Raw genomic sequence first — 69,895 nt, 5'->3', positions numbered from 1 at the left:
CCCTCTTGCCCTGTCCCCTGTCCTTTGGGAGAAGAGGCCAGCACCCTCCTCTCTACAGCCTCCTTTCAGGTAGTTGTAGAGAGCAATGAGGTCTCCCCTCAGCCTCCTCTTCTCCAGGCTAAACACCCCCAGCTCTCTCAGCCGTTCCTCATAAGGCCTGTTCTCCTGCCCCCTCACCAGCTTTGTTGCTCTTCTCTGGACTCGCTCCAGAGCCTCAACATCCTTCTTGTGGTGAGGGGCCCAGAACTGAACACAGTGTTCGAGGAGCGGTCTCCCCAGTGCCGAGTACAGAGGGAGGATAACCTCCCTGGACCTGCTGGTCACGCCGTTTCTGATCCAAGCCAAGATGCCATTGGCCTTCTTGGCCACCTGGGCACACTGCTGGCTCATGTTCAGTTGCTGTCAACCAACACCTCCCAGCAGCTTTCTAGACAGACTTCTCCCAGTCTGTAGCACTGCACAGGGTTGTTGTGCCCTAAGTGCAGGACCCGGCACTTGGCCTTGTTAAACCTCATGCCATTGGACTCTGCCCAGCGGTCCAGCCTGTTCAAATCCCTATGCGGAGCCTCCCTACCCTCCAGCAGATCAACACTTCCACCCAGCTTAGTGTCATCTGCAAACTTGCTCAGGGTGCACTCAATGCCTTCATCCAGGTCATTAAATTCCAGAATGAAAGGGGACAGCAAAATAACTTTGAGGGGTGAGGAGGGAAATCTAGTGGGACATAGTGAGCTTTGGAAGAAAAAAATGTGAGAACAGGAGAGGGAAAAAAAAATTCTCTTAATATTGTGTGGTAGTAGTTATAAATATAGGTCAGTTTTAAAGTACCTGGTAAGCATAGGCTGGAATGAAAGGTGTCTGCAAAAGATGGAATATTTTTGGAAAGGATGAAGAAAGAGAAAAAGCAATGAAGCAGCTGTGAAGACAACAGAACTAAAACACCCAACTAGCCTATGAGATAGCAAGTAAAAGAAGTGAGAGTTTGTGAGCAGCAGGAGATTGCCCAGATGTGTCCTAGTAAAATAGATAATTTGAATAAAGAACCATGTGGAATGATATAAAAAATTGAGTTGTAGAAATTTCAGAGCTAGTTTACAGAGCTAGCTTGGAATAAAACCTGTTGACTTGCTATGAAATATCTATTTTTCAGTGATCCCTTTGCTGCACACCATGAATACATGCGGCAGATGATGAGAAGCTTTTCTGATCCTTTTGGTCGAGATCCGTTTCTCAGTATAACAGATGGCAGGGAGAGAACAGCAGATCGAAGAGCACACCAGGACTCTCAGGTTGCACTAAGAGGAAATCGCAGAGTAAGTATTTTCTTAATCTCTAAGGATTGCTACATGGAATTTACATTTAGTGATAGTATAACTGAGTTCGCGTTTCCATTTCTGTTAAATTTCTTCCAGTAGAAAGAGAGGCCTGGCTCAGCTATCGCAACCCTAGTCAGGTTGTTTCATCACTGAGTAAAATGGGATAAATATCTCTCCTTGTCCCTTAATGATCTATTGTTTAAGTGTTTATTACTGACACTGACACACATTACTTGTTTTTGTTGGGGCAATAACAAATTTGTGCGTTATCAAACTCAAATATACAATATTTAGTGAAACTAACTAAACATATTTTTTGGATGTTTTGGTTTAATAAATATTAGGTATTAAATGTTTCAATTGCAGAAAGGTATTAAAAATGTCCAAACACGGAGCCCTCTTTGAACACTTACTGCTTTTTTATGCTAGCTTTACTTAAAATGGTACTTTGATATGTTTATGCCTTTGCTCTGCACTTTAGCATCTTGTATGTAGTTAATTATCTTAGTTTGATTTAAGACCAACCTGTTTTTCAGCAACCTGAGTAGTGTCTGCACAAGATATTTAAACCCTACATCAACTTTGCAACTGTGAATCAAGGCCTTGCATTCTGTATTTGGTCTGATTGTTAACATTTCCTCTAGATACAACATTAAAGATCAGGGAAATTGATGCAAAGCCTAGTTTTTCTGTAAATTACCTCCTAAAGGTGAGGAGTTGGCAGTCATCTGTATTTTACATAAAGTATGTTTTCAGGTTTCTGGGCATGCAGGACAATTATATCCTATGCTCCTTTAGCTAAACCTTACCTAATTGCTGTGTTCAGAAAGGATATATGTTTGAAGTTGCTTTCTCTCCCTCTGCCTGGCTAAATATTTTGCAGCCGAATGATCTTTCGCTTTAATGAATCACATTTGATTTTAAAAAGCAGTTGGAAGGCAAAGCAGTTTACAAGGGCTTGTGGAACTTGGCCAGGTTTGGTGGCAGTTGCTCAAACTGAGATAGAGCTTAATAAACAGAGCTGAAACAGACTCTCACCTACAAGTCAAAAGGGTAACTGTCAGATTCTTTTCTCCATGCTCATGCGTTGCGGGTTAGTTTCAAATATAGATGTTGCAGTGTCTAATTAGAGTGTGATCTTTCCTGTGCTGAAGAGGATTCTTAGGCCTTGGTTCAGTAGATCCATCAAAACGCATCAGATGTTTTTCCTTTAGAAAAAGAATATATTAAACCTTACCCTAATATCCTGGGGATTGTATCTTGTTTTTGGCAGTGAGGGGTAAATGTGAGGCACAGAAAACCTTTATCTGTGGTTACAGAAAGGAGTTGAAGGTGCAAGAGTGCTGTGGTATTTTGATAAGCACAGAAGAATTCCACACCTGCTAAAATCTTTCCAGTATCTTTTAATGTTCCTCATATTTCACTAAGAGTTGTCAGGTGTCACAGAAGACTCGGCACTGAATTTGTGCCTTGTTGTAGTGTCAAACTGCTTTTACTGATTTCTCTCCAGAAATGATTCAAGCACTTTAAAATCTGTCTGTTACTACATAATCTGTCTTTGACTACTATGTAAAATAGGCCTTGTTAAAATTACCCATAATGATTACTGATATTGTAATTCTGTGTTTAAGTAGACAATAGCATGCCTAAAACCACTTTACAAGGGACAGAATTTGTTGCAACACTTCAATGTACACCCATATAGCATTGACATTCAAAATGTTTTTCCTTTCTCGAGTGGGGTTGCAGTGTCAGTTTTTAGCCTTTCATAAGGAGAGAGGGAAGGGATAAAACATCTTGAGGCATGCAGTCATTTGGTTTTGTTTGGATATCTGATTGTCATATAGTAGTTAACTATTTAAGAACTTTTAGTCTAAAATAAAAGGTTTATAAGTGTTTTGTGGTTAACTTTGTTTCTGATGATACCTTTCCTTTTGCAATTGATGTGTTCTGTCACTAAATATTAGACAGAACTGCAGTCTGAAAGAGTTCATAAGGTACTCAAGGATCGGATAAGTTCTTCCTTTTGTACTATAGTTGCTATGAAGTGTTTGGTACTTGTATCTAATCAGTCTTTCTTTAGGTAAGCTTTTATGTAACTCTCCAGTCTTAGTTTCCTGGAAACATCAATGTGTTTTGCAGCCTCTCGTTGCCCTGTCATACAGGGATATTCAATATCAGTTGGTCAAACAGGAACTGTATTTTCCATTGTTTATAGCTACAACTATTTATACAATTGCAGAAGAATATAATTTGCTCATGGGGGATTTTTCTTTGAGTGTTTCTCTGGATGATGATAGATGTACCTAGAACTTGTTTGTAATGACCTCATTTTTTTAATTGCAGGGGATGTATGGATTTTTTAGAGATATCTTTTATGTTTGTATTAATCTCTTGTAATACATAAAGAGTGCTTGTGAACAGGTCAGCTGCATCACTTGATTTTTCTAAGCTATAAAATTGTATGACAGCCTTCTGAAATTTTATTACATAAATTTACGTCAAGGGGACTATTGATTTGTTGTTTTTAATCAACTTTCAGTGATGATGTATGCATGAAGTGTTTTCAGAGAAGTGGGTGATGTCTGAAGCAATGTGCCACAGTTTAAATAATTTTAGTACAAAGGTTGCAAAGATGTACAAATATTTCTCATCTTGTAGCTTTACATGCTTCTTGTACGTACATATGAATATGAATTATTAAATGTGATGACAGCTATCGCTTTCCAATATAATTAGCTGAAATATATTACTACTTTATACCCAGAGACTGCTTCATATTGTATTGTCACTGCACTTTATAAATTGTCAGGGTCGTCTTGAGTGGCTGCCTTTAATCAATCAGAAATGTTCAGTGTCACCTGCTGTATATGCTACTTGATACTTCTGCTGTGTCTGGTAACAGGTACAGTAACTAAAAGACACTGGTCCTTTTTCTTCCAGGCAACAAGCTGCTCCCTCATGCCCTTTGCAGGCTTTGGTAGAGTGGTTAGTATCCCAGGAGCAACAATCCTTGTAACCCTTTCTAATATGTGCATACTGTCTGCATAACTAAAGCATGGAAAAAGGCTAAATTGTGTGCTTGCAAACTGCTATTGTTGGCATTTAGGTATATGGAACAATATAATAATAAGTCTTTCTTGAATCGTTTTTCCTTTCCGAATGAAAATCGGGGGGTAGACTAAATATGCTGATAGCAAGACTGGAAAAGTTATTACTTGGCTCTGGCTTTTCTACCCAACGATGTATCTGTTGGTGCTTTGTCTCTGGTGGGTATGAATGAACAAATCCTGGAGAGAGACTCCAAGCTGAGTGCTCCCTGTAGATGGACGCTAGTGGCTTGGAGTGTGTTTGTGGGCATGAAACAAGATCTAGAGCACTGGTCACAGCTAAGATGAGCCAGCTTCTGGAGACAGAATTTCCCAGGAACTGGCCTTGGAATGCTTCTCAGTTTAGTTTGAATGTTTTGTAAGAGATGTGTAAAAAGTAACCCAAAACCTCTGGGCAGTAATTACTGACACTTGCAATGATTTGATACCCTAAGTTGTCTGTAATTACTGCCCAGAGGTTTTGGTAGCACTTAAGGATTCAGATTTCTTGCTGCTCAGGAAGCAAACTGGAGATTTTCTGTACCTGAATTTTCCTTAGCTTTATGCTTAAACAGCAGGTTTCATTTTAAAACTTTTGAATACATTGCTATGTAAATCAAGTTAATTTGAATTTAATTCTCTGTTTCCAGTAGTTGGAGGAACATGGGGCGTTTGCTGTTGTGCTTAGCATCCTGGTGTTTTGTAGCACGTTGGTAGTGCAAAGTGCTGCTATGTGCAGGCTGGGAGGCTGCCTCTTGCCAAAGCTGTTGGGGTTTGCAGATCCCCTGGGAGCTGTTTTCCCCACTCTTCCCACAGCCTTGTGCCTATGAACCAGAGTACGGTGGTGGCACAGTGGTTGTCCTAGGAAGCAGCTGGATGTGTATGTGTCTGGAAGCTCCCAACAAACCAGTGTGTGGTGTTTGCTCTTAACCAGCATACGCCAGCCAGGGCTGCTCATGTCAGGTGCCAGGCAGCCCTGCAGGGAGCTTAAACGGGTCCTGAGGAAAAGTTCACAGTAGGAGGGGAAAGGCATGGCAAAAATCATCATCATTGCCACCTGCTGCACTGGAGAGGAGCCCAGAGGAGGATGCTCCTTTGGGACAGCATTGCTGTCTTCCCAGATGGTCACTTAGGAGAGTTGACCCTTTCCTTACTTTCTGTCTCCCTGTCTTTCTAGTTTTCTTGTTTGCTTTGTTTTCTTCCAAAGGTAGCTTCCATCAGTTAGCTTTGGAACTGTATACTTTGGTCAGTATGTGCCATTAATAAAATGCTTTGCATGCAAAGCTGTCTTAAGCTATCCTTTGTGCAGCACTGGATCTTCTGCTTTTGTGTAAAGCTTAAGAAATGAATGTTTTGTTGAATACACCTATAGCGTCCAGTAATTAAGCTGCCATTAAAATACCAAGTTATGGTTCTCTGCTTTTCCACCCTTCCCTATGAGTAACTTGGCAGGTCCTTTGCAGGAATAGCGTATGTCTGCTGGGCTGCGTTTTCAGTGTGGTTCCATATGGATTAAGGGATTTGCATAATAGAGGTAATTCAATAGCCCATAGATCATAAGGCAGGGAGGGTCATATGGTACTTTTGACAGCCGAAGCTTGTTAAGTTAGAAGGTATACGAGAACAGTTCTCGTAAATTGGCCATAGTATGAGCTTATTTTGACATTTGGGTGTCAAATCTTTCACTTCTGTCTTCCCAGCATCTCCAATTTCGCAACCAAGCTCCCCATGCTAGCTTTTAGTTTTTCATTTGAAAAGATGCATTTTTGCTTGTCTATGAATTGCAGTCTGTGAAAACCTTTTTGATGGTCTGTTTTGCATTAAAAAACGTATGTAAAAAAATCAAACAGGCTCAGAACTTGAAGAGTCAGAAAACTTTGATTTAATTTGACTGTCTTTTCTTTGCAGCAGGATGCAGATTTTGGGGAACCTTTCTTTGCAATGGACAGGATGATGTCCAATATGAGAAACAGTATGCTGGAAATGCAAAGAAAATTTGTAAGTGTTTTTTTTGTTCTACAATTAATTGTATTGGGGAATGACAGTTGTTTAAAATATTACTCTATGTCCTGCCAAGAAGAAGATTACTAATCTAAAGTAGGGAGTCAGAATCTCCCCACCCTGACTGTATTCTCTGTGCTGTTGCTGATTACTCATTAACAATCGTGCTATAAATGTATGCTTGATTCTCTAGGGGTTAGAACTGCTGTCAGTTGTCAGGTCTCTGGCTGTTGCCAGAGCTGACACCTTAAGTGAAGGAGCAGTTTAAAGTGTTGTGGTACAGTTAAAGCCAACAAAACTGCAAGCACCCAAATGCCACCCTGTATGACTTTACTCTTAGTTGTCAGTGCTGCATCTTTCCCCTTTCTTCAGTCTTTGATAGATAGATAGCCGATATCTATTAAGTGTTGCTGGGTGTACTTACTGTGTTTTATTGGCCTTGTAAAATGGCTTGTAACCATTGTTGCTCAAGTCCTGTTTCACCTGAACACTTCATGCACCTCATTACGTAGTGTATTTGGCGAGACTGAGGCTATAGGTTATCTTCATTACTGAACTATGCCAGGGCAAACATCTGAGCAGATGCTTATTGCTGCCTCTGCTTTTTATTTGTAGTTGTGGCTCCTGACACAGGAGACCTGTGGCCAGACCAGGCTAGGACAAGAGTGAGGGCATATCAAATGCCAGAGTCTCTTTCCAACAGCCATATCTGTGGTGGCAGGACTGAGGGTTAATTTTTCAGAGGGGTATTCTTTATCATAATGACAAGGTAGTCTCAGAATGTAAGATGTACCTGTTATGCACAAGTTTAAACTTTTATTTATAAGTCTACTTTGCTTTGTAGGATGACCTGTCTGTCAATCCAGATGTACATACGTTCAGCTCGTCCTCTGTGATGACATACTCCAAAGTAGGGAATGAACCACCAAAGGTCTTTCAAGCTTCTGCTCAGACACGCACAGCTCCAGGGGGTGTAAGTACTGCTGAGATGCAGAAAGAAGGTGGCATCTAATGTTGAGAATCTTAAGTTCATCTATACCAAACCACAGTTTCCTTCAGGTTCTTTTTACTGGAGACAGTTGCTCTTACATTTTTCTAAATTATATGTCTCTTTAAACATTGATATATATTAAAGGCTTCTCAAGATAAAGTGCTGTTTTCTTCCTTGCAATTTGTGTGCTTCTAAGTATAAATTGTCTGCCTATCAAGGTCTGGAAAAATTGAGGGCTAGAACAGCTCATTCAGGGCAGTCTTCAGTGTCTTTCTCTTTGCTATAATTAATCATCATCTTGTGCATTTGAAATTGTCTAAAACATGAGATGGCAAGAGGCAGTCTGTTAATACAAAACATGGCTTCAAATCTTCCTCTCTACTCAAGCACTTTTAAATGCTTACCTCGTGCTTCAGATGAAGATGCCCTTTCGTTGACTTCCTTGCAGCTGTTGCATCTAATGCTGTTAAGAAATTTGAATTTGAATTTGAACCCTGAAGCAGGGTTCATGAAAGACTATATGCGAGCAGTAAAGGCCGTTGGGCATGATTGGCTGTGGGATATGTTCAAGCTCAAGCAGACACTCAGTTATCAAAAAGGTTCTAATAATATACCTACAGACACAGTGATAAGTGGTTCCCTGGGTTTCAAGCCAGTCAACATGACAACCTAATAATTACTTGTCCCTTCATGCTGAGAATATCGGCATGGGCTGTTATTCGTTCTGTTGTCAAGGTGAATGTTGAAGACCTGTCTGCATGTAGTATATTTAGACTATTTTTTTTCTCCAACAGTTAATATCCAGTGTCCATGTTACTTAAGAAGCTTTAAGTGTTCTTGATTAGTCTTTTTGCCTATTGGGGAAAAAAACCCAACAACTTGATCTATGCTTTGCTGGTATATTTCCAGCCAACGCAAGCAGAGGAGACAGTTGGAAAAGCCTGTAAACCGTAACTTTTGAAAACGAAAGATATGAGGCCCTTGGGGAGGAAAATTGCTTTTTTTAAAAAACTTTTTAAACTTTTTTTTGGTTGAAAGGACACTGACTTCCCATTTTTGTACAGGTTAAGGAGACAAGAAAAGCACTTAAGGATTCTGAAAGTGGACTGGAAAAAATGGCTATTGGTCACCATATTAACGATCGTGCTCATGTCATTAAAAAATCAAAGAACAGAAAGACCGGTGATGAAGAAATGAACCAAGAATTCATCAACCTGGATGAAAGTATGTCTTTTTATGCAGCTCTCTAATGGGCTTTAGACTGTTGTTTCACATACTGATTTTGAAGTTACAGCTTGAGACATCTTTGAAGGGGCTGCTTTTCATGAAGTGCCAAGTCTGCAAGTCAAGTTTCCTTAGTTGATATAAATTTTGATAACTGAAATTAAGCAGTTAGAGTTAAAAATGTTGTGTTGTAATGCAGTTAGTACTGTTAAATTGTACAGTAGCTGCTCGTATTTGAAAGTACTTCTAATGATATTTTTATAGCATCCAACAAACTTCTAACAGAATTTTACTGTTTGCTTTGTGTTTATTTGTGGCTGATGGAACATAACACATCTAAGAGATGTGTGGTTAAAATGTGTATATACATTTATAACACAGTGACTTCCAGGTTTATTTTTATCCTCCAAAGATAACCCTACTGGCAGTAAGCTCCTGGCTGTCTTTTACAGATCTCCTAGAAATAGTTCACAGGCCATGTGGAGAGTCATGGACCGCACGTTTAATAAACACTGTTCAAAATCCCTAATTTTCATTATGTATGTTTTTCCTATCATGTGTGCTTTTATTAAAGATAAAAGTAAATTTTAACTGTTTTTCAGCTGAGGCCCAGACCTTTGATGAAGAGTGGCAGAAAGAGATTATGAAGTTCAGGCCATCTAGATCTATGTACAATATAGAAACTCCAAAATACAGAAGTATTCATCACATCCCCAAGGAAGATGGATTAAAAAGGTAAAATAGCTTCCGACCAGAATAAGGAGATATTAGCAGCAGGATGAAAATCTAATTCTGAAGCAATCTGTGCATGAACAAACGATGCTTACTGTCAGTCTGAGGAGAAATAGCATGTTTTATCCCCCCTTTTCTTATGATGCCACAATAAAGAGTGTAAGGCAGTATTTTGTTAACTAAATTTTGAGGAAATTATCATTTAGCCTTGAGAAGAGGAGGTTGAGGTGTGACCTTATCGCTCACTACGACTACCTGAAAGGAGGTTGTAGAGAGGAGGGTGCTGGCCTCTTCTCCCAAGTGTCAGGGGACAGGATAAGAGGGAATGGCCTCAAGCTCCGCCAGGGGAGGGTCAGACTAGATATCGGGGGAAAAAAAAATTCACAGGAAGGGTCATTGGGCGCTGGAACAAGATGCCCAGGGAGGTGGTTGAGTCACCATCCCTGGAGGTGTTTAAAAGACGGATAGACGAGGCGCTGAGGGACATGGTTTAGGGGCAGATAGGAATGATTGGACTCGATGATCCTGGGGGTCTTTTCCAACCTGGTGATTCTGTGATTTCTGACTTTAAAAATTGCTTAATGAATGGATAGACACCCCTCTCCTCAGGGTTAAGATTTCAAATGAGTCTTCTAATCCTAAAATCAGGATGTCTGTGAAGGAATTGGGACTTTATCTGTAATCACAAAAGCTCCTCTGCTATCTATCGAGCTTTCTGTACCATCTACTGTTTTCTACCAGGCTTCAGGACAAGGGTTTTCCTCCTTTTGACATATTTTCAGTGGAAGTTGTGATGCCTTTATCAGGTACATGTTTGGTAGGGAATGCTACAAAAGGGTAACACTTCTCTCCTGTAAGTTACACAGAGCGTTTTCCTTTTGGCATCTCTTCAGTTCTAGGGGTTTATCACAGAGGCTACTTCACCATCCATTTCATTTTTCAAACTAAGCTGGCTTTTACCAAGTGTGTGAGATGAGGAAATGTCGAACTCTATGGTGGTAACAGTGGAAGTTGTTTTGGAGGGAGAGTCAAAGCTGTCTACAACTAAAATAACTTTACCTCCACATAAATAATTAATAAAGCATGTATTCCCATACCTCTGTATGGCAATTCTGACTACTGTTGTTTGTTTCAGAGAGAAACTACACGCAATTGCTGGTTCCAAGGAACCCAGAGATTCTGTGGAGAACCTCAGTGTGAAAGGAACACATGTTCCCATCAAAAGCAGCAAAAAATAAATCTCTTCCATTCTCCATTTGAATGGAGTTTCTTCAGAGAAGATAATGGTGCTGCGTTGCTTATGTTCATATAAGTACACACGTACATATGACCAATCTCTGTGTTTTGTTGTAGTATTAGTGTGCCTTGCTACTCTGATCTTTTGACAAGTGAATGTTCTTTACAACTTCAAATCCTTGGTTAAATCATTTAGTTTCAGTAAACTAAAAAAAAACAACTTTCCCCTTAAAAGCACTTTAATGATAATTATCACTAATTTTGTTAAAAAAAAAATGCTTTGATTTGCCAGATTTTTCTCCTACAACTGCACCAAGCTCACACTTTTTATTAAGCCTGGTAGTGAAACATTTTTCCATACTCTGTAGCCTGTACAGAAAGTAAATTCTCATTTTGTGTGGCTGAAGTAATTATTAATTTTCTAGGTGATAGAGCAGTTTGAATTCACTGTAGACACTGCATATCTCTGTCTTTAAAATCATATTGTAAGTCACTATAGAATCCCCTGTTTCACCTTGATTTAACATGAAGAAGAGCAAGAGAAATACTGGAATGACAAATGCTTCAAGTGAATTTTAATTGGTGTTCTTATGCTCATGAGCTGTGCTTTCATCTCTTATTTCCTGTGCCTAGACTGTCCATTTAGTTTTTCTGATCCTTGTATGTCTCCTTCGGAGGTGGCCCATTATTTTTCATTCTTGAAGATTCTCTATAGTAGTTTTTAATTATTCTGTAATAATATCAGTGTGTCCTAAGAAACTCGTCTGAAACCGTTAGTTAATAACAAGAAAAATACATGGGAGAAATTGGTTGAGTAGGCAGTAGTTTAACTGGATAACGAGTTATTGCACCATTTCTTCTGCTCAAAAAAGGTAAGAACCCTGCCTCCAGGAAACCATTTCCCCCCTCAGCTGAGATGAGATGTGTTTGTATTCTTTCTGTCCTGTTTTCGTGGATGCAGAGTGATCCTAGGTCTAATAGTTGATCTCCCTCGAGGTGGTGGTTCTTGGTTAAAGAGCCTGATGTTCTAGGGGAGTACCAGCTGTGGCTGGGAACAGGAAAGGTCTTTGGGTGAGAAGGCTTAAGTTCAGATGCTGGTTGTTACACAGAATTGTTCCCAGTGTCATAATGTAAATAAATTCTGTAGATAATAACACATCAGCATTAGCACTACAGCATGTATTTCAAGGCTAAAAGATGATAGTGTAGCCTTTAAAAAGGCATTATTTATATGATAAAATAGGTTTACTAAGTTAAGATTGTTTGGCCAAAAAGGAAACGGACTTTAAATTATATCTTTCTACAGATCCCCCAGAGTATTTAATTCTATGTTTACTAACATGCAAAAATAATCAAAAGTACTTTTGTTGGGCTCTGACAAGGGTAAGACTTTATTTACTTGTTCAGTACAATGGTCTCTTGCTGTAATTGGAGTGAATCCTGGTGGCAATCCATGTGTGCTTTCAAACCATTCTGTGAGCAGACAAGGTGAGGGGATGGTGGTGGGTAGCAGCCTCTGCCGGGACAGGCTGCTAGGACATCACACTTGTGCCTCCCAGAGGAGGCTGCGGAACCCTGAGTCAGAAGGATGAGTTCACTCTCTTTAAGGAACACAACTGTAGGGCCTGGTTTTCCATGCACAAAGACAGCATTAATTTTTGCAGTTAACAGCATTGAGAACATAAGACTGTGGAGGCATTTTCCAGGTATGTCACTTAAATTTCCCAGTAACAAAGCAGAAAAGCTTTTTGTGTTATAACTTCAGAAGAAATCTTTGATTTGAGAGATGCTGCTATCTAATAGAAACTAGTGTTCATCCGACAGCTTAGATTTTAGTCTGTGCTTTACTGAGAGAAAAAAGCTGTTACATCTATGTAATCAAAAAAACAAGTACAGGCTTTGGGTGTGCAGTTACAGTGGGGAGAGGCTAAAGTTCATGACGGATTACTTTGTTACGTAAAGCAATGTTCTAAAATGTAATGCAAAAGACATCGTTCTACACAAACATCTGAAACTGTACTTCAATAAAGTTATTTATTACTGTTATCGTTTGGCTTACTGTGCACCACACAATAACTTGTGTGTTATTTATTTTGGGAAACATTGTCTGTGACAGCTGGGGAAGTGTGCCCCTTTTTCTGTGGTAAACATACGTGTGCCCCCTGGAAACAGTTTGTTTGCAGGAAAACACGCAGGGTGGGACCTGAGCGTTGTTATGACCAGGCTCCTCTGCTCCAGAACAGCTCTCAGGGTCTCCTCTGGAATGAAGGATTAACTTGTTTCCTTCTGGGATCCCAACAGCCAGTGCTATCTGAGCATAGAGGTGCGCTCCAGCGTTTGGGAGCTGTGACCTGGGTCTGAGCAAGCTCTCTCTCCACCTGCCATCCTGTGTGTGCTCTTGGCACTCAAGGTGAGAATTTATTCTTGTGGGAGTGGGGTTGGAACTGGGTGGGCTTTAACGTCCCTTCCAACTGAAACTATTCTATGGCTGGAGATTGTCTTCATATTATCTCTTGATACAAGGCAGATTTATAAGAGAATTAAACATACAAAACAGCTGCCAACTTATCAATTAATTTGCACATTAGGAAAAATTTCTTCACAGAAAGGGTTCTCAAGCACTGGAACTGCCCAGGGAGGTGGTTGAGTCCTCATTCCTGGAAGAGTTTAAAAGGCAGGTGGATGAAGTGCTTGGGGACATGATTTAGTAATAAACAGGTACAGTTGGAGTTGATGATCATCATAGAATAGGTTGGAAGAGACCTTAAAGATCATCTAGTTCCAACCCCACAGCAATGATCTCAGAAGTCTTTTCCAACTTAATGATTCTATCCCCTGGATCCTAGTGCACACCCTTAAATCATAGAAATGATTAAGTTGGAAGGAGTCTCAACGATCACCCAGTTCCAACCCCCCTGCCATGGGCAGGGACACCTCCCACTGGCTCAGGCTGCCCAGGCCCATCCAACCTGGCCTTGAACCCCTCCAGGGATGGGGCAGCCACAGCTTCCCTGGGCAACCTGGGCCAGGGCCTCACCGCTCTCATAATGAAGAAATTTTTCCTTACATCTATCCTAAATCTGCCCCTCTCCAGTTTATAGCTATTGCCCCTCGTCCTTTCACTCCAAGCCTTTGTGAACAGCCCCTCCCCAGCTTTTTTGTAGCCCCTTCAGGTACTGGAAGGTCGCTCTAAGGTCTCCTCGGAGCCTTCTCTTCTCCAGGCTGAACGACCCCAACTCTCCCAGCCTGTCCTCGCATGGGAGGTGCTCCAGGCCTCGGATCCTCCTTGTAGCCTCCTCTGGACCCGTTCCGACAGCTTCAACTCCTTCTTACGCTGAGGATTCCAGAACTGGACACAGGACTCCAGGTGAGGTTTCCCACGAGAGGAGCAGAGGGGCAGACTCCCCTCCCTCCTGCTGCCCGCGCTGCTCTGGATGCCGCCCAGGACCCGGCTGGTTTCTGGGCTGTGAGCACACGCTGCCGGCTCCCGGCGAGGGGCTCCCCCCCATCCCCTCAAGCCCTTCTCCTCAGGGCCGCCCGCAACCTCCTCCTCCCCGCGGCGCCCCGCCCGCTGCCCCGGAAGGGGCGGCTCTGACCCAAGATGGCGCTGCGGTTCCTGTTGCCGCGAGGGGCCGGGGGCTGCGCGGGGCACTGGGTACCGAGCGGGGATGGGGACGGGATGGAGATGGGGACGGGGGCAGGGAAAAGGTAGCCGGGAATGGAGGCAGGGAAAGAACAGGGACAGGAGGGGTGGAGGCAGGGACAGCGACAAGGACAGGGAAAGGGTAGCTGGGCTTGGAGGCTGGGAAGGAACAAGGGCAGGGCAGCTGGGTTTGGGGACAGGGATATGGAAAGGGACAGGGGCAGAGACAAGGAAAAGGTAGCCGGGCATGAAGGCAGGGAATGAAGAGGAACAGGGAAAGGGTAGCTGGGGATGGGGACACGGAAAGAACAGGGACAGGGCAGGTGGGGATGGGGACAGGGAAAGGGACAGGGACAGGATGGCCAGGCAGGGATGGTCCAAAACCTACTTACTATTACAAAAAGTGGAATGTTTTTATTTAAGCTAAAGTACAGTTCATCTAAATAAGTGTATTTTTTGAAAGTTAGACAGAACATCCCTCTGAGAGCATGTTTTTTTATAATGTGTTTTTCCAGATACAGTTATGTCGTGTTTTCAGTGCTGATCTGTGCTGAACAGAGGTGTCTTTTTCTATAATCACCTCTCTTTGCAGGCTTTCCCTATCTCAGAGGCAAGGTCAGACAGAGCTGGCTCCAAAACTCCAAATTAGCAAGAGATTTGACTGTTGTGAAGTTCATAATAACGTTCAAGGCCAGGTTGGATGGGCCTTGAGCAGCCTGATCTAGTGAGAGGTGTCCCTGCCCATGGCAGGGGGGCTGGAACTGGGTATTTAAGATCCTTTCCAACCCAAATCGTTCTGTGAAAAGCGAGGAAATCTGGGAACACACGGCAGGATTGAAGCGTGGGACTGAGCGCGGAGGGGCTGCCTGATTTCCTTGAGAGGGGGGCACAGCCCTGGGGTGACCCTGTGGGTGCTTGGAAAGTCCCTTGTGCTTTAAACAGCTAGTTTTTCATATATGGATTGGAAGTCACAGGGAAACAGTTTGACTGGAAGTTTATCAGCTCCCGTACGCTGTGTTTGATTTGCTCTGAACTGAACCAGCCATCTCCTCTTGCCTTCCAGTTTCTCCTGAATTCCTGCAGGCACTGTTCTTCAGGAGTCCTTCCCAATGAAAGGATCCGCAACATTGGGATCTCGGCCCACATCGACTCTGGGAAGACGACGCTCACGGAGCGAATCCTCTTCTATACGGGCAGGATAGCGCAGATGCATGAGGTGGGTTTCCAGAGCTGCGCTTCGTGGGCTGAGCTGGCTGGGTGCCGTTGTGGTGTTGCTGTGGTGGTTTGCCTGTGTCAGGGACACAATAAAGCCCTTCAGACCCTACTGGAGGCAGAGTCCTAAGAATCTGTGGGTTTCCCAATACCCCTTTAAAAATAAGTGGAAGGCAAAGGGATAGAAAGTAATCCCTCCTTTCCTGTAGTGCTCTCCCTCTTTCACAACACTCTTAAATCTTATTTCAAGTCTTACTGCTTTCTTCACCATCTCTGTGGTGAATGTACAAGGAAAGATAGACATTTCCTTAGTGTAACCAAAGATGAGAAACAGAGAACACAGGGATGTAATGAAGGACGTGGATCTGTTGGAGTGAGTCCAGAGGAAGCCATGAGGATGATCCGAGGGCTGGAGCACTTGCCCTGTGAGGACAGGCGGAGAGAGTTTGGCTTGTTTAGCCTAGAGAAGAGAAGGCCTCAGGGAGACCTTAGAGCAGCCTTCTGGTACTTAAAGGGGCCAAACTGAAAGCAGGGGAGGGCTCTATGTCACAGAATGCAGTGATAGGATGAGGGATGACGTTTTTAAGCTGGAAGAGGGGATTTTTAGGTTAGGTATTAGGCAGAATTTTTTTACTGTGTGGGTGGTGAGACACTGGCACAGGTTGCCCAGAGAAGTTGTGGATGCCTCATCCCTGAAGGTGCTCAAGGCCAGGTTGGCTGAGGCTTTGAGCAGCTTGATCCAGCGGGAGGTGTCCCTGCCTGTGGCAAGGGGCTGGAACTGGGTGATCTTTAAGGTCACTTCCAACCCAAACCATTTTATGATGCTATGTAATGTTTAGTTTCAGGTGAGCTTGTTAAATTCACAGTGAAGCATTATTTCCCTCAGGTTTCTGCTAACCTTTTTTAAGAACAGTCCTTAGGAGAATATAATAAGTTAAATTTGCAAGTACAGCTGCAATAAAAATCAAACTTGTTTATAGTTCAAGAGTTATAGGCAATTCTGCCATGTCTGCTTTTCCTCGCTGAATGAAAGGTGAGGTTCGGTGCATAAAACATCAACATGCGAAATTCTTAGTAAAGTCCTTTGGACTAATTTTCTCTATTTTTTTTCTTTTTTCTTAAGGTGAAAGGTAAAGATGGAGTTGGAGCTGTTATGGATTCAATGGAGCTAGAGCGACAGCGTGGAATCACAATTCAGTCTGCAGCAACCTACACCATGTGGAAAGACACCAACATCAACATCATAGACACGCCAGGTAACGATAAGTGCTGAATGCATTAAGATCAGTGTTACCTCCTGCGTACAAAGAGCAGGGTGCCATTTCTGTGTTCATTAGTCACTCATGTTGGGCTAATGTGACTCTTTCTGTATAGCTGGAGACCAATTCTGATTGCTCTTTATGTATGAGAAAACTATTTCTCATTACCTTTTATCAGCTATGAATAACAGGGTTTTTTTTTTTTCCTTCAGGACATGTGGACTTCACGATTGAAGTGGAGAGATCTCTGAGAGTTCTTGATGGAGCTATTCTGGTTCTCTGTGCTGTTGGAGGAGTTCAGTGCCAGACAATAACTGTGAACAGGCAAATGAAGCGTTACAATGTGCCATTTGTAACATTCATCAATAAACTGGACAGACTGGGCTCTAGCCCAGCCAGAGCAGTGCAGCAGCTGAGGTATTTATCATTTGAAATCATTTGTGAAATAATTCTGAGCTATTCACATAGCAAGTTAATGCTAGTTATATTGAAAAGGTTCTCTTGTGGGGTCTGTAGCTGTGGTTTGAAGGATAATGCCTGATTGAGGGTAAATCTTAAACTGACTTTTAAAAAGTCTCTGTTTTCTCAAGAAAAACAAATGTTGGTGTCAGCCCAGGCTTGCAGTGACCGAGAGCTGGCATTTTGGTATTTATTTTGTTGATGGAAACTGTATTTGGAGCCACTTTGGAAACAGCCTTTTAATTGTCCCTAGATCCTGGTAGAAAACATGGTGTATCTTAGAGCAGGGAGACAATACGGGGCTGGCAGTTTCTAGTTCAGATACCAGAGGTCCTGCTTTCTCTTTACTTGCAGTCTTTCTGTGCCTGATTTGATCTGTGAGATACATGCATAATATGCTTTAAGGGAGAAGGAACTCCCATGAGCAAGGAATTAATCGGAAACCAGTTTGCACTGCCTTCTTTCCCATGAAAGTTGCTCCCTGGATCTGTTACAGGTTATCGAGGGCTGGTGATCACTCAGGTTAAAATGCAACCCAGGCGTATTTCGTCACTATTGGTAGATTTTTGGCACTGTCCAAAGAACAAAGGATAGTGTTTTTGTGGGAGTGGGGTGTTGTTCAGGCACCATCTGGAGCACATGTACAGTTGAACTAATTTCTATTTGCTCATTTTTTCAGATCCAAGTTAAAACACAATGCAGCTTTTGTTCAGATTCCAATGGGGCTGGAAGGAAACTTTGAAGGACTTATAGATCTTATTGAAGAAAAAGCTATATATTTTGATGGTGCACTTGGGTAAGTTTTGAAACTGGCATGTTTCTTAACCGGAGCTAGTCTTTGTATGAGGAACTACTTATAGTTTCTCTTCAGAGATTAAAAAGCCTGCAATTTGGGAAGTTAGGGATGTGGCTCATGCTAGGGCTGAGTTATCGCACTTCAGCTCTCCAGGTTACAGCAAAATGATTCTATGGGGTTGGGTTTGGTGAGGGGCAGCTGTAGCATGAACTGTTTGCTGATTGCAGTGTGTGAAGGGGCAGCAGCCACGCTTTCCACCCTGAGAAACACGAGGCTTGCTTCATAACAGGAACTGATAATACGTTTGGCACGAGCCTAAGGTGTAGGGGAGGCTGTGGAACAGGTTATCCTGCATCCATGCAAACCCCTGCCATGAGTGGGAGGAAACTCTTTCCTGCTAAAGCATCAGAGATAACATGTTGATATTATTTGTGACTTTTTTTTTTAAATATCCATGTCAACGATGTATGTTTCTTTGTCAGCACTCTGATTAGTGATTGAAAGGTTGATGCATGTGGCATTTCTTTAAAGTGGTTAGGTTATTTATGTGTTTGTAGCCAGACTCTTCGGTATGAGGACATTCCAGCTGAGTTTAGAGCTGAGGCTGCAGAGAGGCGTTGGGAGTTGATCGAATGTGTTGCTAACTCAGATGATCAGCTTGGGGAGCTGTTCTTGGAAGAAAGGATTCCTACAGCTTCTGAGTTAAAGGTAACCATATTGTGGTTCTTCTTCCAGTAGCATTCTTATCTTGCTCTTCTCTGTCTCCGGCCCCGCTCCTTCTCATCCCCCAATAAAAATTTCTTGAAGTCTGAAGAAATTTTGTTTCCTTGAGCTCTCTGATGTGTCACCTCCCACAGGTGGACTCCACCTCAGACCCTGTTGAGGGCTCCTTTGAGATTTCTTTTTTGATTTCCCTTGGGAGCTCTGAACTGGTGTGTGCCCCGTAGGGACCAGAAATGGCTCAGAGATACATCTGGTCATTTCTGTTTTCTCCTGCCTTGCCCTGTTACGGCCCAATGTCTTTGATTCACTCCATATCCCGCAGCGGGTCAGTTGTGGAGTTGCTGTAATTCATCTTTGTACCTTGGGAATGCTGCCTTGTGTTCTCTTTGCACTGATTGCATCCGAAGTGAAAAGAGCAGTACGCTAGGAGAGAACTGGATTGACTCTATGTGGAGAATCCAGAGGGAAAAGAATCCAGGTCAAAATACAGTTTTTGGAGAGAAAAAAAAAAAGAGTTATGTTTCTTGAAAGTGGGGAAAAGACTGATAGAGAATTTATTTTATTAAATACTTCAGATATCAAATGGCAAACGTGCCAACATACAGGGATGTTCACAGAAGGAATCAGATGGCTGTAGACTGAACATTATTTGTTCTCATGCCAGTTTGGTATTGCTGTTTCTTCAAGCACGCGTCCACATAATGAAAGGTGGTAGGGAGGCCTGGGAAGATCAGCTGCAGTTGTCTTTATGCAAGTCCTGCCACTGTTTGCTCCAGGATAAGATCTGCTTGCGTGGCTCTGGAGGCTGGGCAGCAGACTAATGTGTATCCCTTCCCTTAGAAAAGCAGACTGCTTTTTCTAAGAGCTGCTGTTGGAGCTATAACAGCTTGTCTTCGAGCGGTAGCCGTGCACAGAGTCCCCCTGGGGCTAGCCAGTCACAGCATTTGCTACCTCCTTGTGCTTTTCTTTGCCTGCAGCTGAGTGAAAGGCAAGCCAAATTAAGACATAAACGTTCCAAGCAGGAGCTCTTTCTCTGAGTGGTGCCTGCTAGGCCAGCAGCTTTGATATTTTAAGAGTCTTCTAAGTATCTGGCCTGTTGGCAATGCCTGGCTCTGCGCAGGAGGCTTTTCCCTGTTAGGGTTTGCACTGCTGGCTTTCCTGGAAGTTGCCCACTCTTGTCTGTTGGGATATAGAGGACTGGCAGTCCTTCCAAGCTGATGCATGTTGCAAATCCCCTTAAAGTGTATTTATTTGAATCTTCCTGACTCCTGAATTTTGACTGCTTTTATTTTTGCTGCAGACCTTGGCTTTGGAAGTGGTTTTTTTAAAATTGTTTTGGCTGAATGGGTGATTTAGTGGTGATTTATGTCTCTAGGAAGAGCATGCAGGAATCTCTACATCCCAGCGTGGCTTGAGAGAAAAGCACAAGGGTGTTTTTGAAATTACCAAGCAAATGAGTCTCTTTGGATAACCAGGCATTTAGTTGTTCCAGTAATTAAGTATTATTTTATGAAGCCTGAGCTATTCCTGTTACAAAGCAGCCCTTCTTGCTTTGATAAAGCCAGACACTTGATAACAGTTCTAGAGACCTATCAGGATCTGTCTCTCACCTGGCAGAGGGAATGGTACCGATGTGAACGGGGTGTGCTGATGCAAGAGGTGGGAGATTTTTAGCAGGAAGCTGTTTTTGATGGCTCCTGCTGGGAGGGAAACCTGTTACCAAGATACATTTATCTATTCAGTATGCCTTGGCTTCCCACTTCTGAAAGCCAATTAATTACAGCTCTAATGGCTATAGTATTGCAGATGCAGGTTAATTTGGACTAATATGTCCCTGAAGATGGATTTTCTTTCAGTGGCCAGCAGCCAAGGTTCCACTGAAAATACCTTTTTGTGGCAATGATGCTAGATATCACTCCTGGATGCCACAGCCATCGCACATCATGTTTGCTGATTATCAGCTTGTTGAAACAGCACCTAATTTGCTGCTCTCCATAATGCTGCACTCAAGGAACTGATGTGTCCCAGGTGCTCGGTGGGACGCTCAGTGACAGTAATCTTTATGTGAAAATAAAATTGCTCCTTTCCCTAATGTAGTTGTTAATGAGGATAAATTGCAGTCATGTTGCTTCATTTCAAAACATGTAGCTGGATAACAACACCGGGTACCAGCACAGCCCTGTTTCCAGCGCTCTGGTACGTGACCACAGACGTGGGCTGGATGAGCAGAATTGTTGATGTAGGAATTTTTGCAAAGTCATTGCATTAACAAATTTAAGGAACCGCTGTTCTCTCTGTTAATGATAAAGATAGCTTAAACGCCTGTCTTTGGGTGCACTAAATAAGTTGAGGTTAGATGGTGTGGTTAACTGTCTTGGCTGTCAAGTAGAATTGTTTTAGCTTATCCAAGATGACAGGAGTTGCTTTTGATTGGATTGAGGAGCTCTTTAAGCATAAGGAGGTGGCATCCTCTAGTGGCAAGGAGGGGAGGGACCACATGGCAATCTTGGCTTCAACAGTTGAGTGGGGGCTGTGGAGGGGGCAAATAACTCCTGTCCACCTTTGCGGAGGACGGCTATGATCACTGTTATGGAAACTGTTGGTGCTTAGTTATGTTTTGCAACGTCATGGGATGCTTAGGTGAAAGGCAGTGGATAAGCAGGAGATAACCACACAGTTTGTTTATCTTGCTCAGTTCTCTAGTACATCCTGGAAAGATTCCCAAGGCAGCTGTTACAACATCAGCAGGTGTGTAGATGAATGTGGACAGGTTCTTCTGTTGTGCTTTTAAAACGTTCTTCATCAAAAAATGATTCATTGAGCATGGCGCTTCCCCAGATATCCCTTCCCTTCCCGACTACGTCTTTCAGAATGATTTTCCGTAGTTTAAAGGTTGAAGCATCTCATCTTACTTTCACACATTTAAATGTGAGTGCTTCCTAACATAACTAAATAGGGAAAACGAGACGTCTGAAACAGAAATGAAGAATCCTGACTTTATCAGCGGAGAATCAAGAAAGGAGGTTTCATTATATTTCTCTTATGCATTTTCATTTTATGTTGAATTTAAGATGAGGGTGGGGGAAAATCCTCACACTTCTCTAAAATTTCAATGAATGAGTTTCATGGGAAGCTCTTGTGTACAGGAGACGATGTGAGAGTGGTTACTTTACTCCAGGAGTAGGGACAACCAGCAAAGAGAGAGAGTGTCTGGACTCCTCAGGTTGTTGCAGAAAGGGGGTGATACACTGATATTTTTCAGCTTGCGATCAGAAGAGCAACACTGAAGAAGTCCTTTACCCCAGTACTTGTGGGAAGTGCTTTAAAGAACAAAGGAGTGCAGCCGTTGCTGGATGCTGTCCTGGAATACCTCCCCAATCCATCAGAGGTTGAGAACTATGCTATTCTTAACCAGGGGTAAGTATCTTTGTCAGCATAGGAAGTGGTCTCAGAACCAGGTATCAAAGCAGTGTGATATGTGGCTGGAATATTGCTAGCAAAATATTCCTTCATTTACCATTTATATTAAATAATGCCACCATAATTTTGCTCCAACTGCCAAAACTAAAAAAGCTCATCCCTCATTTGAGGGACACTGTTTATACTGTTGTTTTAACGCACGTTAAATGTTAAACTTGAAAAATTATCTGATTAGATAGTTCTTTAGAAATTAATGGCAACCCTTCAAACCCTGCCTACGGTAGTGGAGAAGGGACATCTGAAATGCATAAATGTTTTGTTGTTTGGATGTGGTTGTAGATATGCCTTCACAATTATGAAGTATGAAACCCACATTAAAGCTAGGAAATAGCCCTTAACATTCCAGTTGTGGTTTAGGGGTGGCCATTTGGTCTTGTGCTTGAGTTTTTTAGACAATATAATCATAGCTGAACAGACATGATGCTCATAAATACATCTTATGATTCTTCTCCCAGTGGTTACCTGAGTCTGACTCCTGGTTGCCACTGTGCCTCTTGCTGCCCCAGTGTCTGCCTGCTAAGACAGACCAAAGCGTCTCACGTGGCACGTAACCGTTGTCAGAGGAGTTACTGCAATGTATCTTTCTTCACTTTAAAACTGGACTTGTTCATGAGTTGTGTCAATCGTTTTCATGGCACGGTTGGTTGATGTGAAGGACTAGTGATACTTGTCGTAGCTTTGACCTCCTTGTGGGGATCTGCCAGTTTCTCAGAGACTTTTTCTGAGTGTGAAAGCTACATGTGTGAGCATCTTTCGTTCTCTATTCCAAACCAGTGAGACTGAAGGGCCTTGGGACTTTCTAAAGCTGGGATCATGTTTAGAGGAGGCTGCCCTGTTTGATTCATAAACTCCCTCTCCATCCCTCTTTTTAAGGGATTCTGAGGACAAAACCAAGTTCCTGTTGAATTCTGCTCGAGACAATTCCCAGCCTTTTATCGGCCTTGCTTTTAAACTGGAGGTAAGCTGTTCATCTGTTCCATTTCTAGTGCAGCAAAACCAGTAGAGAAGCAGGGCATTCCCTGCAAGAGTTATTGCTGTACGCAAATCCTGCTCATGCTGAGCTGTTGGTGGGCTGGCATTGATGCCAGGGAAATGCCTTTTCCTTATAGGGAAAAGCACACATTTAAAGCTTTGTATTTTCAGTCTATCCATTTGTGCATGTGATGGCTTTTTTACTTACTCACGGTGTATATGGTAAAGCCAAACTGAAAGTCTCAGAGAACGGATGCCCAGAACATTACCTAGATGACTTTATTCCATTGCTTGCAAGTTTTCCAAGCTACCAAAATGTGGCCTGTGCAGAACAGAAGCTGTATTTGCATTGTATCCTTCTGAAGGAGGAGAGAAGGTATCCACATTTGTTATGTGTGATTTGAGTAGAAAACAGTGAGTCTGAACATGAGGTACTACCAAAGCTCAGGTGGAAAATATTTTAAAATCAAATTAAATTTGTTTAAAAAATTATTTTCAAACATAAAATCCAGAAATGTATCAAACATTAGCCAATTTCAAAGTTTTTAGAATAGATTATGTACCTCAAATATCGATTTTCTTAGTTAACAGCCTGAACATGTAGAGGGGTTTGTTGGCTTATTTTAAATACTTTTTGAGAAAAATCCAGGTTTTGTTTGAGGTTAAACAACAGAATACCAGAGAGTTGGAGAGGAGTAAGTACACAGTTTTAACCAAACAAGTGATTTCCTACCTAGCAGTTCAGATTTTCATACAGGAAGAGGCTCGCCCTATTGCTAGTTACCATATGCCTCTGTTGGGAAGGTGTGGGGCCAGTAAAAATCGGTGAAGTAAAGAAAATTGTCACAGAGATGCTAAGTTCCATTCCAGTGCCAAGTGAAAGCTGAGATTACGTTAAAGTTTCATTTACATGTCTAGTGTGTAAATTCAAAATGGAAGCGTTTAGTCAGTCAGTGCAGATCATGCTTTGAATAGCAGAGGTCTTGACTCCCAGCAGGATTGTGTCTGATTTTTAATGAAATCTGTTTCCAGGCTGGCCGTTTCGGACAGTTAACCTATATTCGAGTTTATCAGGGGATGCTGAAGAAATCTGATTATATCTATAACACCAGGACAGGGAAGAAAGTGCGTGTACAAAGACTTGTCCGTATGCATTCAGACACCATGGAGGTGAGTGTGAGAGGTACAATCCACATGGATCGCCTTTTGAACTGCTCATACTAAACAAGCTTCTTACTTTTCAGCTATCCCTGAATGATGCGGCATGTCAAATTTCTGCTTTTGCAGTTAATTCATCCTTGTCTGTAGCACTTCATAGAGCTCCACAGGAAGCTGGAACGATCTCTAGTGTATTATTTCCACTGAAGTGGAAAAATCTTTGCCCGAGAAACACTATAAAATGGCTTTGAGGTAATAGCTAAAGAAAGCCAGCTGTGGTACTGTCCCCATACTCCATACTTCTGGAAGAGGGGAAATAGGATTGGCAAAATACACAAAGAAGTTTTCTTCCATGTGATCATTGAATACAATTCTTAAACTAAAAATTGATTCTCAAACTACTGCAAATACCACCCTTTCCTGTTTAAGATTCCTAAACTCTATTAGCTGGGTCAGCACTGCCTGAAACACTGTATGTTGCTTGCTTCATGTCCTTAAACTAGAATAAGGTAGCATCAGAGATGAGGTCTCCTTTCTGTGCTTTGAATAAAGAGGTAGATTTACAGAGCATTTTATCAAAGCTGGAATTTTTAGAGGAGCTTAATTCCCAGCTTTTATACACAGCATTTATAGATCTTCTTAAAAACAGGCTTAGTTTGTAATGTATCTTTCAGTGTTAAATAAACACTAAACTTTTCTTTCTTAAGGATGTAAATGAAGTTTATGCAGGAGACATATGTGCATTGTTTGGAATTGATTGTGCCAGTGGGGATACATTCACAGATAAAACCAGTACTGACATTTCCATGGTGAGTACACCTTCCATCTTTGAGCCTCGTGCATCGGAATTCACCAGGATTTTGCTGTAAAAGTTTTGTAATACTTGTTGAGCTTAAATATTTTTTGTGATTATTTGTTATAGCTCAAGGAGCCTGAATATATAGAAGGAGGGTATGTGCAAAAGATACACGCCTGTTAGCAAACTGTTCTGGGCTGTTAGAAGTGGACACTGTTACCCAAAAGTATTAGGCTGTGTATTTATACAAGTATTTAAAGACATCAGTTTTATTTATATTTTTACAAAAATCTGCTAGGAAGCAGAGCCTTAAGACTAGTGTGAAATCCAGATATCATCTCGCATCTAGGAAGCAGTGCTGGTGATACTGCGGTTGGCAGTACAGCATGCATCACGTTACAGCCTTGTAGTAATCCTCAGGAGAGTGACATGATTTTGTTACGCTATATTATTAGATAGAAGCTAGATCAATAAAACAGTTATTCCTGTTTGTAACCTTGAGTTCTCGTGACCAAACTTCTCTAGAGAAATTATGTCACCAGGTGTAGTGGAACTCGACTGTATGATCTCTTCCTTTGTGGTCGTTGCAGGAATCAATTCATGTCCCTGATCCTGTCATTTCAGTAGCTATGAAGCCTTCCAACAAGGTAGGAGCCTGTGAATCAACCATTTTCTATTACCTTTCCTCTGCTGCTTTTATAATTTTAGGCAGGTTAGTAGTCAAACATGGAACCATAGACTAAAATGAGCAATGTTTTAAAATGTTTTATCCAAAATACTTAAGAAGACATTGTTCAGGTAACTCAGCATGTGACTGCAGTAGATTATGTCACTTAGCCATGCAGGTGCACGTCTTTGGGTAAACAGAGGCTTGAAGAAACTGGAGGGATAAATCCGGCTACAAACACATGACTGTGTTGGAGAAGATAACCTCATGAGAGCAGCAGTGCTAAGCAGTCAATAGGAAAATCTGAGGCCTTGCTGTTATGCAAGTTCTGGATGTTAAGCTTTTTCTTGTGGATATTATTGTTTTTCAGAATGACTTTGATAAATTTTCAAAAGGCCTGAGCCGCTTCACAAGGGAAGATCCCACTTTCAGAATCCATTTTGACAATGAGAGCAAAGAGACCATTGTTTCTGGAATGGGGGAACTGCACTTGGAAATCTATGCCCAGGTAATTTGGAAAGCAGATTTGATGGACTCTGCTTTTGACTGTTTTCCCAATCAAGAATTCTTCTTTCTTTCTGGCTGAGACCAAACCCAACCTGCAGTTGGGCTACCTGGTGCCAGGCTTTATGCCTGGTTTTGTAATCAGGTGCCTAAGCTCACATCAGGTTCACACAACATTTGGAGGTGTGCAATCCTCTTGCTTCAGTGCCAAGTCAGGGTTATTGTGTGATAACAATTTTGAGATCTTCCTTGCAGAAAGCGGTGTGTCGTTAATGTGAACAATATTAGCTGCTTAGGAAAGCCTAACTCCTTAGTCAACTTTTTAAGAGTGTTTCTGTCTAGGGGTTCCATTCTGAAGGCTATAAACTATTTAAATGAAACTTCTGCCTGGAACACTTTTCATTTTTTGATTCAAACCCGTAAAAATGTTATATTAAGCAGCACTACGATTTCTAGCAGCCTTTGCATATAATTAATTTTATTGTTAGCAATTTCATACAGAGAATTTCTTACAAGAGAAATTTGTACAATATTTCTTACAAGAGAAATATTGTGATTCCATGTGTTTTAAATGTCATTCCATAGTAAGAGATCATGTAGGGATGCAGTAGTTAGTTACAGTGATTTATTAGTTTCTTTCAAGTTGATGTCTGTAGCTTTATTATTTTATGATTATTAACACAATAGATGCATCTGAAATGTTGACAGAATGAAGAAAAGATGGCTTTTGTCTTGGAAAACTTAAATTTGAGCAAAACAATTAATGCTGTTCCCTTTTCCTGTATCAAAGTTATAGCACCTAAACAAGGGTGACTGCAGAATGACAGTGAATAATTTGTAGCGTTTAAAAAAACCCAACAACCCCTCCTCAACAAAGACCCCCAAAATCAATGCAGCCCCAAACCTAAGAACTGGTTAACCCCAATTAAATTTCTCAATTTCTCATTTCAGAAAGTTGTAAATAAAACAATCTCCAATGTATTGTTCCAAAGGAGCAACTCTGTATTTCATTCTGCTTTTTTTCCTGCAGCGAATGGAAAGAGAATATGGTTGCCCTTGCACTATGGGAAAGCCAAAAGTTGCCTTTAGGGAGAACATCGCCACACCTGTACCGTAAGTATTCTTTCTGGTAATAGAAGTTTTTAAAATTTATTTTGGTGCAGAATTTGATTACATAGCAGAGAAAGTGCCTTTTGGATTATTGGATCAAAGCACAATGTACAGGAGAAGTTTTCATGGGGAAGGCCTTTCCCTTCATACCTCGATTGCATATCCACCCTCATCAACTTGTCTGCCCTTCCTTCAAATGCTTATTGCAGCATTTGAGCTTCTTCATTGTGGTACCAGGTGCTCGGTTATTCTGGTTCGTGTTTTGGCTGGCGGGTGTCCTGTGTTACTTGAACACCGTGCTGCGGGTGCCAGAGAACTGTCATCTGCCAGGGAATGATCTCCTGTGGGTAGAAATCAGAACTGTGGAAAATGAGACGGTATTTTCTTTGAACAATACTGAGAGAGAATTGACTGCGGCAAGGCTGTACAAATACCTTAACTTCTCCTGCTAGCTTTTTTTTCACCCTGGGTTGTGCTCCATGCTGCTGCAACTACATTTTTCTTTCATCTAGGCCTTCCTGCTGCAGTTAGTCAGCCACCACTTCTCAGGCATTTTTCTTCACAGAAAACTTAGGACCTAAACCCACTGTAGATGCCCCCACTTAACTGAGAGTGCAGTGGGGTAGGAAGCAGTGGAGCTAGAAGTGGGAGTGATATCTCTTATTGTTATTCGTGAATGATTTATTACAGGAGGCTGCAAGATAGAGAACTTCTCTTTCAAATTTTCTGCATTTTTCTTACGAAACCTTTGCTCTGATCACAGAATTAGGATGGAGAATAGCACGCATTGTAAATAGCGTTCAGGGACCCAAAGCTTCTGCTGCTTTCCTGGGTGAGCTACTGGGGTAGATGATGCCTCTGTGTACTGGTCCACCACTGCTGTCCTCTAGTGTAGAAGCACTCTGCAGCTCCAGCTGGAATGTGGTTAAACAGTCCAGGATGCTGGCAGCTGCTTCCTCTCTTTATCCCTGGCCAGTTTGGCAACAGTATCTCCCAGGAGGAGAGAGCTGTGAATGACCAGTGTATTGAACCTCTGCCATTCCCAAGAAGGGCCTAGAAATAGCAGAAAATTAAATGCCTGCTGACACAAGTTGGAAACCTGGTGTCTCCTGCCTGCATAGGGGCAGAAGCTGATAATGCTGAAGCAGACAGTGAGCATTGCCCTAACCTCACCCTGTTTGCTAACTGAGTTGCAGGCATCAGATCTGTGAGCAGCCCAGCATCGCTGTGTCTGATCTGCAGGGTACACAGCTGGCAGTCTTAAAACAGCAACAAATAAAGGCTTTTTAGAAATACAACTTTACCTGGGACATCATTTCGTGAAGTAGAATCATGTAGTCAAATTCAAGATACTCATCATTTCTTTTCTGGAAAAAGGAAGATGAAAAGGGCTGAATTTGGGGCTTCCCCCCACCTTAAAAGTAGTGAATCAGTTTTCTCTGGTTAGCACAAAGCTCTTTGATATATTTCAGATGAAACTAGCAGCTTGTGTTAACAAATAAAGCAGGTGAAGCTCAGAGAGATACTGCTTTGTATTTCTGTGAACTCCTAAATTGCATTTGAGAGACTGAATGTGAAACTTAAAACTGCGCTAATTCTTCCCTTAAGGAAGCTTTATGTATCTCAACTTCAGGAACTCATTTGGGAAGGGAACACCTGATTCTACGAGGTATCGATTGAACCCAAATAACCCTAAATAAAATTGTCAATAGGGTAGGATTTGGAATGCGGCAGGGGCCTCACAGTGCTTTACAAGTTATCAGCAATTGTGCGAGGGACAGCTTTTCATTGGCCTTTGGAACATGCTCTTTACGTATCTTTTCTTTGGGGAAAAGAAAAGTAACAAAATGACTAAAGAGAGATGACAGCTGCTTTAGTTTAATAGTCTTTTGTCTGCTGTATCCTTAAATTAATCTGGTTTGTTAAAGAGGGTTTTAAAATCTGCGCATAGCCCTGCAGCATCAGTGAATTGCTTGAAGGTAGCCATCAGAGGGAGCAAAACATTAACAAATGGTGCTCCCAGGATGAGTTTTTGCCTTTCCTTCATACCCAGACCTTCATGGGAATTCACTGGCTGTTCTGAATGCCCAAACATTTAAGCTCTGAAAGTCCTTTCTGGAGACTCCTGGTATATTGAGTTTCCTCCTTTAGCTCACATACTAAATTTCCTTGAATTCAATGCTGACCATCCCTTTAGGAGTTATTCTTTACTCACAGTATATTTTCTCCAAACAGAACAGAGAAGAACTGGGAGAATCTATAGAAATCTATTAATTTAAAAACAAACCCAGAAACTTTGCTCTGATAATGACTTTCCTGAAGGCAAGTTGCTTTATCAGACAAGCCTGTTCCAGGCAGGAAGTCTGCAAGGCCTGTCAATGGTGGCAGCTAAGGACTCAAGTAATTTTAATTGATTTAGTGAGATTTACCAGTTGTTTTTATTTCTGAGCTTAGGGCAGATCCCCGCTAAAGATAAACACCTCACCTGTAACCACTGGGAAATAAGTGAAAACAGAAAATACTTTGTCCTGAGGTATTCTCTTCCCTTTCTGCCTTGCGACAATTTTCTTATCATAGACTTAATTGATGCTCATTGTGCTCATCTAAGTCTAAAAGCATTTCTCCAATTGCCTGAATTTTTCAGATCAGCTAGAAAGCTGTCCCTGAAGTAAGTGCTGCTGCTAACTGGGTCATTTAAAGAAAAGATGTAGAGAGCAGTTCTGCAATATGTCTTAACTAAAAAATTAATGTTAAGTATTCTTCCCATCCTCCCCCACCCCAAAAAAATAGTAAAATAGGTTTGGGAAGGAAAAAGTGAAAGAGCTAATAATGAAAGATGAAAGGCAGGAAAGTAATATAAAACTGCTATCAACTGATGACTTCTATGTGGAAGAGTCAGTTTTTGTAACTAAATAATTGTAGAATAGTGCTCTTGCCCGGAAGAGCACAGCATCTATATCAAGATTTATGAAGAGGAGAAGTGATCTAAATTAACACTCAAGCATGCATGATTTGCTAGAGGAAAGGGGTAGGTGGAGCAAAAAGCAAACACTGGCTTAAAAGTGAACCAGACTAAGAAGTTCAGACACAGTTGAGGTTTCCTCCCTAAGAACTAAGCTTCAGCTGTGCTCTGGTATATGCCACAAATGCTGTGCCACAAAACTATTAAATACTATTGTTCATTGATGGTAACTTACCACTTGCTTCACATGTTTAATTTGGGCAAGTTGGAAATCAGTGTTTTCATTCGAGTTCTGCCATATCACGTAGCCAGAGGCGGCCCATGCGAGCAGGCGGATGGGCTCCATTTCTGGGGGCACATTGCCATGGCTGTCTGCCAAATGAAATAAACAGTGTAAGTCAAACTAGATTGGTGGAGTTGCAGCCATCAATAGAACTGTATCGCCTAATAGTAGGGTTTGAGGCTGAAGTCACTTGGTTACATTCTCTCTCTGTAACAGATCTTCCATGTCATCTTGGAAGAGCTGCTACATCACTGTGTTCTCCTCCCACTTCTTTCTTAGTATATTCTATAAGGGCTGCAAGGCAGGGGTTGCTCTAAAGTAAAGAGCAGAACCTTGTGGTACAGTCAGGACGTCTATTGTGCTGTGCCAGGGACAGCCACAAATAGTGAGCAGGACGCTGTTGAAGGGAGAGGTAACAGCAGCAGGTGGTTTTGAAGGACAGTCACATGCAAATCACATACTGGTTCTGGATTTTCGAAGTGGTGAATACATTTAGTAGTGTTGTGACTGACACACCACCCTGAATAAGGGGAAGTGCTCAGAGTAGGGCTAACAGCCTGATGCCCCTCAGCCCTGCCCGTTATGGAAGGGGCTCCTGGATGGGTTGAGGACCACCACCAGTTGAGTTCAGGTTTGCTTGTGGCCGTGGAGGATGTTGTCTCAAAAATTCCCTTCTCACCCAGACCCCTTTGTTTTACCTGGTATGTTTTCTGCCACCAGCTCTTTTTCCAGGCTCTTGATTCGATTGTAGAATATGTTATCTGCTTCATCTGTGTTCTTAAGTTCTCTGTCAATTGTGAATTGCACATCTGGAGCAAGGTTTTTGTTGCCCGAATAATAAAGAACCTCAGCAGTGCAGTTAACAGTACTTTCCTGTTACAGAGTATATTATGTGTATTAATATTTGATTAAATACATGTATAGTATTGGTAATTTGCACTTCTAAAATATATTTTTTTTCTCTTTATGTAGTTGCCATTTTCTCTGAGTCTGGCCCACAGAGATTTGTGTTTATTTTAGACAAGGTTAAATTCATGGCATTTCTGTGGCTATACCTTAAGGGAGTTTTTCTTTTTGCAGTGATAGAAAGGGCAACATTTATGGTGGAGAATCACTTGTTTTATTCAGTTGGAGTAATGGGTTTAAATAGCCCCAGTGTGAGATTGAATGACTCTGAAATGCCCTTGTCATTTACTTGTGTTGTAGTGGTAGGTACCAGGTGTTCAGGGCATTCATGGTGTAAGAAATAGGGTGTCCCTTTTGGTAAAATCAAGCCTTTTTTTTGCCTGGTTTGCAGTACAGAAACGTCTGACGCACACTCCCAAGTAGTATTAACTGGTGTGTTCCCTGGCCCCAGCTCAGATCATCAGCATAAAGCGATGGCTTTTTATTACACACCAGTAGTGCCAACTCCTGCCCACAGGATGTATTAGTGAAATAAATCCAAACTCACATTGTCAAGGATGTCTTCTAACACCAATTCCAGATGGTACTTAAGCCCAACATCACCGATGTCCTAAATAAGGAAAACAATAAGAGTGTTTATTCTGTGAAGTGTTAAAGTACTTTGCATTGTGGAAAATATTCTGGTTACTGTGAAACATGCTGCAGCTGTGTCGTTCTCTGCAGGGCCCATACAGGGCTAGGATGTTCTTTTATATCTTCCTTCTGTGTTAAGATTACTCATATAACATGAACTTGGTGTAGCATTGGATTAGTACCCCCTGTTCATCTCTGGTCTTGTATGCGACTGAATGGCCATGTTTGGGCTCCCTGTGTGATTCTGTCCCACAACGTGCTGCTTGGTTAAGTACTGAGGCAAGAGTCTTTACTCAGTTCCTCATGTTACGTCTGTTTTGCACTGCTTTATGCCTTGTATCGTGTCATATTGTTTGGATACCTGCAATACGAGGTCTTACGAGGAGCGGCTGAGAGAGCTGGGGTTGTTTAGCCTGGAGGAGGCTGAGGGGAGACCTCATTGCTCTCTAAAACTACCTGAAAGGAGGTTGTGGAGAGGAGGGAGCTGGGCTCTTCTCCCAAGTGACAGGGGACAGGACAAGAGGGAATGGCCTCAAGCTCCGCCAGGGGAAGTTTAGGCTGAACATTAGGAAAAAATTCTTCACAGAAAGGGTCATTGGGCACTGGCAGAGGCTGCCCAGGGAGGTGGTTGATTCACCTTCCCTGGAGGGGTTTAAGGCACGGGTGGACGAGGTGCTAAGGGGCATGGTTTAGTGTTTGATAGGAATGGTTGGACTCGATGATCCGGTGGGTCTCTTCCAACCTGGTTATTCTATGATTCTATGATAATAATGACTTAAGCAAGTTAGTAGTGCTGTTGCCCCTGCTGTAGCAGGTTTACCAGCACATCCAGAATGGGTTGGTGAAAAGTGTGTCCTCAGTGCGTTTGCTTGGGAGGTTCTGCAGGCACTGAAGCCGTGGTGGAATTCTACAGGCAGGGTGCAGGGCACAGTTCCAGCAGTGGTGTTGTTGGGACCGGCATGAACCCTGGTGTATCCTGCAGCAGTGCCGCGTTGCCCCACCACAGGTGGACAAACCAGAATCATAGAATAATTTGGGTTGGAAGGAACCTTAAAGCCCATCTAGTTCCAACCCCTGCTGTGGGCAGGGACACCTCCCACTGGATCAGGCTGCCCAAGGCTCCATCCAGCCTGGCCTGGAACACCTCCAGGGATGGGGCAGCCACAGCTTCCCTGGGCAACCTGGGCCAGGGCCTCACCATCTTCATAGTGAAGAAATTCCTCATTATGTCCAGTTTAAATCTGCCTCTCTCCAGTTTATACCCATTGCCCCTCATCCTATCACTCCAAGTCTTTATAAACAGTCCCTCCTCAGCTTTTTTGCAGCCCCTTCAGGTACTGGAAGGTCTCTATAAGGTCTCCTTGGAGCCTTCTCTTCTCCAGGCTGAACAATCCCAACTCTGGAGCGGGAAGGGGCTGGAGAACAGGCCTTATGAGGAACGGCTGAGAGAGCTGGGGGTGTTTATCCTGGAGAAGAGGAGGCTGAGGGGAGACCTCATTGCTCTCTCCAACTCCCTGAAAGGAGGTTGTGGAGAGGAGGGAGCTGGGCTCTTCTCCCAGGTGTCGAACTGGATCCGAGAGCTCTTTCCCGACCTGTTCATTCTGTGATTCCAGCCCCCTCCCCCTCGCCCCGCTCACCGGGCCTCGGACGCCCCGCACCCCGCGCAGCCCCAGCGCGCGCCCCGGCCCCCCCCGCCGGTACCGGGCACAGGCGGCGGCCGCGCGCGCAGCGGGGACCCGCCTGGGAGGCAGCGACATGGCGGCCACGGAACCAGGGATGGGCAGGGCGGGTCGGGGCAGGCACCGGGAGGCCCCGTCCGGGGCCTCCCGGTGCCTGCCCCGACCCGCCCTGCCCCGGGACCTTGCCCAGTCCCGTCTTGCCACGTCTTGCCCCGCCCCGCCCTCAGAATCACCGGGTTGGAAGAGACCCCCGGGATCACGAGTCCAACCATTCCCATCAATCACTAAACCATGTCCCTCAGCGCCTCGTCCACCCATCCCTTAAACCCCTCCAGGGAAGGGGACTCACCCCCCTCCCTGGGCAGCCTCTGCCACTGCCCAATGACCCTTTCCATGAAAAATTCTTTTCTGATGTCCAGCCTGAACCTCCCCTGGTGGAGCTTGAGGCCATTCCCTCTTGTCCTGTCCCCTGTCACTTAGGAGGCCAGCACCCACCTCTCTACAACCTCCTTTCAGTCTTCTGTCGCATCCCATCCTGTGCCTGCCCCATCCCATCCCCTCCCATATTTTCCTGTCCTGTCCTTTCCCATCCCATCCCTGCTCCGTCCCACCCTGTCTTGCCCCATCCCGCTCCATCCCGTCCCATTTTGCTCCATCCCGTCCCATTTTGCTCCATCCCGTCCCATTTTGCTCCATCCCGTCCCATCCCATCCCATCTTGCCCCATCCCATCTTGTCCTGTCCTGTCCCATCCTACCTCATCCTGTCCAGTTCCCTCCTGTACTTGCCCCATCCCATCCCATCCCGTCCCATTTTGCCCCATCCCATCCCATCCTGTCCCGTCTTGTCCCGTCTTGTCCTGTCCTGTCCCGTCCTACCTCATCCTGTCCAATCCCCTCCTGTACTTGCCCCATCCCATCCCATCCCATCCCATCCCATTTTGCTCCATCCCATTTTGCTCCATCCTGTCCCATTTTGCCCCATCCCATCCCATCTTGTCCTGTCCTGTCCCATCCTACCTCATCCTGTCCAATTCCCTCCTGTACTTGCCCCATCCCATCCCATCCCATTTTGCTCCATCCTGTCCCATTTTGCCCCATCCCATCCTGTCCCATCTTGTCCTGTCCTGTCCCGTCCTACCTCATCCTGTCCAATCCCCTCCTGTACTTGCCCCATCCCATCCCATTTTGCCCCATCCCATCCCATCTTGCCCCATCCCATCTTGTCCCGTCCTGTCCCATCCTACCTCATCCCGTCCAATCCTCTCCTGTACTTGCCCCATCCCATTCCATCCTGCCCTGTCCCATCCCTTCCTGTCCCATCTTGCCCTGTCCAGTCCATCCTGTGCGGTCCCATCCTTTCCTGCTCTGTCCTGCCTTATCCCATCCTGTCCCGTCCTGTCTTGTCCTGTGCCTGCCCCATCCTGTCTTCCCCTGTCGCATCCCATTCTGTCCTGTCCCATCCCATCAGGTCCTGTCCTACCCCATCCCATCTTGTCCCATCCTGTCCTGTCCCACCCCGTGTTGCCTTCCCACACTGTGGTTATGGGGCATCCTGGCTGGGAGAGAGGGCAGGAGCTTCAGAGAAACCCAACACCTCCCCAGTTCCACCTAAAAAGTGTTTTAAGTGTTCACATTTACTGACTTTCCCCCAGTATATCCCCTGGTTCAGTGTCTGTGCTTAGCAGCACAGTGCTCAGTGGGTGGAGGTGGTGGGTATGTGTAGAAACAATACAACATCTTTTTACTCAGTCATAGGATCATTAGGTTGGAAAAGATCTTTAAGATCATCAAGTGTACTGAATAAAGTGGTATTCTGGGGGGGGATTTATTTGTTCCTAGGTTTGAATATACACACAAGAAACAATCGGGTGGAGCAGGTCAGTACGGGAAAGTTATAGGCGTGCTTGAACCCCTGGATCCGGAGGACTACACGAAATTAGAATTTGAAGACAGAACTGTTGGCACAAATATTCCAAAACAATTCGTGCCTGCTGTTGAAAAGGTACAGAGCATTTTGCCTGTGTATGATATAAGAAATACCAATTCTTGTTGTTTTCCTCCTATACTGCCAATGTTTACTGTGACTATTTTGCTCCAGGCAAGGAGGCTTTTCCCATTACTGCAGAGGAAGCAGAATTAAATTTGCATGGCTTCACTTAATATCCTACATTCCAAGGTTTTCCACTTAATTTAGAAGCTGCTGTTTGTTTTCTTTGGTGCGTGCTCCATTTCTGTAGTAGTGCTGCAGTGCAAAAGGTGGGCTTCCCTTCCTTACAGTCCAACCAGCCTCCTCCTCCTCTGAAATCTGCTTTTTAATGTCCCTCTTCTGCTTCAGTTGTGGCCATGCAATTCTCATCTCTAACCCTGAAATATGTAACTTTTTTTGTGGCTTCTCTAAGGCCAGTTCTGTAGGAAACTGTAATTAGGCTAGATTTCCTACAAGAATTACTGAATATTCTTTTTTTTTTATCTCTTCTGTGGACTTCCTCGGTGTCTGTCTCTCTAACTGTTTAATTTATCACATGATGGTACTTTAGCATAATCTTCCTATAATAATAGATTCCTATAATAATAGATCAAGCTAAAATAATTCCTTTGGTATTCCATGAAGCAACACATGAAAGATTTTTGCCAAATCCTGGAAAAAACCATGCATTCTTAAAAGAATCTTGGTCTTCAGTCAAGTGGCTAGTGTGGTTCTTTCCACATGGAGCATGCTTTCAGTTTTTAATCATACAGTCCCTTAACAAAGTAAAATCCTGAGTGCATTTCTTTTCCTTGTCCTTAGCTTGCTACGTGGTTTCAGGTTTGAAAACAATATCAGTATTAAACTGAGGTGCCAAAGAATGGCAGCATGAAGTTTTCGAAGGCTTGGGAGTGAAGTTGTCCCCACTGCTATGTTCTCTCATCATTTTATCAAGCACGAAGGTCCATTGGGTGGATAGGGGATTGCTGTTAATAACTGTGAAAGGTTTGGGTTTTTTTTGTTATTGTTGTTTAAGTTTAATGTCTTTTATGGGCTGATGTTAATGCAACTCTTTTTTGAACTTCATTTTGGTCTGCCGACTGCTAACTCTGAGAAGTTATTTGACAGGGATTCCGAGAAGCATGTGAGAAAGGTTTGGTGTCCGGGCACAAGATCTCTGGAGTCCGGTTTGTCCTGGATGATGGTGCACATCACATGGTGGACTCCAATGAAATTTCTTTTATCAGAGCAGGAGAAGGAGCCCTAAAGCAAGGTATAAAGCTCGTCGTTCAAATGCGTAGTGCTGCTGGCTTCTGTCTTGTTGGAGCTAAATTTAACAACCTCCTTTCTATAGGATATTTTGTTGCCCAGAGTATCTATGCACGCCTTTAAAGCTTGGCTGGTTGAATAGAGCAGAATGTATGCAAGTGTTTATAGAATTTTGAGGAAGGCACAGTAATTCTTTTAGTTTTATGAAGGAAATGCTTTTTCCTAGAATAAAGAAACACCATCGGCTTCATCCTTATACAGGTGCGGAAAGAACATGTTCCTCCCAGCATTACAGTCTTGGGAATAAAAGGCAGGGGAGGGGGAATTCCACAAAGTCAATTATTGTTTTCCCCCCACTGATGTAAGAAACAGCATTAACCATAAACCACTTCTTTTGCTCTGCACAGGAATATCTTGAAATATACTGTTTGTTCTTTGATGTTTGATGATTTATTTAAGTTTTTTCCTCCAGCTATGGAAAATGCCACTGTGCGTATACTTGAACCCGTTATGGCAGTGGAGGTGATGGCACCCACAGAATTCCAGGGAACAGTGATAGCTGGAATTAACCGCCGTCACGGAGTGATCACAGGACAGGATGGCACAGAGGGTTACTTTACCCTCTATGCTGAGGTTTGTGTTGTTCACTGCTTCCTGACCTTTGCTTTTCCTGTATTGCCTTTCGACTCCGTTACTGTTTTACTTACTGACTGATATGTCTTAACTTGTAACCAGATTTTTCAGTTTTAAGTATAACATTAATTTTCAACTCATGGCAGTGTATCATGCCATTTTAGTAAGTGTGGTGTAGTCTTGAGGTGTTTCAAACATAGTGATCTCTTACCTAATGATGCAGATAAGAGAATTTGGGATACTATGGTAAAATATCTCATTTTTACAAGAATACTATGCTTGGATTTCAGGTGCCATTAAACGATATGTTTGGATACGCCACTGAGCTGAGGTCCTGCACAGAGGTGAGCACTCTTGGTACTTTTGCATCATCATAGACATAGCATATGCAGCAATAAACGTGATAAAAGTCAGAACAAATACAGAACAGGAAAATAACCTGCGAGTTTTTACTGTTACTCAAATTGCTTTGTAATTAACATTGCTATCATTAGCTGTGTCATTTTTGGCCAATGTCAACATTCAGATACAGTCTGTAGGGTTTTGTACCTCATACGTACCCGCCTCAGCACAGTCTGCTTGTGTACTTCTCTGTAAACGATTATTGCATGTTGTCTTACAGATAAGGGTGTGCCCTAATGCTAAACAGGATTACACGTTTCGCATCCTGACTTTGTTCTTTTTCCAACTCTGCAGGGAAAGGGTGAATATACCATGGAATACTGTAAATATCAGCCGTGTTCGCCCAGCACTCAAGAAGAAGTAATTAACAAATACCTTGAAGCAACAGGACGGCTTCCTGCAAAGAAGGGCAAAGCCAAGAGCTGATTTTCACCCTCTTGAGTACATGGAACAGTTTTTCACAAGCTTCTCTTAAAGGCTCAGTTGCCCAAGCCAGAGCAGCAATCAAGGCTGGCTGGATAAGTGCTGACTGCAGTGGGACTTGGACTGTAATTTCATCATAATATCCTTCCTTTGGGGTATTCTCAGAAGCCACCAGGAGATTACAGTGGAATTGTTCACATGTAAATGCTGCTCATTAACAAAATATATAAATGTTAAAACATTGATGATAATTTGTCTTGAAATTTGTCTTAGTCCATTCCTATTAAAATAATTGTATTTTTTGCATTTAGTTACTACTTCTGGTCTTGAAAGTTTAATAATTTTACTTGAGGAGGCTCAGCTACCGATTAACTGCCAGGCAGGCATGGGGGATGAGTCGTCATCCAGTACTAAGGGGGTTTCACATAGATGCTCCAAGCACAGATCTTTTAGCTCTTGCACTTACAGCATCCAGTACAGAGAATGAAAGCTTATTTTCCCTCTGCATCCTTCAGAAACAGTGCTGAGAGCCTCTGACTTCCTCACGAACCAGGCAGTGTCACCTGTCAGTGCAATGTGCTTATCACTGACAGTACAAGGCATTTGAGAGGAGTCAGTAATGATATACAGAGCAGTTAACTCTTTCCAAAACTGTGAACAACGTGGGTTTATTTTATGTGCTTGCTTTCTTGGCTCTTTGTTAGAAAACCAGAAGATTCCTTTTCCCAGGTTCTTAAACTCCAGAGGCTGTGTTGCTGATGATGCTTAGCTTGGGACTTGGCTGAATGGATCTTGGTCACTCAAGACATAAAATGAGCGTGTTGTAGTTGGGTGAAAAAGAGAAAATGTTATCATCGATTTTGGTTTTTAATTACTACCAGAATTCTCTTTGCGTGCTCCGTCTTCCTGACCTACTCAGCCTAACAGTATGTTTTGCAAGCTTCCAGTAAACAGGGAATGAAGTTCCAGTTCAAAACCAGCTACATTCCTGGCACAGGACTGTGGCTGATGTTTACCAGACGCAGAGAGAATTTCAAGGGCTGGGCTGCATCTCCTCAGCCTCCACAGAAAGACACTGAAAATGATTTATTTTAACCTTGAAAAAAGTACAGAATGGGAGACTGTCAGGAGCAGGTAAGCCCTAACCAAGCACAAGCATAGTGTTGCAATGCTGCTCTGGGCCAAATCCTTCTTAATTCCCTTGCATCGAGAGCTTTGTTTTTGTGAAAATACTCAGCTGGAACTCATTTCAGGAAAATCCCTGCAGGTTCTCTGATGTTTGGAGATTTTCTTGAACAAGCGAATGTAGCACATTTACCGAATTTCAAAGATGTGTTATAAAAGCTGTATGAATTCAAGGATTAAAGGGAGTGGTTATTATTTATATTTATGGCTTTTATATTATGCTTATTACAGGCCAGTTATGATGTGAATTGCTGGCTAACAGATGCTGCCAGATGTGTGTTTGTTCTCCACAAACCCAGCGCAACGGTGCGAGCCCGATGAGGCCCAGTGGCGTCCGCTGCCCTTCAGCACGAGGGGGAACATCAGCAGGCAGGGGGAGGCTGGTGGATAGTGGGGCACAGTGGGAGGAGGGCAAGCACCAGCAAGAGCCTGATTTGAGGTGTCCTGGGTTTTGGTTTTTTGTGCGTGATGCTTTTTTTTCTCTTTAATCAAATTTTAGGTAGCGCTGGAAGCTTATCTGACTTAGTTGAACTCTTCCTAGCAGGAAAGATGGGAGAGCGCCATTCCTCTTCTCTGGTCTGTGCCTCGTAGCGATACACTCTGCACGAGTGTTTTTTAGGCTGAACTCACCTCAGCCTTGGGGAACGTCTAGTGATTTAACCAAGAAGTTTGCTTGAGTAAAAACTGTAATTTTAGGTTCTGATCCACTGACTCAAATCTTGGCTATGAAGAAGCTTGTGGAAATTTTGCCTTTGAATCCCAACTGGTTTGCTCTTTGTCCAGAAGTTATTGCACAGTTTCTTAACTGACGTAAGCTTACGGTGCTGTTCAGTAGTCAAGGTTGCACTGGGAAGTGCCCGATCCTCTGTTTTGGGTCTGCAGAACAGAGACTAAAACAAGGTAAGGAAACTAAACTTGTGGTTCAGTGCATTGCTCCTTCCCTGGAGGGGTTTAAGGCATGGGTGGACAAGGTGCTAAGGGGCACGGTTTAGTGTTTGATAGGAATGGTTGGACTCGGTGATCCGGTGGGTCTCTTCCAACCTGGTTATTCTATGATTCTATGATTCTATAATGTAAAGCCCCAATGTGCAAAATCTGTACTATTTTCTTGCTTTAATTCTAACAAAATATTTTCATCACCGATTTCTTTAAGAGATGTCACCATTATAAGCTCTGGTTTCATGCTTTTGATGATGAGAAATGTTTTACCAGCACAAAAGAAAACACCACGAGTATGTGAAATGCTGCATCACTGTGTTTATTGGAATGCCTATGATGCGCTGATATAAAAAGCCTTGCTTGGTAAAAGTACATCAGACTAATATAGGGGTCTAAAATGCCTGCATCTGGGGGGTGAACAGATCACCCAGCCTCAACAGCCCTCAGTTCCAGCTCACCTTAGTCATCGTTACTGATTATAGATCAATGATAGTGCAATACACCACGAGTTATAAAGAACAAAACCATCCCAGAGGGCTGGACTGTTGCCTCTTTCACTAAGGAAGGTGCACTTAGGGATACGGAGATAATTTAACCTGTCAGAAATCTTGCTAATGGTGGGGGAAAGTAGCAAACTTGAGACAGTTTGGCATAACCTCCAAGAACCAAGCTTGGCAAGACAGTGGGTATGCTGTGAGTTTGGTGGGAGAGGACAAAAACCTGTCCCTACAGGGGGTCTCTATTGTGTTTTGGATGGGTACAAGGCATGGCAGTCACTACCAGAACTGTTTGATGGGATATGCTGGCAGCAGCTGTTCCCCTGCCAAAACCAGGTGTGGAAACGCATCCGTACAGAGCCCTCCTGGCTTTGTGGGTCGGTCTGTTCTCATTCAAGGGGAAACGGCAAGAGCTGTGCTGCAAACAGAGGCGACAGCCTCAATTCCCAGCTGGCAGACGCTGCCCTGTGGTGTTCTGTACCACTGATGGTTGCGGGGAGACTACAAACCATCTTTTCCTTGTATCAATATTTTCTGAGTTGCCTTTACAAATAGGAGAGAAGAAACGTGTTTTTATCTTAGGGCAATGCAGTGCGTCAGCAGGACGAGGGCCACGCCACTGCTGGTGACGTTGGGGCCCTGCGGGAAGACGTTTCCCTGCCTACGCTTGCCCACGTCTTTTTAAAAGCCAGAGACTGGGAGAGGGTGGAAAATTGGGGTCAGACAGCAGCATTGTGAAAGAAAACCCAGCCTCGGCTGGGTATTTGTTTTATTTGTTTTATTGGAGATGTGATTAAAAAACAGCATGTGTCTATTTCAAAAAAAAATCAGCAGACAAATACTTCTCAGTGACAAATCAATACTTTTCTCAAGATTTTTACCCAAATATATTAACTTTGTTTACACGCTGTGTTACTCTAAGTAACAGAAGTTAGTGACACAAAATCAGTGTGTGTGTACGGCGTATATATGTGGTAGCAAAGTTTTCAGGTAGAACTCCAGAACATGAGTCTTGCAGTTTAAGAAATTACAGGAATCAATTTTGGAACAGAACAGAGTAGTGAAAGCTTCAAATTCACTGTTGTGCGACTTGTATAGAAAAATTATCCCAACTACAGGTCTATTAACAGAAGGATTTTCTCATTTAATCAAGCTGACAATCTCAATTAAAAATTTTCTCGCCTTTCATGTAAAATTCCAGTGGCTGATCCAGATTCCATTCCAGATCCATCTTCAAGCCCTTGATTCTCTGAATCACAGAAGTATTTCACATTCAGAGGGTGACCAGGAAGCCAAATGAGGCGCATGTGACATGAAATGATTTCCTGAAGAACAGAATTAAAAAGACACATCTTTTATGATCTTTACGCCACGTCTCTGGTGATGAAAGCAGGTATTATACACATATGTTTACCTGTGTTGGAATTTCGTGGAGTAGGACAGTGAAGTCAAACTCAATAAAATCATCTTTCCTTATCTGGACGTGGATCAAAGAGAAAAAAATGATTGAGAACACAAGTTGTATTGTTGAATTTATCATCTGCTCTGATTTACCTGACTGCATTTAGCTTGCTAAAGAGCAAAGTGAGTAGGGCTTGTGGTTGTTGGCGGGCGTAAGACACATTTTGTATGTGGAGAGATGGGGAATTGGGAACACTTTGTGCATAAAAACTTTGAAGGTGCCAAGTGTAGCATGGCTCTGCAGTCTGAGTGTTCTCTGACATGAATCTAGGCTGACTCAGATGCTAATGAATGGAGTTAATACGTGTGAGAATCTTACCCGACTATTAATCTCTCCTTCAAAGAAACCTAATTCTAAGTAACTAGGGAGTAAAAGTGAACATTGTCTATTGATCACAGCTGACTGCAGGAAACAAAGCTTTGGGAATGCCTGTTCCGTATGCTGCACGTGTGAGGTGTGCTTCCCAGAGAGCACCTGCCAGGTATGAGACTGATGCTGCCCTTGAGCATCGTGAGGAGGGCAGAGACTAGCAGGGGCAACATAAAATGTGGCTGATAACTGCAGGACCATGTGCTCAGATCTCCTGATTAAACCCCCAGAAACCAACAGATCCGCTCATGAAAACAACAAAAAACTAATTTTGTCTGAAAGACTAATTTTTTTCCACTGACACCTGGATCATACACTTGTCCAGAGGTGGAGCTAGTTGTGTGGAGAAGCCACTGAGGTTTTTTGGGGGGGATCACCGTTACGGAGTGCGAGTTCCCCGCTGCCTGGTAAACTCTTCGCTTCTGTAACGCAGACGTGTAATTTCCGCGTCGCTTACCCACTGCTTCGCAGACTTGACTTGTGCCATGGAGTAACCCAAGTTCTCTGTTGATTTTTCCCACATTATGTAACTGCTGCCAGCAACAGCCAAAGCCCACACTGGCTCCAGGGCAGGTTCAATATTTCCATAGCTGTCTGCAAGGGAGAAAGAGAGTAGTATAAAAATAATTAATTCTGGCTGTTGAGCAGAAAAAGGATAAACCACAGAGCACTCCTGTCTGGCGAAGCACTCTTCCTGCAAGTCACTCTTCCTTCAGACGTGTTAGGATCTTGAGCAGGGAGGAGAATGATGCTAAACCTGGAGCCACAGCAGAAGCATAAAAGCATGACTGAACTAAAATTGCCAGGAGATACGATTCGCAGGGTCCCCACAAGAAGGTGAGAAACCCAGTATCCGCAATAATCATAGAATAGTTTGGGTTGGAAGGGACTTTAAGCCCATCCAGTTCCAACCCTCCTGCCACGGGGAGGGACACCCCCCACCAGATCAGGTGCCCAAGCCCCATCCAGCCTGGCCTTGAACACCCCCAGGGATGGGGCAGCTACAGCTTCCCTGGGCAACCTGGGCCAGGGCCTCGCCAACCTCATCATGAAGAATTTCTTACTTAATGGAAGTCCTTACTTAGCCAGGAGCTAAAATGGGAGCAGGATGTTCTGTTTGCAGGATGGAAAAATTCTGTTAGTCACTCCTTGTGAATTTTCACCTGCAGCTGGGGAAGGTGTGTGGGCTAAGGCAGTTGGTAGTACTCAAGGACATTTTTCCTTTACTGGAATATAAAGTTGCATAAGCTTGTTTTTAAACTCAAAACACCTTCATGACGTTGTATTGACTGCCATTGTAGCTAAAACACAGCAGGTTTCTCTTTCCATGAGAACCACTGGCAAGATGGAGTTGTTTTGATAGTTAGCTCCACAGTTTTAGGGTGATACTGTACGTATACGTATCTACTTGTTAAAATGCAGATACATTTGCTTGTGTTCTTAGAAATGCCTGGCCTCTTTGAGATAAAATGAAATAAAATTGATTACTTGGAGGGCTATACCTGGAATATTGTTTGCCATTATTGGTTTGGTTTGGTGCCTAAGTTTTTGGTAAAGTCTGTTGTCCTCTTCTTGGATTTTCTTCTGGTCTTTTGTTTCTGTGCACTTGATATTGACAACAGGTGGAGTCTTCTTCTTCAGATACAACACTGTAGCAAGGCAGCTCCCAGCATTTTCCTGTAAAGGTAGAATTTAAAACCGTTGTCTTCAATCATGGTTTTATTTACCCATTTATTTACACATTCTTCAAAAGCTCATGGTATTAACATGTGGAGCAGGCACATATCTTTATCAGATGCTTTGTATGAAATTGTACAGAGGTCCGGAAAGGCTTTCCATGGATATAATTTTTTTTCCAGGAAAATAAATAGGTTAAAACCATGAGGCTAAAGTGATTTAACAGCAGGTTTTAATTAACGTGTAGCAGAATTGCACTAAGTCATCTTGGAAATAGGTTTGAGAGTTTTCTGGAAATAACATAAATGGATAACAGGGAATTTAATTGTATGGTACTTCAGCTTTGAAACAATACACACACATTTGCAGGTGGCTACAGTGCTTGGACCATGGACTCTGGTGGAGGCAGAGGACAGATCAGGTAATGCTAAGAGCAAACCGTGCCCCGTGCTGGACACACAGGTAGATGTATAAAGGTCTTTCTATTGTGAAGGATCCATTCACGATAGCACTTAAATGCAGCCTGTTTTGGAGATGTTGAAGTTCACTTCGCACACGCTGTCAGGAGGAACTGAGAGGACCATAAACTCACCCCGCTTTTGTAGTCTTCAGTTGTGAACTGCAGGTAGTACTTGTGGCCAGAGCCTGGGATGACCTGGAAGAGAGAAGGATTCAGCCATCAGTGTAACTACAGCCTTACGTACTGTAGCTCGCTGACGTGCTGCTGTGAGCACTGAGGAGGGAAAATAAGGGCATCGTGGCTACCTCACGGCCCTGTAGCATCAGAAAACAGGTCTCATGAGAGATGCTGAGATGATCCTAACAGCACACACCATGGGTCTTAATGACAACAATAAATAACCCTTATATTAAGGGCTGGTTGAGGTGTTATCTCTTTCCTCACAGAGATAATGCAAGCAGAAAAATGCAGCTCAGAGTCCTTCACAGACAGGTTGACAGTGAGCAACTTCAGAAATAATCACAAGTCAGTGTTCACCTTCAGAAGAGGCTTTTTTTTTTTTTGCTCAGGCTATCAGAGTGTCCTCGAATATGGTTTAGTTAACACGTTGTGTTGGGTATCACAGACTGTCCTGGCCGCAAACATGCTGAAACTAGCTTTTAATGTTGGCCATGAAAAATAGTAATTACCCTGAAAGAAGATCAATGATTCATTTACTAGTGTAAGAGCAGAGCCTGATAAAGAGTATTTGAATAATCTGCTCTTTACTTCATTAGTCAGGCTCTTATTTTCTCTTGTAATGTTAACATCTACTTTTGAAAGGTCTGTATGTATTTTTGAGGGGGGAGTCCAAGTAACAAAGAGTGTGGAAAACGTTACATCTATTCAACCAATCGCTTGTAAAATGACATTTTGTGTCATTTAGCTGTTTGGTACATTTCCAAGGCTTTCCTTTGGTTAAATCAGTCAGAAGAAAATGGAATAAAATAAGTCTTTTTGTATGCTATACTGTGATCTATTAGACAAGCTTTATGATATACAAGCCAGGTCACCTCTGCGTTTGAAAGTTTGTTCCTTTTGCATATATTTTCTCTTCTCATAAACCTCTTCTTGCTTCTATTTGCTGCTGGTGCTCTCTTACAGAGAGGCATGTGTGAGATAGTCTGTAGAAAACATGACTGGGGAATCCAGCTGTCTCTTAAAGTGGACGTTTAAGTCAGGTCTTATTTGTTTTTTAAATACAATGCTCTTCAGATAAACAGGGGGGAATTCTGGCTGTCGGCACAACTTTGAAGATAAGAACTCAGAGCAAATGTGCACGTGTTTTACTTATCTAGACCTGGGTCTCTGTGGTTCCCCTCATACTTTCTCCCAGGAAGCCGTTAGAAGAATAATGACAGAGCTGAATTCCCAGGGCAAGGCCATCAGCCCAGCACCTGCCTTTAGTACACACACGGAGCAACACGCTGCAGATAAGAGGGCAAATTGGTTTAGTCACTGGCTCTACTTTTATGAGATCCCATCTTGAAGCTTCAAAATGAGGCGAGGCTGGAGCTGCACCCAGCTGACACCATGAAGAGGATGGAGGAATCAGAGGATGAGTTCAGACATAATCTCTTTTCTGCCTCCTCGTTACCCCCCCTCTCCTGACCCTGTTTTGTGCGCTGGCTAAAATGTCCTCAAAATGACTGAGATTAAGACATGAGCAGACACTCAGCAGAGCAAAGTGCTAAGAACTAGGAAACTGCTTTACGAAAGACTCAATACTTTGTGGCACTGAAAGAAGGGTCCAGTCTCTCAGGATAATCACTGCAGTTAAGCCTCAGTTTCTTATTATTGTAAAGCCTTCTGTAAAGTTCTCTCTGTTCTTTCTCATTCATTTGCTTGAGCACGGGTGTTTTGTAAGCACAGTGACCGAGAATTATTCCTTTTCTTGTCATCAGTGCTACAGATGAGAGAACCTGAAATAGAGTCAGTTGGACTACGGCACTTCTGCAGCAGGAAAAAACTTGGCTCTGGTTTAATTGATGACAGTAGATGGGGTTTTCTGCTGAACCTTTTCCTTAAAGGCCACAGTACAAAGTTGTTAATAGAGGAAAACTCATTGTTAAGCTGGATCTTTTCTGTCCAGTGTATTCAGTCATTTAAAATATGTGCAACTGCTCTTCCATTATTGTTTGCTCGTGTTGGTGTTTTGTCTGCTAAAGAAAACATCATTTTTATAGCTGTGATAACTTTGAGAATAATAATCCGATTCAGACTAAATATCTCAGCAGTTTCATTGCATTTGCTTGCTATTGAGCACTTATGAAGAAAATCTATCGGTACTTTTTATAAACTAATTATTCAGTCTCTGATTCTTATTAGAAGGCTGTAGAAAATCTTCATCACTTTACAATTTGGTAAATACTCGCTTTAAAAAGAATACATAATCCTATGCTTATGTGGTTTTTGAAGTAAATATTCTCTCTTTAGAATTTGCAACAACTCCACGGTGAGCAGTGCTGCTCGCTTAGAAAGCTGACAGGTGGTGCTGCACAGCTAACAAATACACCCACTCTGGATACGTGCACCAGAGGATTTCTTTGATCCCACCAGGGAGAGTGAGAAGGTACGTTTGGCATGAAATAATTTTGACAGAAGTATTTCTAGTTTCAAAGAAACCCATCACTTTTATTTCTACTACTGTTTTCTACTGTCATCCCAAAACGCATCGCTGTAAACCCTCACATTGTGTGAGTTAAAGAAGAGCTCAGGACTATTTGACATCACACAACGATGGCTGGCTGAAAGCAGCCAAAGATAGAAGTGTCCAGAAGAGAAGAAAACAAGTGAGTAATTCATTTTTCCACTGAATATCTGGGTCACGGAATTTTTTTATTTCCGGGCTGAAAATTAATATAACTTTCTTGACAGATTTTTAGTGTTCTAATGGCCAGAAGAGCAATTTAAGAGCAGTTCATTCCAGGTCCCAAAGGAGGTGGTTTCGCAATTGGTTTACGCTGCTCTGTCTCCACACTGGCATGGAAAGGGGTGACCCCTCTCCCACCCATTGCTACAGGTTTCTCTCTCCTCTCCCATGTTTTTCCCCACCAGGATTTCTTCCCTGAGACCAGTTTTAGGTTCCTGGATAAAAGGGCCAACCTGATCGCCAAGCACGGAGAAGCTGGCACTGCAAAAGCAGCAAGAGAAGGTTCCCTCGGGGTCTTGCCTTGGGGGGTCCCTGCAACCTGGCTCAGGTGACCTGTGGCCTCTGGAGGTGCTGGAGACACCTGCTGCTCCACAAGCAGCCAGGTGAGCTCCTGGGCTGCCCCAGGCAGGAGCAAAAAGCCAGCAGAGGTGGCTCTTTTCTCACCTCTCTGTATCTGACTTTCCCTAGACAATTTACCTGCTACTGATTTTGTTTACCCCACCCGAACGCAGGGTCCTGACTGTTAGAAAAAGTAGAAATCTTTCAACTGACTTCTAATATTAGGACCACAGTTCTGACATTACACTGCTTTGTGTCAAGATGAGCTTGTGAACAAAAACCTCCATCTGTAAAATTGCTTTTTTTTGTAGTCCTGCTTAAGCAAACATTGCAGCTTACCCACAAGATTACCTAGCTTCACCTTTAGACTTCATCTCCTGGCCCCCTACCTACTGCTCAGTCACACTTCCCAGGACACCTTGGTATGGGAGACTCCTTTTTCCATGTTTTGAAAGTTTTTCTCTTAAATTCTAGGACCTTCAGTGGGCACACACGAATGCTTCTCTTCTTAAAACTGTGTTTTAAAGTGCAGCTGTCAATTCCATGAGATGCGTGCTGCTGTTTCCTCGGAGATACTCACTTAAGTTAAGAAAAAACCCTCGTGAAAGAGAAGGGACAACAAAAAGAAAAGTGCAGCCAATGGCACAGTAGGTATTATTATGTTTGGCATAGCTCTGATATTTGTTGCTAGGAGAGAAAAGCACAGAAATCTCTTTTTACACGAACCTGAACAATCCTTCACCTCTGACTGTCCTGGTGACTGTCTCCAGTCCTGTTTCTAATTACCAGTTTCACTGGCCAGTGGGCTAATGATGTTAGTTCTAAAATACAATGCTTATGATTAAATGCCATGATAAAATTATCCTATTTTTAATAGATCCAGTAATATACTAACCAACAGGAGACTAGTTGCCTTAAAAATATTAAAAAAACAAAACCCAATCAAGCAAAAAATGTGCCCCCCCCACCCCCAGCCTCAACATTTCTGTCTCTTGCATCCACATAATATAACACATTCCTTCCAGGAAATTCTTTTCATTTTTTTACAGTGGAGGACAGGAAAGAAGGAAGTGACCATGTCTGGTACATTTCTCCCCTTGGTTTCTCAGAGTATGCAAAGAAAAATGGGATATAAACTGCAGAAAGGGTTTATAGTGAGCAGCACCAGTACTGTGAGAAACGAATGAGGCATTTCACTTCTCTATAATGAACCAGTTATTTTCTTTCCTATGTTAAAAGGCAGGTGGTTGATAGTGGGTAGAAGAAAATCTCTTCTCGCAACCGGAATTCTCACAAATATTCAGTTACATGGAGGTTGGGAAGAGGATCTGCAGCAACCCCTTCCTTCTATTCTCTCTCTTGACTAGACTAGAGCCCTGCTCCCAGCACCCTGTGCTGCTCCCAGAGGCCGTGGTGTTGTTCTTATACAAACACTTGTGCCTCTTTTATCATAGAATCATAGAACAGGTTGGATTGGAAGGGACCTCAAAACCCATCCAGTTCCAACCCCCCTGCCATGGGCAGGGACACCTCCCACTGGATCAGGGGCTCCAAGCCCCATCCAACCTGGCCTTGAACATCTCCAGGGACGGGGCAGCCACAGCTTCTCTGGACAAGCTGTTCCAGTGCCTCCCCACCCTCATAGCGAAGAAATTCCTCCTTGTGTCCAGTCTAAATCTGCCCCTCTCCAGTTTATCCCCATTGCCCCTCATCCCATCACTCCAAGCCTTTGTGAACAGTCCCTCCCCAGCTTTCTTGTAGCCCCTTCAGGTACTGGAAGGTCACTCTAAGGTCTCCTTGGAGCCTTCTCTTCTCCAGGCTGTGAACAAGTCTTTTGGGAGATAAAGGCATATTTTCTGATGGGACCTGCATCGCCTGTAGTTGTAGCTCTTGGTCTCAAGAGGTAGAAAGTCAAAGTCATCCCTGCTCACGCAAAGCTGATGGTTGCTCCAGAAGTGGTTCTGTGGAAAACATTTACTTATCAAACTGTTTTCTCCCCATCCTGTGCTGCCGCGTGCTTCAATTTGCTCTTCCCCTCATCTGTGCTTTGCTCCTTTTGATTCTAGGTTGGGGCGCTCGGAGCAACCTTGACCTTGGGGGATATTTAAGTCCCACGTAAGTAAATGAACTTTTGAGATGGATTCTCACTCTCCTCCTGAGGGAAACTGGGTGCCCTGAGCCTCCTGAGGAAGGGGCAGTGGGACAGCAGTGCCCTGAGGGCACAGTATCAACAACCATGATTATTTATATACTACTCATAATATAATAGCTATTAATTTGCATAATGTTTTATATAAGAATTTATTAACCCCCCCAAAATTTTATATAATGAATAATTTTAAATATGAAGAATAATTTTATATAATGAATAACAACAATAATAACAACAATAATCAATTATATAATGATAACATATATAATAAGTAATAATTTGTACAATAATTTATGCAAGAATTTATAGAATAAAATTTATCTAATTTCCTATAATAATCTTAACTATATAAGGGATAATTTTATATAATTAATAACAACAAGAAGAATAATTAATTATATAATGGTAACGCATATAAGTGACGATTTCCATAATAATTTATATAAGGAATTATGGAACGAAATCTATACGATAAATAAATTAATTATACATTAAATTAATTTTATTTAATAAATTAATTGTATACTACTTTCGTATAATTAATTTTACATACTAGATAAATTTCACATAATACATTTATTATATTTGTTATTAAACAATGAATATATTTATTATCAAATAAATATGTTATTAAATTTATATAGTGACATCAATTTTATATAATTTCATATAATACATCTATTATTAAATAAATATATTATTAAAATTACATAATAAAATTACTTTTATATAATAAATTAATTTTATACACTAAATTATACAGGTCTATATATTTTTTAATGTAATTTCATAGAATCATAGAATAACCAGGTTGGAAGAGACCCACCGGATCATCGAGTCCAACCATTCCTATCAAACACTAACCCATGCCCCTTAGCACCTCTTATATACTACTACCACTTTATATACTACTAGTAGTAGCAATAATAAAAATAAGGATGCTTTTCTCAGCCTCACTGCGAAGCCTGTGCCCCCCTTCCCCCCCATTGCACCCTCTCTCCCTTGATGCCTCCACCAGCCCCCTGCACCTTGCTGCCCCCCATTCTCTCCACCCTCCCATTCTTTCTCATCCCTTACCTTGCTGCCCCCCCTCACCCCACCTGCCCCCTCATTCTCTCTATCCTCCCATTCCCTCTTCCCCCCACCTTGCTGACCCCCATTCTCTCCACCCCGTGCCCTCTTCTCCCCCCTACCTTGCTTCCCCCATTTTCTCCATCCTCCCCACCTTGCTGTCCCCCCATTCTCTGCATCCCCTCAATCTCCCCACTACCTTGCTGCCCCCATTCTCTCTATCCCTCCCATTATCCCCCCCTTTGCTCCCCATTCTTTCTCTCCCCCCACCTTGCTGCCCCCCATACCTTACTGCCCCCCATTCTCTCCATCACTTGCATTCTCCCCCCTCTTTACCTCCCCATTCCTTCTCCCCCCTACCTTGCTGCCCCCCTTCTCCCCCCCACCTCGATGCCCCCTTTCTCTCCATCCCCCCACCTTGCTGCCCCAGTTCTCTCCACCCCCTATCTTGCTGCCCCCCATTCTTTCTCCCCCCCACCTTGCTGCCCCCCATTCTCCCCCCTTCCCCTCCTATTCTCCCCCTCTTATCCCCCATTCTCCCCCTCTTAGCCCCATTCTTTCTCTCCCCCCACCTTGCTACCCCCCATTCTCTCCATCACTCATGTTCTCCCCCCCTTTACTTCCCCATTCCTTCTCTCCCCTTACCTTGCTGCCCCTCTTCTCCCCCCCTACCTCGATGCCCCCTTCTCTCCATCCCCCGACCTTGCTACCCCCATTCTCTCCACCTCCTACCTTGCTGCCCCCCATTCTCCCCACCTTCCCCTCCTATTCGCCCTCTCTTGCCCCCCATTCTCCCTCTCTTACCCCCACCTTGCTGCCCCCCATACCTGACTGCCCCCCATTCTCTCCATCACTTGCATTCTCCCCCCTCTTTACCTCCCCATTCCTTCTCCCCCTTACCTTGCTGCCCCCCTTCTCCCCCCCACCTCGATGCCCCTTTCTCTCCGTCCCCCCACCTTGCTGCCCCGGTTCTCTCCACCCCCTACCTTGCTGCCCCCCATTCTTTCTCCCCCCCACCTTGCTGCCTCCCATTCTCCCCCCTTCCCCCCCATTCTCCCCCTCTTACCCCCCATTCTTTCTCTCCTCCCACCTTACTGCCCCCCATTCTCTCCATCACTCGCGTTCTCCCCCCTCTTTACCTCCCTATTCTTTCTTCCCCCCACCTTGCTGACCCCCATTCTTCCCCTTCCCCTCCCACTCTCCCCTTCTTACCCCCCACTCTTTCTCTCCCCCCACCTTGCTCTGCCCCCATTCTCTCCACCACCTGCTCCTCTTCTCCTCCCCACCTGACTGCCCCCCATCCTCTCCATCACTCGCGTTCTCCCCCCTCTTTACCTCCCCATTCCTTCTCCCCTTACCTTGCTGACCCCCATTCTTCCCCTTCCCCTCCCACTCTCCCCCTCTTACCCCCCTTCTTTCTCTCCCCCCACCTTGCTGCCCCCATACCTGACTGCCCCCCATTCTCTCCATCACTCGCGTTCTCCCCCCTCTCTACCCCCCCATTCCTTCTCCCCCTACCTTGCTGCCCCTCTTCTCCCCCCCCCACCTCGATGCCCCCTTCTCCCCGTCCCCCCCCTTGCTCCCCCGCTCTCTCCATCCCCCCGTACCTTGCTGCTCGCCTTGCGGAGCTGCCCGAGCGCCCTGAGGGCTGCGGGCTCGGCTCTCTGGAAGTTGCGCTGCTGCAGCGCCGCCGCGGCCGCCCGCCGCCCGCCGGGGGTGGCGATGGGGATGGGGAGGGGGTCCCGCTGCGCCCCCGCGGGCCCCGGCACCTCCAGGAGGAGGGGGGCGAGGAGGAGGAGGAAGGCGCGGAGCCCCGGCATGGTGCTGGGAGGCGGCGCTGTGCGGCGGGCAGGGAGCGGGGCCGCCTTAAATAGCGGCGAGAGCGGCCCGCCCGCTGCGGGGAACCCCTGCCCCGCATCCCTCCCTCCTCCCTGCATCCCTCTCCCTGCCCCGCATCCCTCCCTCCCCCCGACGTCCCTCTCCCTGCCCCGCATCCCTCTCCCTCCTCCTCGCATCCCTCTCCCTCCTCCCCGCATCCCTCTCCCTGCCCCGCATCCCTCCCTCCTCCCGACGTCCCTCTCCCTCCTCCCCGCATCTCTCTCCCTCCTCCCCGCATCCCCCTCCCTCCTCCCCGCATCCCCCCCCTTCGTCCCGCATCCCCCCCCTTCGTCCCGCATCCCCCCCCTTCGTCCCGCATCCCCCCCCTTCGTCCCGCATCCCCCTCCCTTCGTCCTGCATCCCCCTCCCTTCGTCCTGCATCCCTCTCCCTCCTCCCCGCATCCCTCTCCCTCCTCCCCGCATCCCTCTCCCTCCTCCCCGCATCCCCCTCCCTTCACTCCACATCCCCCTCCCTGCCCCGCATCCCCCTCCCTGCCCCGCATCCCTCTCCCTCCTCCCCGCATCCCTCCCTCCTCCCCACACCAGCCCGGGGGGCTCCAAGGGAGCCAGGGTTGAATGAGGGGCGAAGGAAGAAATCAGAGTCATAGTATCATAAAATCATACACTAGCTTGGGTTCGAAGGGACCTTAAAGATCACTAGTTCCAACGCTCCTGCCATGGGCAGTGACATCCCACTATATTTGTTACAAGTTGCTAACCTGTGATATCTTTGAAGGTCATGTAGCATTTTTGTGATTTTAGAACAAAAATATAGGGTTAGCTTGAATAACAACTCACCTGTGCCTGGATGATAAGCTTAAATAAGAGATTTTTGAAAGGACGCAGGTAGAAAGAATGGGAAAGAATGTAGCTACGTCTAATTGAGACAGATAACAAGGAGCAGTGCGATGATAACAGAAAGAAGAACCAGCTAGGACAAGATGCAACCTTGAAGAGGTGCCCAAGGAGTCTAAGAACATGTGCAAGAGAGAGACTTGAAAAGTTCAACTGTGAGGAAGATCATAAAACATAGAACCATAGAATGGTTTGCGTTGGAAGGGACCTTAAAGATCATCCAGTTCCAACCCCTTGCTATGGGCAGGGACATCCCACTAGATCAGGGGGCAGCAGTCAGCGACCCCCACCTCCCCTCAGACAACACCCAACACCCTCACCCAGGTGATGTGAGAGCAGCTCGGTGGCCAGATTCCCTCAAAATGACTTTTTAGGACACCGGTGGGCTCGCTGCCTCATTGCTGCTGGAACTATCTCTTTCAGAAAGACTGAATATGGTAAAATGTGAAAAAATACAGTACGTCCTGCATTAAAAATGCTGGGTTTTGAATGACCTATTATCATTCCAGCAGATGGGAATTAGCGCGTGAAGCTGGGAATCTGGTTTTATGTTTCTGCATGTGTGTTGCAGCATGCTCCTGGGCTGGGACATCAAAGAAGAACCAAACTGTCTTTCATGGAGTCACAGAATCATAGAACCTCTAAGGAAAAGACCTCCAAGATCATCCAGTCCAATCATTAGACCAACACCATCCTGCCTACAAAACCATGTCCCAAAGTGCCATGGCTACATGGTTTTTTTTTTAACGTCTCTGGGATTGGTGACTCCACCACTGCCCTGGGCAGCCTGTTCCAATGCTTCACCACTCCTGCAGTAAGGAAATTTTCCCCTAATACCCAATCTAAACCTCCCCTGTCCCAACTTGAGTCCATTTCCTCTCATCCAATTGCTTGTTACTTGGAAGAAGAGACCAACACCCAGCTCGCTACAACCTCCTTTCAGGGACCTGTAGAGAGCAATCAGGTCTCCCCTCAGCCTCCTATCTGAGAGACCATGGAGCATTATAATGCCTTATTACTATAACGCGTTCGTAGAACTTCAGATTCAGTATTTATGAGGCTTTTCTAAGTAAGGGAAAGAAATATTACAATAAAGGCATAATAACATAATAGCGTTCTTTATTACAGCCTTTTTTGTGCCACCCAACTCATTTAATTGCCTTGACTTTTTGGTGATTACGATTTTCCTTCCTGAAATATTTGAAGAAATAATAGTTTGTATCTTCACATTCTTTTGCACGCTGTTTTCTTTCTTTCCTCTGGGGTAGCAGATGAAATTGTGTTTTCTCCTTCTTTTCTTACCTTCCCAGGACCCCAATGCTCCTTCTGTTTTGTCCCTTCTGCCACTTGTTTTATTCCTTTTTGTGGCTTCTTAACAAATTCTTTGTCACAGATTCTGCAGAACCTTAAGAGAAATGGGTTGTGGGCTGGATGAAAATCCAAAGTGACGACAGCCGGGTTGGATCCAGCCAAGAGCTCTCCTAGCCCAGTACCTTTTCTTAATGCTGGTCCTCCTGCCTCAGCCTAATGAGTGATTTTCTGTAACACATTATTACTACTGGTTCCAGAGAGAAGTACAAGCATCTATTCAGTCTCTTTCTTTAACATCATTTAACTTTCTATTCAGTCTCTTTCTTTAACATTATTTAGCTTTCTGTCTTCATCTCCAGAGAGTCCCTGTAACCTGTCAGGCAGTTTCCTCCAGGACTTCTATCAGGAAAATTAAAAAAAAAATAATTTGTTCTCTGATACGAATCATACTAGAAATTAGTAAGGCTTTAGGAAATTCAGACAGTTTCAGTAAGTTCAGCATCCAAGAGAAATTGTGCAGCTATACAGCTCAGGGTCTTTTTTTTGCTTTCACTCTTAATTGTCACTGACAGCACATTAAGTTTCTTTTATCGGCTTCAGGGGCCAAACTTCTTATCTGCACCTGAGTTATATCCCAGACAGAGAGGTTAATGTTTGATTAATTTTATATCTCTGTTTTACGATGCACTGCTTTAATTAACTTTGTGTCTGGAGTCACAAAGCTGCTTATTAGAGAATAATAACATTTTCCATGTATTTCGGGGGGAAGTGCTAATAAAATTTTGCGGAGGGAGCAGGCTAATTTTTTCCTTATTGGACCACTTGCCATGTTTGTCTTTCATATTTTCTGTTTACTGGAAGAAACGAAGATTCAGTCTCTTCTCATTTATCCTCACTGCGATGACAGCTCTGATGTCGCTTTTAAAATGAAATACAAAGCGTGGTTCTCCTTAGCTGACACTGGAAGGGTCTGAGCAGTGTCAATCACTTCCCGATGCTACCAATCTGTTTCATGGACTTTATTTCCCACAGCAGCGCTCTAGAGGTCGGGCGAGCGGCTGAGGATGTCATGGGAGCGGAGGAAGCACAGGGCATGGAAAGGGAAGGAGCGAGGTGAAGCGAGGATCAGCGGTGAGAAAAGCCTTGGGACAACGTGTGCAACAGAGGGTGGGGAGGAAGGAGGTGAGGACTGTGAGGGGTCAGCTTCTCCAGCTCATGGCATTCGTATACTCATGTGCTGCAGCTCTCTCTCTGCTCAAGGAAAGAACTTAAGACTGCCCTGCACAAAGGTTTGACCCTCACAGCTTTGATGCATTAGGTTTTGTGGGAGTTCAGAGGCTTAAATGAGGGGTGAGAGCTCGTAGATTTTTCTCTTTGTCACTTGTGCTGGAAAAGCCTGCAAACCCCTGATGTCTGAGCTGTGAGGTTTTGACCCCATCCGTAACTTTCTATGTACTTCCTTTTCCCTTTTAGGTTCTCCTCCTTTTCCTGCTTTCTCGATCAGCGTCGCTGTCAGTGATATAGTTGTTTCCTTCCTCCCAAGTGCAACAAAGACATTGTGAATAACCAAGACTCAGGGGTCAGTATGACAAGGATGGAGAACCTGTATCACAAAGCAGGGACAATTCCACAGAAATTTCCTAAATTACTGCAGAGATTACGTTGCTGTAATTTGCTGTTGATCAAGCGTGACTCTGAATTTACAAAGAATTTTGACTTGGGGAAAATAAAAGATTCCATGCTGAGCAGGTCCAAGTCAGGGCCGGGGGGATGGTCCTAAATACATAGAAACACAGGCATTTGATGCTTCCACAACATTTAGAAAATGTATTTATTTTAATCCTTGATGTTATGTGGCCCTTGAAAGTTGGAAGTGCATTCTCTAGGCTCTGCTCGTTTACTTCAGTTTACTTCTTGGTGACAGTAAAAACGAAGCTTTTACATCATGAGCATCTGAACAAAATGAACTGAAGTGAGTGATCTAACTTGAAGAGAAATATATATTCTAGTTAGCTAGGAAGCAGTGCATGTAGGTTTTGTTCTTCTCTAATATCTTCTTAGCTCTCATCCCACCTTGGTCCAGACTCAAAGAGGATGATGATGGTGTAAGTTATGTTAATAAGCCTCTCATACTCTTCCTTCTCTGTTCTTCTTTAGCAAACTGCACGTTACGGCACATTTCCCAACATTAACGTTGTGTGGTGGTTTGCATCGTGCTTATGTCACATTTAACCTGGACATTTTAGAAACGAAAAGGAGGTTTGTTTCAGGCAGTGGCTCTGAAAAGCATTCTGAGGTTTTCATTTGCTTAACATCTTTTTTTTTCATATATCACATACTCGTTTAGAGGCCAGTTATTCCTAATTTGTTTCATATTTGAAGACTATTTCTGTATCCTTTGTAAGCATTTTACAACAGACCTCACTGGCTTATAATCACCAACAGATGCCTGTAATATAATACAATGAATTTGGACAAACTTCAATTTATTTTGTTTTGCAACTTTTCCTGTTCTAACTTCAGCATCTTGCTGTACTTAAAAACAACCTCCATTATTTGATTTTAAGTGAATTGTTTATGGCTCACCCCCTCAATAATTACAACTTAATTTTATTCACAATAATTAACCACAGGAGCTTATTTTCTGTGTACATCATCTCCAGTTTATTTGTTGGATAAATGAAGCTTTGAAAGGATGATCTAATGCATTGGTGGGCTGACCTGGCCTATGGTTAACCATAGGCATAAAAATACTTACGTTGTTTTCAGCGTGTCTCTTTTTTTTTTTTTTTCAGGGAAATTTGCTTCTGAAGGCTTCTGACTATTTTTAAACCTTTCTGGTTATGGGTAGGATTTTTAAGACCATCCTCAGTGTCAGCAGTGACAGATGCTGCCCTTGCACATCCAGGTAACAGAATTTTCCCAATGGATTTTAAGGTAGGTGACTCAACACAGACTGCGTTTCCTGCAGCTGTTAGTGCTCCAGGTCTATGATATGTTGCATTTTTATAAAAGGGCAGGCCAAGTTAAAGCCAAAACGAAGTCACTTATGTTTTGAATGAATGTACAGCAGACGAGTTTGCTGAAAACCTGTGTATAATATGTGTCAATTGGCCCATGGGGAAGCATTTTGTGTAGCTGTAATAGTTCCACAGGGAACTAAGAGAAAAATAAATAAGAAGAGAGAAAGCAGTTGAAGCCAATAAATACTCCCTGTGACATGAATTACCTTCGAGGCCTTGGACTCGGTCTCTAGTTAAATTTATAGCATTGTTTTTGACCAGAATTGTTAAAGCCAGGAAATGAAGAAAAGTGAAAGGACTAGAAAGCCATCAGTTAAATGCAAGTTATTTGGGTCAGTACAGGAATAACACTCGACACGTAAGGGACTGCGATATCTATGTCAGTCAAGAAAAATCTACTGAACCCTTCTGGCCCAAAACTTGCAAATTGATTGATGCCATTGTTTCCATTATTTTGTAATTTTTATATTGCTCTTCAAATGCACGCCAAGATCCTGTAAAAGTGTCATCACGAGTAAGCCTCAGAGTTCTCTCGTAACCACTCCTGCACTGTTGACAAACTTTTCCAGTGAACTATCCATCAGAACTTCTGGTCTTGTTCCTTGGAGGCTACTCTAGTTCAGAAGAGATGCTTGATGGTGTAAAGCATCTTTAATTTCCCATTCTACTCTTTCCCTAAGGTGTTTGAAGCCACGTGGCATTTCTTTCAGTCTACTCTAGCTCCACTCTACCAAACCAACACCTTTTACAGTGGCAAAGAATTAAGTGCAGGAAAAGGTTTGTAAGCACCATGAAGCAGAGAAGCACAGAAATTCTCAAGCACAGGAGCATTTACAGGATCCTCCTTTATTGTACTTGCTCAGATACGATCAGGGGTTGTGGTGTAAGTGTTTTAGCATCAATCCTACTAACACAGAGCATGTGCAGTTTGAATTCTCTTTCGTTAATGATGGTATCATGCGGACTGGGGAATTCAGCATGAGATGTGGGTCGCTGGGCTGCATCTGTAACAGTGTCAAGTGACTAAAACAACACACAGCACTGATTCTTCAGGGTTTTCTTGAGGGTTTATTTCATAATAGGACTGCATTTAAAGTCATCTACCTTGGGGAACAGTCACAAAGCTAAGATTTACCGCATTTACTGCTATTTTTAGTTTCGTAACCCTTCTCGAGTGTACAAGGCCGGCACGTGTTGCAGTGCCAGCACCTCTGGAATCTGGCTGGCAGAAAAGCAAGCAGCTTAGCATGTCAGTTTGAAAGGTTTGGAGGGTATTTCTTGGGATGGATTTTGCTTGGGGGCTGCTGGGCTTGAGATGTGAGATGTGCTACAGCAGATGTCGAAATTTAAGAAATAAACAATGGAATCAGAAATGAAATTTCGCTGGAAAATCAGGATAAACATGCAATGACCTAGAAAAAAAGAAATACCAAGAAAAGTGAAAGGCCCTATTTTATAACAAGAGGAGTAAGTCATTGCAGATTATTATCACTGTTTTTCTAACTTTAAGAGGAGACACAGAACATTCTGCTAACCTATTATGATAATTTTCTTTTGACTACAGAACAGAGAAATCTTAGTTTATAAAGAAATCCCTTGCATGCCCAGTGGGATATAATCATACAGAGTCAAGAATAAACACAATCAATAAGTAAATCAACTGAAATCACAATTCTGCCATGTGAAACTGTAACAAACAGATCTTGGACGCAGGCTCAGGCCTTTTTAAAAATACGTAGAAATCAAACCAGCCACTTAAAGATGAAATGCTGGTAGGTACGCATACCTATTTGAGTATTTTATACCACTGATGGTTGTCACAGAGCAACTGGGCTGGAAGGCTGGGCAGAGCTGTGATGTTTGGTTAGAGGATTTCCGTCCTTTGTACAGCCCGTACGGCCGCGCTGCCTCCCCAGCGATGACTGGACAGTGCTCCAGAGCTCCAAAAGACAGGGTCTAAAATGAAACCTGAAGCACTGTTTATATTAAATTCCTCCTGGCAGGTCTGGACGGATGCTAAGTCATGACTCCTCACCCCCTCCCCACCCCAAGGTATTTTAATTTGTTTGAGGCTAACATTTACTCATAGATGATAGCAATAAAAGTCCCCTTGAAATACTGGTGCTTTTTGACTCTGCTTTTATAAAGACTCGACATATGTCACTCTTAAATAACTATTGCAACAGAACAATAATTTTTGAAGTCTTTGGTTGCACAATGTTTAAACAAGGCATTAAATATTTGCACAAAAAGGGGATGACGGCTCAGTTACTGTTTTAAATAAGGTGGGGACAAATGAGTGAATCCTAATGCTAAATTCCACAGTATTGTATCACAAACCTCTTGTGAGGTGACATGCTTGAAAAGATCCGGCAGAAGCACAGATTGAGAGGAAACACATTTTCCATGCCTTGCTCACTGCATAGTCCCATCTGTCCTTTATTTTGTGACCGCTGGTCTCTCTGTCCTTTGCAGAAACCACTTCCAGGTCTCCGCTCTTCCCAGGAGCTGAGGATGCTGAGCTGTAAGGTGCCTGGCTTGCATAATCGAAAACATGGGTAGAAGCAAAGCCAGGGATGGTCCTGCCCTGCCACCCCTGAACAGACTCTTCCAGGCAGACAGACCTAAATGCTGATCCTAATTAATTTTTTCCCGTAATTTCTGAAATCTTGCAGACAGAAGATGAAACACATACAAAAGTATTCCTTATTGAGGGGTTCTCTTGATTAGCTAGGCATGTTATTTAGGCTGGAAAAATAGAATTTATTGTTAATTATTTTGTAAGAAGTTTTGTTGCAGGGAGAGATTTCAGTGACTGATTTATGCAGGGCATTTTATCTTCACATAACGATTTTTGTACCTCCTCTTTTTAAAGATTTGCTCAAAGTTAAATACCGTAACCTCTAATTATGTTGTAGGTATATTAGCTGAGTTTCAGCTCACACCTATAAAAAGGTGTGATGACAATTTACAAACTGCTAATTTTACTCTTCTGTAGGGTTTCTGGTAACACCAGATGATACAGTCCTGAAGCAGACTGGCTGCCTCGATAACAAGAAAGGCAACTTGCTCTTCAGGAGCTTTGTCTCAGAACAAATCAAAATCCATATTATGGTTTTTTTTTCATTTGCCAGGTTAATATTTGGTTATTATAGATACTGCTGTGTGACTTCAAAACGTTAACTGGAACTATACTTTCACACCGAGCATTAGATGAATACGGAATAAAATCATTAGAGCAATTGTCTCCAGTTCTTGAAGAAATTCATATACATATTGTCTCCTTTATATACTACCGAATAGTAGCATGTCTCCTTCGTCAGTTTTCTTATCATTGCTCAGTCTCAATATAATCTAATTTTCCTGGTTCTGATTAGGAATAATTCCTTGTTTGTTCTTTTCTGCATCACTGTGTGTTCCCAGAACTGAGAAAAATTATCTTTTTTCTTGCTTAGTCATACTGTTTTGACAAATATGTACTTGTTTCCTCACAAATACCTATAAGAACTGTTATTTTTATTTCTCCACATTGCGTAGTTGTGTTTACTCAGCAGCATGATGGTCGATTCAAAATGAAAATGTCTCTGTTAGGTTTAAGGATTAAAGAAAATACTGAGAAATAACATTGCTTACAAAGTGCAGCCTTCAGCATGGCCAACACCGTATTTTTCCCGAGCATCACTGAAACACTGTTTATACTGAGAAAAATCCAAGTGACAACCAAAAGCTATGATCTCAGTGGCGGCTTTGATCCCGTAATAAGACTGACTAAAAGACTTTCAGCAATTTAAAGCTCAAGGGAAAAAAAACAGTTTGTGAAGAACACCAGAGGAGGAATAAACAGTAATTTTTTCGTGACATTCATTCCAGTTGGAGAGACTACAAGGAGAAAGTTCTTCAGCTTTCCACGCTGTAAATTGAAGTGAGACTGTGTAACCTGGCAGACGTCCACGGCCGCGAGTCGACCGCTGCACAACCGTGTCACCCCAAACCAGGGAGTGAACTGGTCACTCGTGTGGTCACCTCACACTCCACAGCTTATAAAGACAGGGAATTTTTATGCATTCGGTCAAACATGCTGAAATACGCACTGGTGTTTAACATTTTTCCTTTATATAAAGAGTTACAGAGAGAAAGAGAGCAAATGAAAATAAGAAGTGCTTGATGCTGTGCATAGGCTAAACAGTAGTGCTGGTCTGGGAAATAAGCCCTTTGGTATATTCAAATGTTCAGTATATTTTATCGGATTTATTTTAAATCTACACCCTGGTCTCTAATTTTACACAGCAGCAGAGTGGTAGGTCAAGTCCTCAGAATTTTATGGATTTTTACTGATATTTTACTGATGGTGAATATGATATTAAATTCATTTCCCTGGAAATGATGGGCATATTAGTATCGATCAGGAGGCATTTATGCCCAGCTCCAGCACAAACCACAGACCTGTACTGGGGGGGAAATTTTTTTTTGCATATTTGGATCTGGATGTAATTACATTGAATGGTCGTTGTTTTTTCTCGCAATTTGTAGAACACATTATTTTTCACTCGGTGACCAGCCTTCCTATCAGTGTGTTTGTTATCACCAAATGCACCTAACTCATTAGCTGAGCCAATGGGAATACAGAGAATACAATGTGAGCTGGGAAATTTCACTAAATCAAACTGAAATGTCAGGGATTTGGGTCTGACACCCTCCCACGTCTTTAGGAAAATACAATTTATGACAGAAACCAGATTAATATTTTATATTTTACAGATGCAAATTTGACATTTTCTTTTGGAAGACCTCTGATTCTCCTGCTGACACTAATACATTCACAGTGAAAGCCTGGGATAGGGTAAGTTCTGATCAGAAGTCATATGTGATGCTTCGAACGAAGCTCTGTGCCATTTGCCTCTTATGCAAGAGTTGCTCTTTAATCAGTGTGTCTGTACGGAATCAACGTCAGCATGAGATGTGAGTTTGGGTTACGATGTAAAAATATGTTCAGTGTGGTTTTGTTAATTTTTTTAAAGAAAAAATGCATTCGCAGCTGTGGAATTTTATCCTTCCTTTATCATTATTAGGTTTTATTGTAAAGTGCTGAAGTATTCATATTGACATCTCAGATGGAGCAATTTGCTGCCAGTTGAAGAACCTGATGGTATAATCTTCTATTAGGTAGGACTGGGCTCCGGATCACTAATACATTAATGAACAAAACATATTGCCACTTGTATATGAAGCAAAAATACAAATATATATATATACACACACACACCCCGACAGAGGTGTAACAGCACTAAAGACTGCTGCAAATATTGTTTAAGGTCTCCTTCCTGAATCCCTGATCGCATCCACCCTTTCCTTTTGAAAGAATTTTTAATTGACAGTAGTATTCTGTTCTTGGTCTTGTCCAAACAAATCTAGAAGATTTAAGGGAAATTACTGTGTAAAAGAAAGAGGGGAAGAACATCTACTTTTTATTCCTTTTTTTTTCTGTGTAAGACATGACAGTCATTGCAGAGTTTTCTATGCAGCTGCCTCAGACCCACATGGGCATTTTGTTTTGACTTTTTTTTAAAACAGTCCTGGCTGACCTTGCTTCCAAAGGTGAATTTAGAAAACAATAGCTGGGGAGCGAATGCTGAGCGTATTTAAAGCACAATAATGGGAAATGCCGCTGACCTCCCAATGCCACTGAGTTCTTTTCCTTCCCCTGGCAAACCCCATGGCTTGTCCCCACCACTGTTCTACTGGTTCTGTGAGCCTTTTCAATAAGGCAATTGTTATCAATATTAAAACCACATATATTCTAGTGGTAACCCTTTAAGGCTACAATAAAATCTCAACACAACAGGACTAAGATAAACTTCTATAAATTATGCATAATTTGCTGCTTATGATAGAGACAGACCATTTTTAATAGTGGATATTTCTCAGTAGCACCTTCCAATTTAATGTCTAATGAATGCTTGGCAAAGTACTGCTAATGCTCAATTTGAATAAAAACACTGCTGATTGCTTACTTGGAATTCTCCTCTTCACAATTTTGGGAAGCAGGAGATTAGGTTCAAGGAATCCATTATATATTGGCTTCTAGACAATAATGGATCAATTTTAATAATTTTAGACTTTTGTACTGATTTGAATTAAAATGAAAGTCTTTTCCAAAGTAACTTGCTGTAGCACAGCCTTGAATTAAACTGAGGAGTTGAATACATGTTCTGTTATTGCTCTTGTTTCTGCATATTCTGCTATGCCAGAGTCTAGAGACCTTCTTCAGGAGGTTATTACGTATTTTTAACTTTTGTAGCTTTGATATAATGCACAAACTGCAGACAGAGGTGGAGAAAAATGAAGCACTTCGTAGCAGCTGAGCATTTTCAGCAGTCAGTGCTTGGCCCCATGCAGAATGCACTTGCGAGCTTGTACAGAGAACGCGCACGCAAGGCAAAGCATGTTCCTGGACAGAAAGGAGAAAGCAAAGCATTTTATAAAGCACTCGTGAGTAGTTTTGCCTAGCAATACATCACTGGAGACAGCAAAAGCAGGGAGGATGGTATTTTAAACCCATGTTTCCTCATGGGCATTAATACAACCCCCATTTTGCACTCTGAACACTTCTCGGTGCAGAAGGCTACAGATTTAACCTTGTAGAACTGATGTGGAGCTCTCCTTCAGCCTTCTAGACAGAATCCAATGCAATTACGTGGGTTTGCATTATTAAATCAGTGAAATATGACCTTGTTTAAAAAGAAAAAGAGCCTCAGTTGTGCCACTGCCTCACTGTGAACACTGGCACCGCTCAGGGGTACGGCTGTAGTGGCAGGTTGAATTCTCGAATCTGCACATGTTCTACTGTAACTGAGGAATTAGGAATGAAAAGGCACAAAGGAACACGCTGCACACAAAGGCAAAAGGAAATGCCTCTAGCTGGTTTTCACAAGTGATGTTACAAATTCAACACCCTTACTAACTTCTGCTGAGGACAAAGGAAAAAAAAATCTGTATGCGACCTTGCAATAATAAATCTACTGGAATAGATTAGATTTTGCTAAGATTATGCAGCTTTTTTTATTTAGGTATTTATTTGTAATGAATAAGCAGTTTTGCGTTTTTGTCTTGAATGCTGCATTTTATAAGAAGCAGGGTAAATTTGCTTTAGCCATGAAAGATTGTTTCTTGACACGATACTTGAAACGGAGGTTTTAATATTAATATTTCACTTGTGAAGGCAGCCTGTTGATCCAGAGGAAATGCCTGGCAATTCCAGTGGAAGAGTCACAAGAACCTGCTTTCAACTCAAACAGATTTTTGGCAGGAATTATCCAACTACGCATGGTAAGTGTGTAGAAAACATTTTCTTATAACTTATAATGAAGGTACTTGAAACCAGAAGACTGGATCATGACATAACATAGAAGATAAAGAAACCTGCTGTTGTATTATGAAAATGGGAGATGGTGGAAGATCAGAACCAAAAATCACAGACAGTGGGATGTGTGTACACATTTATAGAAATATATATATGTGTATATATTGCATAATACAGATACTAATTGTCAAGTCTGTGGGTAGCTATATCTGTTTATATTCTTTGTTAGACACTGCAATTACACTTGCCATCTCTGTTTTGTTCATAAGATTTGTGCTGTGAGGCTTTAGTGAGACTGTGTCCTTTTCAAAGCTTACTTTCAATCATGAGGTCATCAGAGAGCTTGAGAAGGGAACACAATTTTAGATATGGAAGCAAAGGTACGATTGAAGTATTTATAATCCATCTTGAATATTAGCATACAGTATTTTCCACTAGTTCTGTGAAGTGTTAAGAATTAATTTTCCCCCTGTTTATGAAGCCAGCGTGTGTCCAGGCTCTGCAGCAACTTTGCAGATGTTAATCACAAAGGAATTGCAGGCATTAACTCCTCAGATTTACCCCTGTTTTTTCTTTCTTAGCTGAGAGGCGACGAGAACAACCAGTAGCCCTCAGGCAGGAGGGCAGGAACATCCAACAAGGCCTTGGAGTGAGTTGCTCTTTGGGAGCTGGACTTTTGATGAACTGTTGCTGGGCTCTTATGGCTTATCCTAAGACAACAGCATCAACAGCAAATTGTCACTTTGGGGCCAACATTTAGTGTAAACTCGGAGAAACTGCAGGACTGCTGTAGCAGATATCAATAGTAAGCATATAAGATAAATCTTGAAGGAGGAGTGTATCTTAGTTCAACAATGCCTGGTTCCTAAATCTATTTGCTGAAGCATCCAGAGCACAAATAAATGAGAAAAGCATTGCAACAGCACAAAGATTCCCTTACAGATTCAACACATTGTGCTGCGTCAGCAGGTTGTTTTGCTGCTGGACACTGTTTCTTTTCTTACATAACCCCCTTCCCAACCTCTGACTAAGCCGGTTGCTGCGCACATCAGGATTGGGGTGGTACGACTGTAGGTTGAGGTATGGTTGTAGCCTTCAGCGAAGGGTCCTCCTCGTCCCCCAGGGAGCCAATTATGACATTTGGAGCTCATTTATTTTTTCTGACTTCCTTGAAGACATGTGCTGCGAGCAGTGATTCATCCACCAGTTCTTCCCAGTCCCTTGAGACCCGTGAAAGGCTTGTTTAAAATCACTGTGTTTCTTTTTCATTTCCTGGAAGCACTGGCTGTTTGGGGCAGGTTGCTGGGCTACGCGCCGCTGCTGGCCACCTTCCACAGCTCCGCCGCAGCCAGGGCTGCCTATTGCAACCTTATCTCCTGGGTGTAACATCCGTGACATTATCTCCCTGAAAATCCCAGAGCTTCACTTTTGTAGGAAAATTACATTTCCTATGGTGGGGACAGGGCGTGAGGCTGACTGTGGGAAATATTCCCAGGGAATAAAGGCTGGGAATGGACCGAGTGCTGCGTTGCTCTTCCAGGTGTCAGTGTAAGGGACTTATAAAAAAGACTTCATTCTTTCTCATTGAGTGGAAAGTGCAGTAAAAAGGGAACCAGAGCTAGGAAAAGAATCAACTAGAAGCTGAAATGACGTTGGGACAGCTGGGGGTGGAGGCGGGAGGGTCCTTTATGGAACACACAGACAAAGAGTTACATTTAAATGAAAGCTTATATTGAGGTGTTTTGTTTTGCTGCTATTTGCATTCATGAAAAAGCAAAGTCTAGAAAGCATGGAAGCCTAAACCCAGAAGTTATGCCTTCTGTCAAGCTGAGTACTTCAAGCCTCTTCTGCAGATTCCATCTTGCAGGGTTATTGTTACGAGGAGTGCAGGGCTCCTGCCTTTGGTTTCTTCTCCTGTGGGGCAAGTAATTTTTATCAGCAAGTAATGTTCACCTCACTTGTGTTGAGGCTATACACAAGTGCTGTGTATTGTGCAAGCCTCATCCAAAGCATCACTGCTGCCCAGGGATCAGTTCTCTATCCTGCCTCTTGCCCTGGGGATTTTTGATGCCACAGTTCTGTCTGGGTGGACTTGCCTCCCAGTAATTACCAAATTACCAGTCTGGTAGTGGTAATAGCCACCAACATGATTTTATTTTGGGCTAGTTCTTCACCAGACTTACAGCAGAGAGGGATCTCAGGGTGCTGGTTTCACTGCGTCAGTCAAAATATTTTGGCACGTGTAATATTTTTAATAACCACAATGGATCTGTTCGAGCCTGCTGCTACAGTGAGAGGAATTTGATCAATGCGCAAAGTGAGAAAAGCAGAGCAGGGTGTAGTAACAGGCAGCCTTTAAAGGAAGAGAAAACTTGAAAATGTAGCATTTAGGCAAAAATTTATACAAGGAGGAGGAATTCTGATTAGTTTGCACTGTGAATTTGGTGAGTTCACGTTGGAAAATGAGATTTCTGACTCCTAAGTAGTGCAGATTTTGACCAGCTGCCTGTCAAATCTATGGTTTTGCTCAGTGGGAAGGTTTGTGGCATTTGTTCATTAAATCATATAAATCTAAACACTAAACCACCTAAAACTTGTTCAAACATACAGGTCTAGATCCTCGGTCACACTGAGATGTCTTTCAGGAAAAAATTATTGCAGAAAAATGTAATCTCTGGGAATTACAGACATGCCACCGTGGGCTGAGGAATGACAAAGACAATGCCACTTCTTATGAAATGTAGTGATATTAAAAATAACATTGCAAAATCTTCCTATTTTAAGAACCTGCATCCTGGCTCCTTTGTGAGGTTAGCCCTGTGTCTGCAGCTTGGCTGCATGAGGAGAAGGAAGCATGGAAGCTTTGTGCTTGCTGGTGCCACCTCTCCTCCACAGCATGTACCAGAGCAGTGCTTAGATGCCAGAGTGCTTTGTTGTACTCATCTCACCCCTAATGCATCTACTGACTCTCTAATTCCCTGGAGTAACCAGATTTTAAGAAGTTATAAAAGCGCTGATCATTTGTTTCCTCTCTTTTAGTAGAGAAGTAAACACTCCCATGCAGCACGGAAAAGGCATCCAAAATAACACAATCATTACCAGTGGTTGGAAGGACTCCAAGGGATGCATTCCCCAAGGAAATTGAGAATCAGTTCTTGTTCACCAGTGGGTTACATGTAAATTGGATAGCAGGGCATTTAATTGGAGATCTTGGAGCTTAAGTCTGCCCCAAAGCATTTATTGTTTAGAGTGTAACTATAAGCTGGAAGAAGTGTGATTTTATAGTTTGCCAAGGGAAGCAAACTCTCCAGATCTTGTACGGGGCCAGGATAGGATGTCATTACTTGGCATCATTCTCAAAAGCAGGACTTTTATCTGTTCCCTTTCCTGAGTTCAGTTTTCTCTTTCCATTTTACACTCCCAGTAATTGTAAAATTTGCCTGGCATTTGCTGTTAGATGTTAGATATTTGAAGTGTCACAGCAGTTCAGTGCCTTGTTGTATTTCATCCGAATGCTTTGTTGTTGTGGATCTCAGTGTAGATACGTCACGTGAACTGACTGCTCAAGTTTCCAAAAAAAAAAAAGAGTTCGTTTGCTTTCCTGATAAGAGAAAAGAAGAAAACTTTATATTTTTTCTCTTCAATTTCTTCTAAACTAAGACTTCATCTGACGGTTACCATGCAGACCCTGTGCTAGATCTGTGTGAGGAGAGTATTGGATGTGCAAAGGAACTCTGAACAGGGAGCTGCAGCCAAGCTGTGTGCCAGGGTGCAGAGCATTAGGCAGGGCAGGAAAGGAAGCTGAAGCTGTTACTCATGGAGGATGCAGTCGTTTACACATGGAGCACCTGAGAGGAAGGACTTCCAGCAGCTCAGGATAG

General features: G+C 43.1%; 4 protein-coding genes and 1 long non-coding RNA gene across 7 annotated transcripts in view; 3 read left to right on the top strand and 2 right to left on the bottom strand.

Annotated features, from left to right (window-relative positions):
• MLF1 (myeloid leukemia factor 1) overlaps positions 1 to 12,635 on the top strand; it is a 17,484-nt gene extending 4,849 nt beyond the window's left edge. Inside the window, exons 2-8 of one of the 2 annotated variants that reach the window (XM_069865153.1) lie at positions 1,151 to 1,313; positions 4,260 to 4,304; positions 6,314 to 6,403; positions 7,251 to 7,379; positions 8,462 to 8,621; positions 9,224 to 9,356; positions 10,489 to 12,635. In XM_069865153.1, coding sequence (XP_069721254.1) covers positions 1,151 to 1,313; positions 4,260 to 4,304; positions 6,314 to 6,403; positions 7,251 to 7,379; positions 8,462 to 8,621; positions 9,224 to 9,356; positions 10,489 to 10,591 — 823 coding nt within the window. In that variant the 3' untranslated portion in view covers positions 10,592 to 12,635. The remainder of the gene's footprint in view (positions 1 to 1,150; positions 1,314 to 4,259; positions 4,305 to 6,313; positions 6,404 to 7,250; positions 7,380 to 8,461; positions 8,622 to 9,223; positions 9,357 to 10,488) is intronic. The other variant, XM_069865154.1, reaches the window with a different exon arrangement.
• A 1,538-nt stretch (positions 12,636 to 14,173) lies between these two features.
• On the top strand, positions 14,174 to 38,827 carry GFM1 (G elongation factor mitochondrial 1). The gene is made up of 18 exons (XM_069865126.1): positions 14,174 to 14,244; positions 15,296 to 15,448; positions 16,568 to 16,700; positions 16,916 to 17,120; positions 17,842 to 17,958; positions 18,516 to 18,666; positions 21,944 to 22,098; positions 23,035 to 23,119; positions 24,166 to 24,303; positions 24,999 to 25,100; positions 25,678 to 25,734; positions 26,125 to 26,262; positions 27,289 to 27,371; positions 35,672 to 35,834; positions 36,927 to 37,071; positions 37,540 to 37,700; positions 37,991 to 38,044; positions 38,397 to 38,827. Exons 1-18 carry the CDS (start codon positions 14,191 to 14,193, stop codon positions 38,526 to 38,528), a joined length of 2,226 nt encoding a protein of 741 aa, XP_069721227.1. The 5' UTR covers positions 14,174 to 14,190; the 3' UTR covers positions 38,529 to 38,827.
• LOC138724719 (latexin-like) lies at positions 26,930 to 34,804 on the bottom strand. Its single transcript, XM_069864937.1, has 7 exons — positions 34,709 to 34,804; positions 33,854 to 34,000; positions 32,067 to 32,129; positions 31,312 to 31,486; positions 30,566 to 30,702; positions 28,673 to 28,735; positions 26,930 to 27,709 (listed from the first exon to the last, which is right to left on the bottom strand). The coding sequence occupies exons 1-7, from the start codon at positions 34,802 to 34,804 to the stop codon at positions 27,614 to 27,616; spliced, it is 777 nt and encodes a 258-aa protein (XP_069721038.1). The 3' UTR covers positions 26,930 to 27,613.
• Positions 38,828 to 40,943: 2,116 nt separating the features above from the next.
• On the bottom strand, positions 40,944 to 53,422 carry LOC138724827 (ovocalyxin-32-like). The gene is made up of 6 exons (XM_069865155.1): positions 53,195 to 53,422; positions 45,247 to 45,309; positions 44,480 to 44,654; positions 43,435 to 43,571; positions 42,561 to 42,623; positions 40,944 to 42,471 (listed from the first exon to the last, which is right to left on the bottom strand). Exons 1-6 carry the CDS (start codon positions 53,405 to 53,407, stop codon positions 42,313 to 42,315), a joined length of 810 nt encoding a protein of 269 aa, XP_069721256.1. The 5' UTR covers positions 53,408 to 53,422; the 3' UTR covers positions 40,944 to 42,312.
• Positions 53,423 to 56,491: 3,069 nt separating this feature from the next.
• On the top strand, positions 56,492 to 69,616 carry LOC138724830 (uncharacterized). 2 transcript variants are annotated; one of them, XR_011338112.1, is made up of 5 exons: positions 56,492 to 56,762; positions 57,105 to 57,189; positions 63,724 to 63,817; positions 65,874 to 65,980; positions 69,057 to 69,616. It is a non-coding gene; the product is annotated as an uncharacterized lncRNA (long non-coding RNA). The 2 variants fall into 2 exon arrangements; XR_011338111.1 differs by having other exon boundaries at positions 56,492 to 57,189.
• The last annotated feature ends 279 nt before the right edge of the window (positions 69,617 to 69,895 follow it).

This window comes from Phaenicophaeus curvirostris, chromosome 10 (genome assembly GCF_032191515.1).
Source record: "Phaenicophaeus curvirostris isolate KB17595 chromosome 10, BPBGC_Pcur_1.0, whole genome shotgun sequence".
NCBI lineage: Eukaryota > Metazoa > Chordata > Aves > Cuculiformes > Cuculidae > Phaenicophaeus > Phaenicophaeus curvirostris.
The sequence above is the reverse complement of the archived record's forward strand: the minus strand, read 5'-3'. Positions and strand labels throughout refer to the sequence as shown.

Coding starts and splice junctions, on each gene's coding strand:
- LOC138724719 (XM_069864937.1), bottom strand. CDS start 34,804: ATGGGACAGGATGGAGCAAAATGGGATGGAGCAAAATGGGATGGGATG. Junction 34,001..34,708: donor AGGGGATTGGACAGGATGAG/GTAGGACGGGAC, acceptor GTCCCGGGGCAG/GGCGGGTCGGGGCAGGCACC. Junction 27,710..28,672: donor TTCACGAAATGATGTCCCAG/GTAAAGTTGTAT, acceptor TTCTACCCACAG/GAGATCATTCCCTGGCAGAT.
- GFM1 (XM_069865126.1), top strand. CDS start 14,191: ATGGCGCTGCGGTTCCTGTTGCCGCGAGGGGCCGGGGGCTGCGCGGGG. Junction 23,120..24,165: donor GCCTTGCTTTTAAACTGGAG/GTAAGCTGTTCA, acceptor ATCTGTTTCCAG/GCTGGCCGTTTCGGACAGTT. Junction 38,045..38,396: donor AGCTGAGGTCCTGCACAGAG/GTGAGCACTCTT, acceptor CCAACTCTGCAG/GGAAAGGGTGAATATACCAT.
- LOC138724827 (XM_069865155.1), bottom strand. CDS start 53,407: ATGCCGGGGCTCCGCGCCTTCCTCCTCCTCCTCGCCCCCCTCCTCCTG. Junction 44,655..45,246: donor CTGAAGACTACAAAAGCGGG/GTGAGTTTATGG, acceptor CTACCTTTACAG/GAAAATGCTGGGAGCTGCCT. Junction 42,472..42,560: donor TCCACGAAATTCCAACACAG/GTAAACATATGT, acceptor TCTGTTCTTCAG/GAAATCATTTCATGTCACAT.